The following is a 68708-nucleotide window of genomic DNA, read 5'->3' on the forward strand; positions in this document are numbered from 1 at the left end:
GTCTCTGAAATGCTGTCATTTATTAGATTTCAATCAACGGAGCTGGGGGGGATAGAGGGGGGTTTAGTTTAATAATCATGGAGTATATACTATATAGAATATAAATATATAGAAACTGTTAAGAAGGTTAATTGTGCACAGAAAGAGAGATATGGGAGGCAAATGAATGGTAAAGCCCCTGCCCGTGGATGTCGTTAGTAGGCAGGGGTGTGGTCAGAATGTAAATTGGGGTGGGTTGAACTAAAATTAGCCATGCCCACTTACCATAGTCCCACTCAATTTAAAGGCCACACCAAGTGTATTGTACATATAACGCACCTCAGGTCTCTGTGCTCTGCCCCTTCCTTGTTTTCTTTAGAACTTTAACCTTCTTTCTATGTCTTCTCTATTTTATTTTACACTTTCCTCTGTCCTTATCCATCCAATGCTCTCCATTATTCTTTTGCTTACTCCTTCTCTCCCCTAAATAAAAATCTCTCAACTATTCCCTTCACTTTACTGCCAGCCCTTCTCTTTATTTCCTGCTCTTCTTCTCTTTTTGACACCCTTAACTTATCTCTTTAGATATTAGTATCACAGTAGCCTTGGATACTATGGTTGTTCAAAAACTCATCCAGGCCCCTCTTATAGGCATTAACAGAATCTGCCATTACCCCATCACTAGGAAGGGCATTCCCCAACCTCACTGCCCTCACCGTGAGGAACCCCCTACCCAACATCCCCCCGCAGGGCATTCCCCAACCTCACTGCCCTCACCGTGAGGAACCCCCTACCCAACACCCCCCGGCAGGGCATTCCCCAACCTCACTGCCCTCACCGTGAGGAACCCCCTACCCAACATCCCCCGGCAGGGCATTCCCCAACCCCCTCACTGCCCTCACCGTGAGGAACCCCCTACCCAACATCCCCCGGCAGGGCATTCCCCAACCTCACTGCCCTCACCGTAAGGAACCCCCTACCCAACATCCCCCGGCAGGGCATTCCCCAACCCCCTCACTGCCCTCACCGTGAGGAACCCCCTACCCAACACCCCCCGGCAGGGCATTCCCCAACCCCCTCACTGCCCTCACCGTGAGGAACCCCCTACCCAACATCCCCCGGCAGGGCATTCCCCAACCTCACTGCCCTCACCGTGAGGAACCCCCTACCCAACATCCCCCGGCAGGGCATTCCCCAGCCTCACTGCCCTCACCGTGAGGAACCCCCTACCCAACATCCCCCGGCAGGGCATTCCCCAACCCCCTCACTGCCCTCACCGTGAGGAACCCCCTACCCAACATCCCCCGGCAGGGCATTCCCCAACCCCCTCACTGCCCTCACCGTGAGGAACCCCCTACCCAACATCCCCCGTCAGGGCATTCCCCAACCCCCTCACTGCCCTCACCGTGAGGAACCCCCTACCCAACACCCCCCGGCAGGGCATTCCCCAACCCCCTCACTGCCCTCACCGTGAGGAACCCCCTACCCAACACCCCCCGGCAGGGCATTCCCCAACCCCCTCACTGCCCTCACCGTGAGGAACCCCCTACCCAACATCCCCCGGCAGGGCATTCCCCAACCCCCTCACTGCCCTCACCGTGAGGAACCCCCTACCCAACATCCCCCGGCAGGGCATTCCCCAACCCCCTCACTGCCCTCACCGTGAGGAACCCCCTACCCAACACCCCCCGGCAGGGCATTCCCCAACCCCCTCACTGCCCTCACCGTGAGGAACCCCCTACCCAACATCCCCCGGCAGGGCATTCCCCAACCCCCTCACTGCCCTCACCGTGAGGAACCCCCTACCCAACATCCCCCGGCAGGGCATTCCCCAACCCCCTCACTGCCCTCACCGTGAGGAACCCCCTACCCAACATCCCCCGGCAGGGCATTCCCCAACCTCCTCACTGCCCTTACCGTGAGGAACCCCCTAACCAACATCCCCCGGCAGGGCATTCCCCAACCTCCTCACTGCCTTCACCGTGAGGAACCCCCTACCCAACATCCCCCGGCAGGGCATTCCCCAACCTCCTCACTGCCCTCACCGTGAGGAACCCCCTACCCAACATCCCCCGGCAGGGCATTCCCCAACCTCACTGCCCTCACCGTGAGGAACCCCCTACCCAACATCCCCCGGCAGGGCATTCCCCAACCTCACTGCCCTCACCGTGAGGAACCCCCTACCCAACATCCCCCGGCAGGGCATTCCCCAACCCCCTCACTGCCCTCACCGTGAGGAACCCCCTACCCAACATCCCCCGGCAGGGCATTCCCCAACCTCCTCACTGCCCTCACCGTGAGGAACCCCCTACCCAACATCCCCCGGCACGGCATTCCCCAACCCCCTCACTGCCCTCACCGTGAGGAACCCCCTACCCAACATCCCCCGGCAGGGCATTCCCCAACCTCACTGCCCTCACCGTGAGGAACCCCCTACCCAACATCCCCCGGCAGGGCATTCCCCAACCCCCTCACTGCCCTCACCGTGAGGAACCCCCTACCCAACATCCCCCGGCAGGGCATTCCCCAACCTCCTCACTGCCCTCACCGTGAGGAACCCCCTAACCAACATCCCCCCGCAGGGCATTCCCCAACCTCACTGCCCTCACCGTGAGGAACCCCCTACCCAACATCCCCCCGCAGGGCATTCCCCAACCTCACTGCCCTCACCGTGAGGAACCCCCTACCCAACACCCCCCGGCAGGGCATTCCCCAACCTCACTGCCCTCACCGTGAGGAACCCCCTACCCAACATCCCCCGGCAGGGCATTCCCCAACCCCCTCACTGCCCTCACCGTGAGGAACCCCCTACCCAACATCCCCCGGCAGGGCATTCCCCAACCTCACTGCCCTCACCGTGAGGAACCCCCTACCCAACATCCCCCCGGCAGGGCATTCCCCAACCCCCTCACTGCCCTCACCGTGAGGAACCCCCTACCCAACATCCCCCCGCAGGGCATTCCCCAACCTCACTGCCCTCACCGTGAGGAACCCCCTACCCAACATCCCCCGGCAGGGCATTCCCCAACCCCCTCACTGCCCTCACCGTGAGGAACCCCCTACCCAACATCCCCCGGCAGGGCATTCCCCAACCCCCTCACTGCCCTCACCGTGAGGAACCCCCTACCCAACATCCCCCGGCAGGGCATTCCCCAACCCCCTCACTGCCCTCACCGTGAGGAACCCCCTACCCAACATCCCCCAGCAGGGCATTCCCCAACCCCCTCACTGCCCTCACCGTGAGGAACCCCCTACCCAACATCCCCCGGCAGGGCATTCCCCAACCTCACTGCCCTCACCGTAAGGAACCCCCTACCCAACATCCCCCGGCAGGGCATTCCCCAACCTCACTGCCCTCACCGTGAGGAACCCCCTACCCAACATCCCCCGGCAGGGCATTCCCCAGCCTCACTGCCCTCACCGTGAGGAACCCCCTACCCAACATCCCCCGGCAGGGCATTCCCCAACCCCCTCACTGCCCTCACCGTGAGGAACCCCCTACCCAACATCCCCCGGCAGGGCATTCCCCAACCCCCTCACTGCCCTCACCGTGAGGAACCCCCTACCCAACATCCCCCGGCAGGGCATTCCCCAACCCCCTCACTGCCCTCACCGTGAGGAACCCCCTACCCAACACCCCCCGGCAGGGCATTCCCCAACCCCCTCACTGCCCTCACCGTGAGGAACCCCCTACCCAACACCCCCCGGCAGGGCATTCCCCAACCCCCTCACTGCCCTCACCGTGAGGAACCCCCTACCCAACATCCCCCGGCAGGGCATTCCCCAACCCCCTCACTGCCCTCACCGTGAGGAACCCCCTACCCAACATCCCCCGGCAGGGCATTCCCCAACCCCCTCACTGCCCTCACCGTGAGGAACCCCCTACCCAACACCCCCCGGCAGGGCATTCCCCAACCCCCTCACTGCCCTCACCGTGAGGAACCCCCTACCCAACATCCCCCGGCAGGGCATTCCCCAACCCCCTCACTGCCCTCACCGTGAGGAACCCCCTACCCAACATCCCCCGGCAGGGCATTCCCCAACCCCCTCACTGCCCTCACCGTGAGGAACCCCCTACCCAACATCCCTCGGCAGGGCATTCCCCAACCTCCTCACTGCCCTCACCGTGAGGAACCCCCTACCCAACATCCCCCGGCACGGCATTCCCCAACCCCCTCACTGCCCTCACCGTGAGGAACCCCCTACCCAACATCCCCCGGCAGGGCATTCCCCAACCTCACTGCCCTCACCGTGAGGAACCCCCTACCCAACATCCCCCGGCAGGGCATTCCCCAACCTCACTGCCCTCACCGTGAGGAACCCCCTACCCAACATCCCCCGGCAGGGCATTCCCCAACCTCACTGCCCTCACCGTGAGGAACCCCCTACCCAACATCCCCCGGCAGGGCATTCCCCAGCCTCACTGCCCTCACCGTGAGGAACCCCCTACCCAACATCCCCCGGCAGGGCATTCCCCAACCCCCTCACTGCCCTCACCGTGAGGAACCCCCTACCCAACATCCCCCGGCAGGGCATTCCCCAACCCCCTCACTGCCCTCACCGTGAGGAACCCCCTACCCAACATCCCCCGGCAGGGCATTCCCCAACCCCCTCACTGCCCTCACCGTGAGGAACCCCCTACCCAACACCCCCCGGCAGGGCATTCCCCAACCCCCTCACTGCCCTCACCGTGAGGAACCCCCTACCCAACACCCCCCGGCAGGGCATTCCCCAACCCCCTCACTGCCCTCACCGTGAGGAACCCCCTACCCAACATCCCCCGGCAGGGCATTCCCCAACCCCCTCACTGCCCTCACCGTGAGGAACCCCCTACCCAACATCCCCCGGCAGGGCATTCCCCAACCCCCTCACTGCCCTCACCGTGAGGAACCCCCTACCCAACATCCCCCGGCAGGGCATTCCCCAACCCCCTCACTGCCCTCACCGTGAGGAACCCCCTACCCAATATCCCCCGGCAGGGCATTCCCCAACCCCCTCACTGCCCTCACCGTGAGGAACCCCCTACCCAACATCCCCCGGCAGGGCATTCCCCAACCTCCTCACTGCCCTCACCGTGAGGAACCCCCTACCCAACATCCCCCGGCAGGGCATTCCCCAACCCCCTCACTGCCCTCACCGTGAGGAACCCCCTACCCAACATCCCCCGGCAGGGCATTCCCCAACCCCCTCACTGCCCTCACCGTGAGGAACCCCCTACCCAACATCCCCCGGCAGGGCATTCCCCAACCTCACTGCCCTCACCGTGAGGAACCCCCTACCCAACATCCCCCGGCAGGGCATTCCCCAACCTCCTCACTGCCCTCACCGTGAGGAACCCCCTACCCAACATCCCCCGGCAGGGCATTCCCCAACCTCCTCACTGCCCTCACCGTGAGGAACCCCCTACCCAACATCCCCCGGCAGGGCATTCCCCAACCTCCTCACTGCCCTCACCGTGAGGAAACCCCTACCCAACATCCCCCGGCAGGGCATTCCCCAACCCCCTCACTGCCCTCACCGTGAGGAACCCCCTACCCAACATCCCCCGGCAGGGCATTCCCCAACCCCCTCACTGCCCTCACCGTGAGGAACCCCCTACCCAACATCCCCCGGCAGGGCATTCCCCAACCTCCTCACTGCCCTCACCGTGAGGAACCCCCTACCCAACATCCCCCGGCAGGGCATTCCCCAACCTCACTGCCCTCACCGTGAGGAACCCCCTACCCAACATCCCCCGGCAGGGCATTCCCCAACCTCACTGCCCTCACTGTGAGGAACCCCCTACGCTGCTTCAAATGGAAGGTCTGTTCCTCTAATCTAAAGGGGTGACCTCTGGTGCGCTTTTTTCCCATAAAAACAAACATCCCCCAACTGCCTATAATCCCCTCTAATGTACTTGTACAGAGTAATCATGTCCCCTCGCAAGCGCCTCTTTTCCAGAGAAAACAACCCCAACCCTGACAGTCTAACCTCATAGTTTAACCCTTCCATCCCCTTAACCAGTTTAGTTGCAGTCTCTGCACTCTCTCCAGCTCATTCATATCCTTCTTAAGGACTGGAGCCCAAAACTGCACTGCATACTCACTGTAACTGCCCCCCATACTCACTGTTACTGCCCCCCATACTCACTGTTACTGCCCCCCATACTCACGGTGAGGTCTCCACATGTTCTGCTTGATATTATTGAGACCGGATTTATACAATGATGTAATAAAAATTATACTAATATCTTTCTAGAATATTATATTATTTTAGGGCAGTGTTACACGGTTACACATTCATTAGCCTAAGCCAAACAAGGGGAACTACTACCATTTACTTTCTGTTATTTGTAATAGCGCTTGACATTTTGTTCATGGGAGGATATAATTTGGATTTCCCAGAAGAGATTGGTGAGGTGGAACAGCCGTGTGTCTCTATTTTTAGGTTGGAGAAGCCACGCGCAGGTTGGTTATGTTACTGAGTTACCTGAAGCTTCTGGGGGCCATTGCTTTCTAGCTGTATAATAATCCCTACTGCTATAAAACAATATACCGTGGATGTACTTATCTGCGAGTCTACTGGTAAATTACAATGCATATAGATATTCCGACTTTACATTTTCACTCCTCATTCAGCTCTCTCAGTTATTAGATCATATGATTAATCTTTCCATCTTGTTCACCCATATTTATGATCTGTGACACGCGCAAATGAGGCCCTCGGAGACTGCAAACTGGCCAATTCCAAGGAACGTCCGCACATTTCAATTATTATCCTTCATTGTAAGAATAAAATGCATTAAAGTCAATGGCGTTTTTTTTCTGTACTTGAGCCCAACTAAGATATAATTACCCCTTATTGGGGGCAGAACAGTCCTATTGGGTTTATTTCATGGTTAAATGATTCCCTTTTCTCTGTAATAATAAAACAGTACCTGTACTTGATCCCAACTAAGATATAATTACCCCTTATTGGGGGCAGAACAGCCCTATTGGGTTTATTTCATGGTTAAATGATTCCCTTTTCTCTGTAATAATAAAACAGTACCTGTACTTGATCCCAACTAAGATATAATTACCCCTTATTGGGGGCAGAACAGCCCTATTGGGTTTATTTAATGGTTAAATGATTCCCTTTTCTCTGTAATAATAAAACAGTACCTGTACTTGATCCCAACTAAGATATAATTACCCCTTATTGGGGGCAGAACAGCCCTATTGGGTTTATTTGTATGTATGTATGTATGTATAACTTTATTTATAAAGCGCCACAAGGGTACGCAGCGCTGTACAGTCTTACAGAATACAAAATTACACACAGGGAGGATAAGTGATATAATAAATAAATACAATAAATACATATATGTATATATATATATATATATATATATATAAGTGCCATGTGGTATGAGACACAGTAGGAAGGAGGTCCCTGCCCCGTAGAGCTTACAATCTAAGTGGTTGGGTAACATACAGGCACAAACTGGAAGGTAAGAGTGCACCAGGTATGGGCATTTGCCCTTAAGCGCAGGACTGGGCAAAATAGTGTTTTAGTGCTCCAGAAGGTAACAGCTGAGTTTTTTCTTAAAGAGAGTGGGTGAGTTTTCCCTACGGAGGGATTCAGGGAGCAGCGAGATAGAAAGGGTTAAGACGAGAGAGCGCAGTGGGTGCGGATGGTGTAAAGAGACGGAGGCTCTGAGTGGAGCGGAGGAGATGACCAGGAACATGCAGAGAGACCAGTGAAGCAATGTAGTGAGGAGCAGAGGAGTGAAGGGCTTTGAATGTCAGCAGAAGGATTTTGTAAGCTCCTTTGCTTAACAGGCAGCCATGCTAATGAGCTTAATTGAGGCTGAGCAGGATCCCTCTTAGGAGAGAGCAGGAGGATCCTGGCAGCAGAGTTTAAGATTGATTGCAGGGGAGAGAGGTGGGAGTCCGGGAGGCCGGTTAGTAGGAGATTGCAGTAATCTAAGCGGGAAAGGATAAGGGCATGTATTAGTGTTTTAGCTGTTGCTTGTGAAAGAAAGGGGCGTATCTTGGCAATATTGCGGAGGAAAAAGCGGCAGGTTTTGGCAGTGTTATTAATATGGTTAGAGAAGGAGAGTGACTGGTCAAAGGTAACCCCAAGGCAGCGTGCAGAATTTACAGGGTTGATGGTCATGCCATCAATAGTAACGGTGAAAGGAGGAGGAGGGCCAGGTTTGGGGCGGGAAGACCATGAGCTCTGTTTTAGCTAGGTTAAGTTTGAGCTGGCGTCGGTTCATCCAGGAGGAGATAGCCAGGAGGCAGTTACCAATCTGGGTTTGGACATCAGCAGTTAGTGCAGGGGGGTCTAAGTATATCTGGATGTCATCTGCATATAGGTGGTATTTAAGACCTAAAGAAGAAATAAGGTCTCCTAGAGAGAGAGTGTACAGGGAGAACAGCAGGGGACCAAGCACAGAGCCCTGAGGCACCCCCACACTAAGCGGAACCGGGGTAGAGGATTTGTTAGTAAGAGCGACAGAGAAGGAGCGGTTAGAGAGATAGGAAGAGAACCAGGATGCTGCTTGATCCCGGATCCCCAGAGAATAGAGAATTTGCATAAGGATAGAATGGTCGACAGTATCAAAAGCAGAGGAAAGGTCTAGGAGAATGAGAACCGAGTAGCGTCCTTTGGCCTTGGCAGTCTGGAGATCATTTGCCACTCTACATAAAGCCGTCTCAGTGGAGTGCGCAGGCCGAACACCAGACTGCATAGGGTCCAGCAGATTATGGGTGCAGAGGAAGTTAGTGACACGAGAAAAGACAAGACGTTCCAGGAGTTTAGAGGCTAGGGGCAGGAGAGAGACAGGACGGTAGTTAGAAAGGCAGGACGGGTCCAACGTATCCTTTTTAAGAATGGGTTTGACACATGCTTGTTTGAAGAGAGGGAAAAGTACCAGAAGCCAGAGAGGAATTGAATATGTGGGTAAGAGCTGGAGTAAGGGCAGGGGCACACTGTTAGTAGGGACGAGGGCATAGGATCCAGCGAGCAGGTAGTAGGCGGAGAGGATCAGAGAAGCTGAGAAACTTCAGACTCTGTTACGAGACTGAAGGAGCTGAATACGGAGAGAGGAGATTTAGGAAGGTTGAGATTACCGGGATCTGAGGGTTGGGAAAATTGATTGCGGATAGATTCCCTTTTCTCTGTAATAATAAAACAGTACCTGTACTTGATCCCAACTAAGATATAATTACCCCTTATTGGGGCAGAACAGCCCTATTGGGTTTATTTAATGGTTAAATGATTCCCTTTTCTCTGTAATAATAAAACAGTACCTGTACTTGATCCCAACTAAGATATAATTACCCCTTATTGGGGCAGAACAGCCCTATTGGGTTTATTTAATGGTTAAATGATTCCCTTTTCTCTGTAATAATAAAACAGTACCTGTACTTGATCCCAACTAAGATATAATTACCCCTTATTGGGGCAGAACAGCCCTATTGGGTTTATTTCATGGTTAAATGATTCCCTTTTCTCTGTAATAATAAAACAGTACCTGTACTTGATCCCAACTAAGATATAATTACCCCTTATTGGGGCAGAACAGCCCTATTGGGTTTATTTCATGGTTAAATGATTCCCTTTTCTCTGTAATAATACAGCCCAGACACAACTTAAGCTTTTTAAAAAATAGATATATTTCAAGCAACTTTGCAATATACATAATTAAAATATATGCAGCCATTTCATGATGTTTAATGTAATAATCTGGTTTGGAACAGTTCCCTAAGCCCTGCCCCCTGTTCCCTAAGCCCCGCCCCTGTTCCCCTGCTGATCTGGCTGACTACTTTGTGACTCAAATAAAATGTAACAGTAGTCGCCTGTCCCTCAGCCTGCCTTCAGCCTGCCTCCTCCCAATCCCACAATTCCCTGCTGCACACGTGATGCCAATAAGGGAAGGAACATCCCAGTGCAATGCATTGTGGGTTATGTAGTTCCTGCATGCTGTCTGTAAGCTGTGGGAGAAGTTGTTACAATGTGTAACATCAGTGTTTTAGTCCCTCCTCCCCTGCCAGGATTTCAAATGATGCAGAAAGAGTAGAACTGTTTTGCAGCTGGATTTCAGCATATAAAATGGTATTTATTCCTACTGTTTGAAGGAACAGATTACAGGGATAGGGATATTAGGGGTTTCTGTGCTTCTTGGGAAGCCATAGTTCCCCTTTAAAGACGACATACATGCCCAGGCAGCTACAGACTGATTTCCCCATACCGTTAAGTCTCTCTCCATCTAGGTTCTTGCAGTTGAAGTGCTATTTATAATGCATTGCATGTTTTTTCCCCACTTGTGCGCAGATTGTATAATCCATTGGTTGCGTCTTTGTGCCGGAAACGTGGGATCGATTGTATTTTATACATGAAACGTCTGTTTTTCGTCACATTTCTCCCAGGAATGAGCTCTATTTCCCTTTCAGATCTCAACCAACTTTGAAGACGACTGCGCTCAGTAAAAGGTTCAACGTTATAAAGTCCCGGCAGCGATAAAGGGAGAGGAGACAAAGCTCAGTAGGACACGACGTCCATACGCCCAGCTTTGCCTTTACCTCCTACTGACTAACAGCTTTGGGATATGTTTCTAAGGTTTGAAAGAAACCCCCTTTATTGGCGAGATTAATATGCTCAGTACGGCCCTAACGTTTAACGGCAGGAATGGGAAGGGCGGTTTCAATGATCCTTACCCACAGCATGATGGGTAAATGAATCCCACTGGGAACATCTGCCTTTATTATATATACAGTATATTGATTATTAACAAGCAATAAAAGTGCATTTCTATAACAGGGAAAGTAATATAGGTTCATAGGCATGCAGCATTTCATTGGTTCAATATCTGTATTTGTATCTGCTCCTAAGATAGGGGGCGTAAGGTTATTTGACACTGTTAAAGGACAACTACACCCCTAGAATGAATACGTAACCAACAGACAGTTTATATTATAAGTGACCTATTAAAGAATCTCGCCAAACTGGAATATATATATCAGTAAATATTGTCCTTTTACATCCTTTCCCTTGAGCCGCCATTTAGTGATGGGCTGTGTGCTCCCTCAGAGATCAGCTGACAGGAAGTGATGCAGCTCTAACTGTAACAGGAAGTAGTGTGGGAGCAAAAGGCAGAACTCTGCCCATTCATTGGCTGATGGGGCCTAGCATGTATGTGTGCCTTGGCTTGTTTGTGTGCACTGTGACTCCTATGATCCCAGGGGGCGGCCCTTAGTACTTAAAATGGCAGTTTCCTATTTAGGATTACCCAATGGCACATACTGCTAAAAAGTATATTTTTATGAAAATGGTTTATTTAGATGAAGCAGGGTTTTACATATGAGCTGTTAATGAGACCTACATTGTTTAAGGGTATAGTTTTCCTTTAACTGTTAACAACCAGAGGCAGAATACAGATAATGGATCGGCACCAACACGCTGCCATTTTGGTACCAGCCGGTTGCCACGTTGTTTAGAACCTGCACAAATGAATGCAGTATTGATTCTTAATAAACTCTGCAGAACCCTATGATGGAATGTCAGCACAACAACTGCCCAGGTCTAGTAGCACCAAGTAACTACCGAGAGATAGTTGGTTTTAAACAAATGACCAGTTAAAGCTTCCTCCTGATTGGTTGTTATAGACCAAATTTTCACACACTCACTCACACTGACACTCTCACTCACGCACTCAAACACTCACTCACACTCGGATTACTTTTAAGCCCTTCTTAGTATCGAACTTTATTGTCAACAAACACTGCCACCTAGTGACAGAACTCGGATTCAGTACAGGGATCTCATACCTGGTAATTCAATACCAAAATGCACTGATTGAAACTAACCTCCATAGATCAGTATTGTTGGCAAAAAATCCTGTTGCCTTATGTTGTTGTTTTAGTGGATTTAAGGTCTGATTATGCTGGTTATGGAAAGGAACCCCCCCCCCCCCAGCATGCCAATCATTAGCAGCGCTCCAACTGCAGCAATCACAAAAAAACTATAAACCCTATTATTTAGGGTTTATACCCAAAACACATCAGGACTTTGGACCCTACCATAGCCTTTAAATGGCACACCCCTTATTTTAATCAGCTCAGTATAATCATTGTTACTGTTTCTATTAGAACACGTTCCTAAGGGATATATTTTGAATAAAAAGCTGCCATTTGCAATCACAGTTTGTCTATACCCAACGCTGGTGATACAGGCTGGGGAGCCTGGACTTTGTGTCTTTTTTCAGCAATCACAGATTATGGGCCTGATTCACTAAAGGGCGATAAAACGTGCGCTATTCTTATTGTGCGCTAAAATTTTTACCGCCGCTTAATTTTGGCGATTTTTCGCACGATTCACTATAAGCATACTCGCGCTTTTTTACGCGCGATATTGCAATTGTTATTTAACTCGCGAAAGACTATTTCAATGCGGTATTTGCCGGTACATGCGCTAAATTACGTGAATAATCACCGCATATGAATGGTAGCTTAGAAATAGTGTATAAAAATTGTCGCCGCATATCAACGGTGTATATAAATATTAGCCACATATAAATGGTAGCATATAAATAGTAGATGCTTATAAATAGTAGCCACTAGTGATGAGCAAATGTGTTCTGGTTTCTTTAGTGAAAAATTAGCAAATCTTTCGAAAGATCCACGAAACGGCAAAAATGTTGTGCGGGCAAAAAAATTGTTGCTGTGACTATTATTTTTTGACGCTTGTATCAATTTTTGGATGTGCGTTGAATTTTTGCGTGGCAAATTTTTTCATGCGTTTTGCCATTGGCGGATTGTTTTGAGAAACGCATGAAAAAATCCGCCGCGAAAAAAATTCAACGCACGTCCAAAAATTCGCTGCGAATCCATGCCTGTCGAAACATTTCATCACTTGTAGCCAAATAGAAATAGTCGAGCAAATGAACGCACGCCATGTTAGCCATACACGCCAATACTTGCAGAAAATTACTGTATTAAAAATGACCATTTCGCTGCAAACTGGCGGCTGCGTCACTCTGGGGGAAACACAGACTTGAATAAATAACACTGTAAGTCCATATTTTATTGCAAAAAATCATTTACTGTACTTTTGTATAATTTTTCGCCTGCCTGTAGTAGGTGTTAATTTTCGCATAGCCGAATGCGATATTTAGCGCGCAAAAGTTATAGTGAATCATGCGATCGTATTCTTTTCAGCGCGGAAATTAACGCAAAACGGTAAAACTAGTGCGAGAAATACCCCATGCGAAAATGGTGATTTTTCGCACGCGATAATACTATGGTGAATCGCGCGCAAGTTATTTTGAGTTTTTTAACGCGAAAAAGCGTGCGATAATTTTTATCGCCCTTTAGTGAATCAGGCCCTTTGTTTCTGTATTTCCTCCCTTATTGTATTCAAGTTCCTAAGTTCCTCTACTTAACCTCCCGTAGGTCTGAATCTGACCTGAAAAAAGATTTGCAAAAAAGTTGCGCATCAAAAAAAAAAAATAAACATGAGGCGAGCAACAATTTTGTCGTCCGTTTCACCATTGGCGGATTAGTTAGCGAAGCAGGCAAAAAAATTGGATAAATCTCAAATTCAAGTTTGGGAAATGTGAATTTGAAACATTCAAGATTTTTTTCACTGCATTTTTTTCAAAATTGTTGAAAGAAAAACAATCTCGAATTTAAATGAATAGGCCCCACAGTATCTTTTCACAGGGCCAAGTACAATCCAAGGGCTTAAAAAGTTTAGTATAAAAATTCAGATGATAAAACTATCACATGCAATCTGATATAACAGCACAGTATTTGCACAATAGTGATTGGCAAATCTATCCTGTCCCCCAAACTGCTGAAAAATTGACGAAATGCGGCTATCACTCAGCCTGACGCACGCAACTTTTCTTTACGTGAGCTCAACTTATTTGACAGGACCGCAACTTTTTCCTCTTTCGACATGAATTTGCTGCAAAATGTAGAACTTTGCAGCAAAAAAATTTGCTCATCACTATTGCACACCATTCTCTATGGCAACAGGCCAGAAGAAGGGAACATACAACTACCATAATTATACGTGTGGATATTTGTATCTTCCTGTTCCCCCTCATTAACCCCCACTCCACATGCCCAAGACATTACACAGGATTAACTTACTTGACTGCATGTGGGTACTGAGTGATGCTTTGTGCCCATCAGCTGATACCGACTGTACTTCTTGAGGTAGGAGAGTTCTTGATAACCCTGGGACTGTGGGGTCAAAAAAAATAAAAAAATAAAAATATACAGGTAAGGGATCCCTTATCCGGAAACCCGTTATCCAGAAAGCTCCAAATTACGGAGAGCCTGTCTCCCATAGACTCCATTTTAATCAAATAATTCAGAATTTTAAAACTGATTTCCTTTTTCTCCATAATAATAAAACAGTACCTGTACTTGATCCCAACTAAGATATAATTACCCCTTATTGGGGCAGAACAGCCCTATTGGGTTTATTTCATGGTTAAATGATTCCCCTTTCTCTGTAATAATAAAACAGTACCTGTACTTGATCCCAACTAAGATATAATTACCCCTTATTGGGGCAGAACAGCCCTATTGGGTTTATTTAATGGTTAAATGATTCCCTTTTCTCTGTAATAATAAAACAGTACCTGTACTTGATCCCAACTAAGATATAATTACCCCTTATTGGGGGCAGAACAGCCCTATTGGGTTTATTTCATGGTTAAATGATTCCCTTTTCTCTGTAATAATAAAACAGTACCTGTACTTGATCCCAACTAAGATATAATTACCCCTTATTGGGGGCAGAACAGCCCTATTGGGTTTATTTCATGGTTAAATGATTCCCTTTTCTCTGTAATAATAAAACAGTACCTGTACTTGATCCCAACTAAGATATAATTACCCCTTATTGGATGCAAAACAACCCTATTGGGTTTAATCCATGTTTTAATGATTTTTTTGTAGACTTAAGGTATGGAGATCCAAATTACAGAAAGACCCCTTATCCGGAATACCCTTGGTCCCGAGCATTCTGGATAATGGGTCCTATACCTGTATATATATATATAAAAATATATTTCCCAGCCACATATTCTGTATATTATATAATTGTTTTTAAAAAAAAGTCCAAAAAGCAATAGATTATACAAAATGCAGCCGTTGCTAATTAATGGGAAGGGGAGGAGGACAGATTGGGGGGACATATCTGCAAGGTCACAACTGCAAATTGTTCAGGAGCTTCAGGAGCATCTTGCAACCACTAACCCTCTATTCTGTGTGCACCAGTTGGCCTGTATGTACAAAGTATTATAAATACACACTCATGCAGGAGTTTCCATAAATATGCGCAAAATCACAGTAATAAAATGCAAATGGTAGAGACTGTGATCACAATAAGTTGTAAATAGTCTTGACGAGACATGATTTTTCCTGGTTAATTAAAAATTTTGAGTGTTTTTTTTAAAAAAAACTTGCCCCCTTACATATATCAAGGACTTATCTGGTTTCCAACTCTGCACTATACAATAACATGATGGTACATAACTTTTTTGAGCAACTGGAAACCTTTGGGCTCTAGTCTTAGGCATAGTATTAGTAAGTGTTCATTTACAAATGTAGATCAGAGAAGGCTTTGTCTGTTCTGCCGGTAACGTCATCCAGCCCAGTTACGGGTGGGAGATGGAAGAAAAACCCCAGGGGACATCTAGGAAAAGAGGAGGAGCCAGGAAAAGGCTTGCTTTGGCATCCAATCTACAGAATGGGCCAGGAGATACTATAAAGGAGCCCCAGCAGAAACTTCCAGAGAGAGTGAGAGAGCTGCCCAGGAACTCAGAACTGAATCTGTGCCATAAGCTGTGGGGCGCTTGGCTTGGAAAGAAGGCCTTGAGCTCCACCTGAAAGAGCAGCCCTGTTCCCTGCCCATCTGCCTGTGAATCCCTTTTCTGGCTTATAGGTCCCCGAGGAGTGATCCACCATAGAGAAGCAGTGTCGGACTGGGACCCCAGGGGTCCACCAGAGAACCTTAGACCCTAGGCCCGCTTTCCAAACTGTTTTTCCTCCTTTCCTCACCCAACCTCTTTATTCTCCCAGTCTCTTTTATTTACATGCTAGCATCTATTCTTCCATCTATTTCTCTTCTTTTCTTCCATCTATTTCTCCTCTTTCTTCCCATTCAGAAATAGGGAATGACCATGAAACAGGCCAAATGGTCAGGAGCAGGAGGGCCCACTGACACCTGGGCCCACCAGGAGTTTTCCTGTTATCCTGGTGGGCCAGTCCGACACTGTAGAGAAGGTATTCTAAGTGTGTGTTCCGCTGTATGAGAACATATCTTGTGCTTTGTCCCTTGTTCCTGCCAGGTTCCTGAGCCCCTAGAAGAGCACTTGAAGGCATCTGCTGAGATTTCAATAAAGAGCATTAAAACCGCTCACACTGTGTGTGCCATTTGGCCTATGGTTTATCCTGAGCCCCTAAAATTATTCCTAAGACCATCGGAAATATGTGTTTTCTGATGGTATTAGGCGACCCCAGTGAAAGGGTTGTTCGACCCCCAAAGTGGTCCTGACCCACAGGTTGTGAACCGCTGCCCTACATATTAATGAAATAGAAGTGGCCAGTGCATGGCCAACACAGCAGGGTCGGACTGGGGGGTGCAGGGCCCACCGGGGCTCCTGCCCCAGGGGCCCTGCAGGTGCCCCAGCCGCGTCCCCTAACCCCCCCAGGGGCCCCCATAACCCCCCCAAAGGGCCCCCGCCTAACGTCCTCCCCGAGCACGTATAAATTGAACGCGTCGGGGAGGAACAGTCAGTAGCAGGGAGCGCCGGCAAAGGTCGGACTGGGCCGCTGGGGTCCACTAGGGCCGGGGCCCACCGGGATTTTTCCCGGTGTCCCGGTGGCCCAGTCCGACCCTGCAACACAGGTTGGGAGAAAATACGGCATATGCAATAGTTGCCCTTCATCAAAAATTAAAGTTGCCATTTGTGCCTCAGTAAGTAGAGCAGTTTTAAAGAGAACGGTTTTGTCCTTCTTTATGGCTAAAATTCTAGCTATCATTACTTTCAGAACCCATTGCTCTCAAACCCATTACTGAAGGATTACGGGCCCTTTGTAATATAAATACGCAGAGTAATTGAGATAAGAAAGCTTAACAACCCAAAAGAAACAATTCAAAAGAATCTCCAAACATTATAATAAAACTATATGTGGTGTAAAGCCTTCTGAAATGAGAAGATATTCTCAAGTCTTAGCACTTTGCCTTGAAACCAAAAGGAAGAGGCTTAAGCCTTACTCAAAGAATGGAGACGAGCAAATCACTCCTTAATGTCCCCATGGCCAACTATGTATCCAGAACTACTGGTTTAATTGCACAGATACAACGAGCCGTATATTGTGCCCCCTCAGAAGCCATGTCCCGGTATCTTGCACTGATGAGACCTAACAAGGTCAAAGCACAAAGTCTGCTATTAAACCAGAGGTTTTGGATCCATAGTTGGCCATAGGAACATTAAGTGAATCAGAAGTTTCTGCCCTTAATTTAATGAGTAAGGGGGGGGAATGCAGTAAAAGCCGGTAATGCAAAAGATATACGCAACACCAAAATGTATGCCTCTGTGCCAACTAATTTACCACTTATTGCAAGTGTTATAGCTTGTACCAGTGAGCAGTCTATGGAATACAACTTTTTAAAGGGATACTGTCATGATTTTTATGGGGTATTTTTTATTTCTAAATGACTCTGTTTCCATAGCAAACAATTCACAACGACAAATGTAAATACGGACAAAAAGAAATACTGTGCGTAATGTGGCAATATGTTTTGACCACGCCTATTTTTACGACCACACCCCCCTAAATGCCACTCCCATTTTCCCCCCAAATTTTGGCAGGTTATTTAAAGTTTGAACATATTTTTGGGGGGTTTTTGGGTCTTGTTTTTTGTGTTATTTCAGTTTTGCTGATGAAGGTGAATTGCTTTTTAAGTTGCAAGTCTCAGTTCCCCCAAGAGGCCTGTTTAGCTTATTAGTTACAATAATAACTCATAATATCTCAGTGCAGGGGTTGCTTGTTAAGTTTTCTGGGCTCTCTGCCAGAAGCCTACGTATTTAATTAAGTTTGAGAAATATTGTATCTCTTTTAGCGTTCAGTGCAAGAGAAATTAGGGACTTTTCAATAAAAATCCAGGACTACAGGCTGAGCTGTTAAAATAGGGACTGTCCTGTGAAAATCGGCACACTTGCAGCGCAGCAGTAAAGTGTGCCTGAGTCTGAGCTTTCAGAAGGAGCCAGCGCTACACATTAGAACTGCTTTCAGCTAACCTATTGTTTCTCCTACTCCCATGTAACTGGAGGAGTCCCAAGCCAGATTTGGATTTCTTACTATTGAGTGTTATTCTGATACCTACTGGGAGCTGCTATCTTGCTCCCTTCCCATTGTTCTGCTGATCGGCTGCTGGGGGGGAGGGGGGATATCACTCCAACTTGCAGCGCAGCAGTAAAGTGTGCCAGAGTCTTTCAGAAGGAGCCAGCGCTACACATTAGAACTGCTTTCAGATAACCTATTGTTTCTCCTACTCCCATGTAACTGGAGGAGTCCCAAGCCGGACTTGGATTATATACTATTGAGTGCTATTCTGATACCTACTGGGAGCTGCTACCTTGCTCCCTTCCCATTGTTCTGCTGATCGGCTGCTGGGGGGGAGGGGGGGGATATCACTCCAACTTGCAGAGCAGCAGTAAAGTGTGCCTGAGTCTGAGCTTTCAGCCAGCGCTACACATTAGAACTGCTTTCAGCTAACCTATTGTTTCTCCTACTCCCATGTAACTGGAGGAGTCCCAAGCCGGACTTGGATTTCTTACTATTGAGTGCTATTCTGATACCTACTGGGAGCTGCTATCTTGCTCCCTTCCCATTGTTCTGCTAATCGGTTGCCTATAGCTGTCTGATTACATGTCATAGTAGTTTCCTGCTAATTGGAGTAGGCTGCTTCAAGGGTACTTACAGCACCCCTAAAAATAAAGTAGAAGAGGAAGAGTTACTCAACATATGTTGTGTGATTCCTACTGTGTGCATCCTAACCCCTCCCCCACACACACACAAATACACAACTGGAACTGCACAACTTACATTTCACTACTTGTAGGTGCGATTTTATATAAACATACAATTAAATACATAATAGACATATTTTACCCCAATAAATGTATTTCTGCATTTCCAGAGGTCCTTCTATGAAATAAAAATGTTGCAACTAAAAGCACTTACTTGAAGAGCTTTGAACAACTGTAGGTATGTCAGGCATCCTTCTGGTTGTAGATGGTGGCCATGGAAACCTTTGTGTAGAACGTTCTTCTTCACCCAAAGCAACGTTGCTATTTGATATTGTGGGCGTTAAAACTGAAGAGGTATCATGGAGCGATGGAGTTGTTGTTCTAACAACAGTGGCAATCATGAGTGGTGGAAGACTAGGAACTCGCAAGGACTTGTTGTTTTCAAATAAAGATGATGCCTCTGACATAGTGACATCTTCTTGTAGGTTTGGAAAGTCGGCTCTAGACACCGAGGCCCTGTTAGAAGTAGAGGTTTCAGAATTAAGTTCAGTCCATAATGGTATCATTGTGAATGGTCTTTCCAACACTTCCAAGGGAGACGGGGATGTCCATCCTGGAAGTTTAAGTGGATATCCTTCTTCGGCTATTTGGCTTGAAAATGAAATGCTATGTCCCTTTATACCATTATGTGGAAAGAACGGCAGCGAGTCAGAAGGCTGATGTTGACCTTTTGGTAGAAACGTGTCCACTGAGTGATGGGCTTTAGTAGGTTCAGCGTCTTCCCCTTTTAAAGTACTTTCCTGCCATGAAGGGAGTTCAGTCAATATGCTACTTTGACCTTTTGAAGGGGGTCCATATGTCCATGGATGTAGGTCTGAAGGCTGAACCTCCTGCCCTTTGTGAGTAGCTTCCTGTGAAATGATGAGAGGTGTTTCCTGTGAGACATCATGTTGCTTCGGAGAAATCCCCATAGGGTTTATGGTTGGAGACAGGTACTGCTCGGTTCCATCACTTTCTTGCAGCTGCAAATCTAAAGCACAGGAGAAAACAGGATTGTACTGGATACACGGAACAACACATTTACAAATCAGATGTACTACGCTGAAGCTTATCTCTATATCGTCACATTAAATGTGATTATGAGAAGATTTAACACATAGGGGCACATTTACTAGGCAAATTTGAGAAAAAGTCGATTTTTTTTACTTCTAGACATTTTTGAGATTTTCGAATGGGTCTTGCCAGTGCTTGATTTTTCTGATATTGTTTCTTGAAAAATTCAAGCTTTTTGAAAATAACTCCCATAATTCATGATTTATTAATGTTTGGTTAACTTTTTTTGTCGAAAAAAAATTTGGCAGGTTTGACCTGTCGAGTACCATTGAGTCCTACGGATGCTTAGAATAGTAGAAGAATAGTCAGTGACAGCCTGCTCTTGACATATTTTCAAGAAGTTAATGCCCTCCTGTTTCACCCAGTTTCAAGGGGAAGTTAATACCATTATTGTTTTCTATTTCACACACTTTCAATGGGGATCTAATTCCCTCATTGTTTTATATTTCACACACTTTCAAGGGGAAGTTAATCCCATCATTTTTTTCTATTTCACCCAGTTTCAAGGGGAATCTAATTCCCTCATTGTTTTATATTTCACACACTTTCAAGGGGAAGTTAATCCCATCATTTTTTTCTATTTCACCCAGTTTCAAGGGGAATCTAATTCCCTCATTGTTTTATATTTCACCCAGTTTCAAGTGAGACTTAAACACATTATTTTCCTATTCTCCTAAATGGCTGCTGATGCAATTCCTGTTTGGGAAAAATGAGGAGGATTCATGGAAACAAACATCTGTTTAAACTCAAAATTTTTTTTACTTTCAGTTTGAAAAATGTTGGATTTTTTCATGTAAACTTGAAATTTTCATACGAAGCATTATCAGTTTTATTTCTCTATTGTTTTTTTTTTTTACTGGATATAGGTGGTGAGATTTTCATCTTTTATTTTTCTAAGATTTCCAGTTGTTAACTTCAAAAGATTATGGTAAAAAAGACAATTTTCAGAATTTTTTTTTTTTTGGGGAACAACATTGGGTATTTCAAAGAAAACGGAAAACGGTTCTCATGTTGGAACATGTTTGTATCTCTTTACTGACAGGTAACAATAAAAGGAGTTTATGTGAGATTGTGTTTCAGACTCATGTATCTATGTAATTAGGCACAAATATATTACATGCCTCCATTTTATAGATTATTAGTGGGGCTTGCAAAGCAAAGCATCACTATTGTTATCTCACAGGCTTACTATTATTATTATTCCGTACAAAAGTTCGGCGCGTAACTAGTCCCGCACCGTTTGTCGTAGACCCATGAGTGAGGTGTCAAATCGTGCAGCCTATTCGGGAATGGGGTGCTATGACTTTTCAAAGGGGTGTGCGGTTAATTGCCCTTGCAGGGGGCAATTAACCGCGCCAAAAATCCCATTGACTTAACATTGAGGCCAACTTTGACATATTGTAGAGCACAGAGGGAATTTTTTCGAAACGTTAAATTTACCACATTTGAAGAGGTTTGCAACCTGTGTCAGAAGATACCCCGCACAAGGGTATAAGTTTTACCCCCGGGGCAAGAGAGGTCCCCAAATTTGCCCTTTGACTTATAATTGGGATTTTTGGAGAATAACTAGTTTGTCGTAGGCCCATGAATGAGGTGTCAAACCGTGCGGCCTATTCGGGAATGGGGTGCTATGACTTTTCTGAGGGGCGGGTGTTTAATTGCACCCGCAGGGGGCAATTATCCGCCCATAGACTTAACATTGAGACCAACTTTGCCTGAGTCCCGCACCGTTTGTCGTAGACCCATGAATGAGGTGTCAAACTGTGCGGCTTATTTGGGAATGGGGTGCTATGACTTTTCTAGGGGGTGGGCGGTTAATTGCCCCCTGTGGGGGCACAAGTTTTGCCACGGCAAGCACCACTCACATTTTCTTCAGGAAATGTACCTCTCTAGTTATTATTATTATTATTATTATGTTATAGATTAAACTGGGTGTAATTTCTCCTTGTGCTATTTTCATCTGCTTTCCCAGTTGGAGACATATTAGTTTATGTAATGAAGTACTGTACCCATCCTGCTGCTGTTACTGCTTATTATTTTACTTTAACTCATCTGGGGTTTATTTTTGTTTTTTTTATTACAATTTTTTAATAGTTTCCTGCATACATTATTAGTACGTAGATAGCCTTATGCGAAATAGAACAGCCACAAACCACAACCTGCAGCCCAACTAGATGGACTCCGTCTAAACCATAAAGCAGTAGTTATGAGACTACTAGTCCCCATTTGGACTATACCATTCAATCAGGACCCCTACAGCCTTATAACAAGGATACCAGTACATACACTTTGGGGCTGATTTACTAACCCACGAATCCGACCCGAATTGGAAAAGTTCCGACTTGAAAACGAACATTTTGCGACTTTTTCGTATGTTTTGCGATTTTTTCGGATTCTGTACGAATTTTTCGTTACCAATACGATTTTTGCGTAAAAACGCGAGTTTTTCGTATCCATTACGAAAGTTGCGTAAAAAGTTGCGCATTTTTCGTAGCGCTAAAACTTACGCGAAAAGTTGCGCATTTTTCGTAGCGTTAAAACTTAACGTAATGTTTTAAGGTGGCGTTAAAACTTAACTTAATGTTTTAAGGTGGCCAAACACGCTAAGAACCGCTCGCTGGTCGCCAAGGGAGCGGATATTCTCCCGATCCACCTACAGGCGGGCGATATCGGGCTAATTCGGTCGTTTGGCACTGGGGCCAAATGGTCAAATTAGAACGGCGGGTATAGGCACCCATCATTTTGATTTGTCGCCGCATCGGCCGGTTGATGCGGCCCCCGATCCAACAAAAAATCAAAAATCAAACCTGTCCGATCAAGATCTGGCCTATTTCAGGCAGGCCCGTCAGTAGTGCCCATAGAGGGGAAGCAAACCTACCGAATCAGTCTAAGGGGCCGTTATCAGCAGCTAGAATCGGCCCGTGTATGGCCACCTTTACATTTATTAAAAAGTGAGAAACTTTGCAGGAAAGTCATGAACATCACACATTTTTTTAAATTTTTCAAATTACCGCTCAAAAAAACAGTGCAAAAAATCCAAAATCTCTAACATTTTGAATAGGGATGAGTGAATCTATCCCACCAAAAAATTCACAAAACAGCAAAAAATTCGAGAAACGCATTTGCCGCACAATTTTTTTTTGTCGCCACTCTTTTTTGTCGCACACGTATATTTTTTGTCGCCCGCATCTACTATTTTGTCGCCCGTGTTTTTTTAAGCAACCGCGACCAATTTTGACACGACCGCGCCAAATTTGACGAGGCCGCGACTTTTTTTATGCAACTGCGCCCTTTTTTTGATGTGACTGCGCCCTTTTTACGTGACCATGCCCTTTTTGACACAATTGCGCCAAATTTGACGAGGCCGCGACTTTTTTATGCAACTGCGCCCTTTTTTTGATGTGACTGCGCCCTTTTTACGTGACCATGCCCTTTTTGACACGACCGCGCCCAAGTTAACGCGCGACAAAAAATTCCGTGTGACGAATTTTCCCGCAGCGAATTTTCACCAAAGTTTCACAAAACAATTCACCAATGGCAAAAAATGGCGGAAATTCGCTGAGAATCCATGCCTGGCGAAAACATTTGCTCATCACTAGTTTTAAATCAAAAGAAGCGACGAGACAACTGTCCTAGACTTCTACACAATATCGGTTTTAGCTTTTTTAGCTTTTTTTAGTTTTAGCTGGCGAATTGTCAGATTTGAATTTTTAGCTAGTTGGCTTCTTTTTTCCCCATGACTTTTAGCGCTAAAAACTCTAATTGGGGGAAAAAAAAAATTCTCCCTTAAAAAATTCCTCCCTTAACGTCTCCCCAATGAAGACCAGAGTCACCAATTCGGAAAGCTGTGCATTAAAGCCATGTATATGGGCATTTATTCATCGCAATGAAAAGAAAGGAATCTTACCTTCTAGGGTCCATAACTCTTTAGGGACATCCATAATAATTTCCATATCCTCAGGGGAAGTAATAAAGTTTGGTAAAATCGACTCCATGTCTGCAGGAAAAACACATGGGTACTTACTGATGGAATAAACAGTTTCAGCTTATTAATGGCTGACATATACCATTTAAATTAACACATTAATGAATTGAGCAATTTAATTAAGACACACACACAGTGATTAGGTAATAGGGTTTGGCTAATTCTCCCCAAATTAGATAACTGCACCGAACCATCTGTGATGTTTTGGATTGAGCTCTTGGGATTTTCACACTGTCTTGGAATCATGTATAACCGGCAAGTAGGATATCCCGATTGGCCATTGCATTGCTGTAGCCAAATAACTGGATAACAAAGGTACAGGTATCGGACCACTTATCTGGAAACTCATTATCCAGAAAGTTCCAAATTACGGAAAGGCCGTCTCCCATAGACTCCATTGTAATCAAATAATTCACATTTTTAAAAATGGTTTCCTTTTTCTCTGTAATAATAAAACAGTACCTGTACTTGATCCCAACTAAGATATAATTACCCCTTATTGGGGGCAGAACAGCCCTATTGGGTTTATTTAATGGTTAAATGATTCCCTTTTCTCTGTAATAATAAAACAGTACCTGTACTTGATCCCAACTAAGATATAATTACCCCTTATTGGGGGCAGAACAGCCCTATTGGGTTTATTTCATGGTTAAATGATTCCCTTTTCTCTGTAATAATAAAACAGTACCTGTACTTGATCCCAACTAAGAACAATTTAGGTTTAATTACTGTTAATTAAAAGTTATGGAGATCCACATGGAGATCCAAATTATGGAAACACCCCTTATCCGGAAAACCTCAGGTCCCAAGCATTCTGGATAATGGGTCCCATACCTGTATATTGCATTTAGGACCTCTTAGTTCAGCACAATTCCAGGATTAGGTTTGGCTTTATGGATGGATATATGATTATATTTTGGTCAAAGAGCTGTATGAGGCTTAGGGCCCTAGGCAAATACGAGGAAAAAAAAATTACGAATACACCGCAAATGTTGCGCGTCCAAAATTTTTTTTTTTTTACCATCAGAAAGGTCTATGTAAATACAGCCATAAGCACTGAGTCCTCTTTCAAAAGAAATACAGAATTTCTTGTCTTCTTTTGTGTATACATGTTCTTCAGTGTCAGACTTCCTCTCTCAGGCATGAGTCTGCTCAGTATGCTCCTCTCTCCCCCTCCCTTCTCCTGCCCCCCTTTCATCAGAATTTGCTCCTTCTCCCAACCCTGTGTAATCTGAGCTACCAGCAGCTAGATCTGCAGCACGGAAGCTACTGAGACCAAGCTAAAATGGCAGCTGCTATCTTAAACAAACAGAAGGAGTTTCTAGGGTTGCTTACTCAGGTATGGTAAAGCTTTCTGCAGAATAAAATTCTTGCAGTAAATTCTTGCCAAAATACTTTTCCTTTTTCTTTTAAGGGGTACCATAAACATCTGACATGGCTGAGTTAACCTGGAAAGGACTCATCAAAGGTACAATAGGGACCATCTGTTCATGGCCACTAGGGGTGCTGTGAGTCAAGCAATATTAGAGCTCTTAATTTTATTAAAAAAAACCCTAGAGACACACTGGGCTACTTTTAATATACAATAATAGTCCTCGTCAATAAACTACCATAGCAGTTTTTCCTCTGTTTGCCCTCATTTGCACAATAACCAGCAACATTTCTATCAATAATAAAAAAAAAATAAACACATATTATTGAGATTTATGTTCCATTATTGTTCTCATTATAAAAAGGGCACCATTTTATTTATCTAACAGAAGTGATTGATGTTATTTTCATACCCTTTTTCCCAATAGACAAACCTGCTGCATTAATTGGATTAAATTCAACTAAACGCACAATACCTACCCAAAATTATGGATTCGTTCCTGGGGTAGGTAACATTTACAACGGGAGACTTCTTTGTCACATCCCATATATCAGATAAATTCCTCCCTAATGAAAGAGAATACAAATGCCTCTGATAAATAACGGCGACAGGACCCGAATGCCCAATGCTTGTTGCGCTAATGGCTGTTACCTGTTCTGCCCGTCATAACACAGAAGTAGATGCAGTCGGATTCATTACTCTGGCTTACTGCGAGACAAAAAGAAATTCCTAATTAGTCAGCAGAAGCCGTTTAATTACGAGAATTTTTCTTTGCCGGCTGTGGTTGACAGTTATATGGAGCTAATTATGTTATGTAAACCGGCAGCCCCTTCTGGATAATAAAAGTTGTACTTCTGTAAGTTAAAAATAAAATGCAGGGCTCTGAGCTTGTGTTTATTGGTGCATCAACCAAACCAGCCGGCTTATAAATAGGGATGCAGTTTTTTTGGGTTCGGCCAAACCCCCAAATCCATCCTGTCACAACCTCAGGGCCGTGAGTTCCCAGACATAGGGCAGGACCCAAAGAGCAAATGGTTGGTATCATAGGATGAGGCGTTTATTGGAGAATGGCAAGTAGCCATCAGCAGGTTTCCATAAGCCAGTAAGTGGTAGCCAGCCTGAGCTCTTGTTCCTTGATTCCAGGGGAACAGTCCTTCCCTAGGGAATAGGGAAATACACACAGTTGGGGGGAATCTTCTTGCCCCAGCTAGGGTAGATTCCAGGGGAACAGGGCTTCCCTAGGGAATAGGGAAATACACACAGTTGGGGGGAATCTTCTTGCCGCAGCTAGGGTAGATTCCAGGGGAACAGTCCTTCCCTAGGGAATAGGGAAATACACACAGTTGGGGGGAATCTTCTTGCCCCAGCTAGGGTAGATTCCAGGGGAACAGTCCTTCCCTAGGGAATAGGGAAATACACACAGTTGGGGGGAATCTTCTTGCCGCAGCTAGGGTAGATTCCAGGGGAACAGTCCTTCCCTAGGGAATAGGGAAATACACACAGTTGGGGGGAATCTTCTTGCCGCAGCTAGGGTAGATTCCAGGGGAACAGGGCTTCCCTAGGGAATAGGGAAATACACACAGTTGGGGGGAATCTTCTTGCCCCAGCTAGGGTAGATTCCAGGGGAACGCAGGGGAGGGGGTCCTGCCGCAGCGAGGTTACACCCCAGACAAAAGGCTCCTTGGAACTGTTGGAAGCCACCTTTGTAGCCAGAAAGGGAGCAGCCCCTGTCGTAAAATCAAAACAGGGTTTGATTCCTTCTGCCAACCCAAAGGCAGCTTCCAGAGGGGCCAATGATAGCTAATATCACTGGGCCTATGGGAAGCTACCTAGTGGGCATGCCCAGTTCAGTCTATTGTATTTACCAGGCAGAGCACTGCTCTCACAAGGGGTAACTATGTGTATTGTGTTACAGGGTGTGGCTCTGTGTGCCCTCACAATAGGGGGCAATTACATTGGAAGGGCCAGACAGAGCCGGTTGGCTACACACAATACACACCTTGATTACCTACACAATGCATCTGCTACAACAGGCAGGAGGGGGCAGGGGGTACATTCAAGCACAACCAGAATATTTCATGTTTTCCCTCCATCTTATACAACTTGTTATGTCACAGATCGCAAGGTATTCGGGCGGATACCGAACCCAATCTGAATCCTAATTAGGATCCGGAAGGGGTAAAAGTTGGTGAAAATGTTTTCACTTTCGTGTTCCCATGGACATTTAACCCTTCCAAATCCTAATGCTAATTTTTGCTAATTAGGATTCAGATCCGGTTCGGCCAGGACCATGGATTTGGGCAAATCAGAACCCTGCAGAAAAAGGCTGAATCCTGGCCAATACCGAACTGAATCCTGGGTGCATCCCTCCTTAGAAACCGACTCAAAAATGAACTCTTCCAATAAGCTTCCAATAATATTCTCAAAGGTTCTTATAGGGAATACGGAAATGTTTCATTCAGATATTACTTATTCCCCAATATTTTCAACTATCACTTTAATTTACATTAGTAGTGATGAGCGAATCTGTCCCTTTTTGCTTCGAGGAAAAATTTGCGAATCTTGCAAAAGATTAGTGAAAAAAAAAATTGTTGCGATTACATTTTTTGCCAAACCTGACAATTTTTTGTCACAAGCAAGTTTTTCCGCTGCAAATTTTGATGCCCATTCTACAAAAAAATCCGCCAATGGCGAAACACGGAAAATCGCCTTGAATCCATGCCTGGTGAGTTATTTTGCCCATCTCTATACATTAGTAATTGTTATTGGTATACTGTAGCTTGTTTGTCAGTGGTCAAATGGCTGGGTTGGATGCAAAATGGCCAAGTAGGCGATTTTGATAATTTTCTTAATCACTTTCTGATTGGATGGGATCTCCTCAGCGATGGACTTGGCCGTCGGAGTACCGGGAAAAAACCTGGTGGGCCCCGGCGGTCCAGATCTGATCCCCCCCAGGGCTCTCCAGTGTGATGCTGTCCCCCTCGGAGGAGGGGGTCGGAGGGTGTTTGGGGCCTCTGCAAGGGATGGGGTGAAGGCGGCGGGGGCAATTGGGCGGTGCAGGGGCTCCTGAGGCAGAAGTCCCAGTAGGCCCTGCATCCCAAAGTCCGACCCTGGATCTCCTACATGTCCCACTTTAAATTATTAACCAGCCACATCAGTTTTGACCTGGACAACCCGGTTTTCTGGGTCAAAGCCTCCTGCCTGGATTCCCTAATTAGGAAAACTGAGCAGGACTCAATAACATGGCCGGTCATCCGCGTCTTAGCCCTGCCCCTTTGACATCACAACGCCACCTCCTCCCTGCCCAACAACGTTATGGCCCCACATCCTCCCCGCCCCCCCATGACGTCGCCCCCTGCCTGGCTTTCTTAGCCGGCAGAGGTGGATTTGGTGGTTTACTTGGATTAGGTATTGATTGCTTAGAATAACCATCATAGAACCCCACAACTATAGGAATGCTCAGTCTAATGCGCTGAAGAAGCAGAGAGTAAAACCAAAATTACATTTTCAAATAACTAAATCATTTCAAATTAGAGTTTTCTGAGCTCAAATTGTTGAGAAAATCACTTTGAACTTCAACTTATTAATTTGAAATACAAATAAAAAACTCAGCATCTCAAATTGGGCAACTTATATAGAAATAAATAAAAGGTGAATTATCAATGTTCAAACTATTTCATGTTGCATTTTTTTTCGATAAATTTGTTAAAATGAATGGAATAATGTCATTTTTGTGACGATCATTTTTTAGTCGCTTAATGCAATGACGTTTTTTCCATTTTGAGTTTTGTTGTACATGTGCATCAAGAAAAAAAATTTCAACACGAAAATACTTGGTTAACGGAAGTTCTTTTTCCCCCAATCAACTTTCTCAAAAACTCAAATGAGTAGTGATGAGTGAATCTGTCCCGTTTCGCTTCGCCAAAAAATTCGGCGGAAAATTCGCGAAATGGCGAAAATGTCGCACGTCAAAAAAATTGTCGTTCACGGCTATTCTTTCATCGCGCAGCTATTCTTTTGTCGCCCACAGCTATTATTTCGTCGCCCGCGGCTATTATTTTGACGCCCGCGGCTATTATTTTGTCGCACGGCTATTATTTTGTCGCACGGCTATTATTTTGTCACGCAGCTATTATTTTGTCGCCCGCGGCTATTATTTTGACGCCCGCGGCTATTATTTTGTCGCACGGCTATTATTTTGTCGCACGGCTATTATTTTGTCACGCAGCTATTATTTCGTCGCCCGCAGCTATTATTTTGACGCCCGCGGCTATTATTTTGTCGCACGGCTATTATTTTGTCGCACGGCTATTATTTTGTCACGCAGCTATTATTTTGTCGCACGGCTATTATTTTGTCACGCAGCTATTATTTTGTCGCCCGCGGCTATTATTTTGTTGCGCGGCTATTATTTCGTTGCGCGCCTATTATTTCGTCGCCCGCGGCTATTATTTCATCGCCCACGACAATTTTTGGACGTGCTGCGAATTTTTCTGCTGCAAATTTTTTCAGCCATTTCGCGAAACAATCCGCCAACGGCGAAACGCGGAAGTTCGCCACGAATCCATGCCTGGCGAAACATTTCGCCCATCACTACAAATGAGTAAATCGCTCTTCCCTTGTTCAGTCACCTTTGGTAAGATATTTAAATATGTATATTCTAAATAACTTGCCAATTCCGCGTCGGTGAAACTCTGCAGTTCGGCTAAAGCAAGAAACCAACCTGATACAATTGATGTTGACTTGAAGAGTTCTTTGAGTGAGCTCGATGAGTTTCCTATAATGTCCAGCAGCAGCGCCGTGTAACCTGCAAAGAGAAGTCATTGTACATAACACAAATCTTAGGGGCAGATTTTTGGAGGCGCTACTAATTTTTCCGAAGCAAATTGACGTGGAAATTTCGCAAAACAATTTGCCAATGGGGAAATTTGATTCAAATCTGTGCCTGGTGAGAAAATTCACTTATCACTAGATTCAAGTTCCTCACGTTGTTTTTTCACGTTTTTACATGATCAAGTTTTTTAAAGGAGACGTATCCTATAAAAATGATGAATGTACCAGAGAATTATACTCCTCTAGATATAGAAGGAATGTGCTTAAAAAAATTGTGTTTCGGACTAATTTATTGAAAAATTCGCCCAAAACCCCACTAGCCCCGCCCATCTGTTCCACTTCCTGCTGGCTGAATTCTCTGGATGAGCTGGGGAGCCGGCGGCTCTCAGTACACGTCACTGTAGGATAGGAACCAATCAGCAGCTAGGCTGACCTGATAGGGAACTGATCCCTATATACAATAGAAATAGAATAGAATTTTCCGCGAAACGCAGAAATTTTCTGCAAATCCATGGCTGGCAAATTATTTCACCCATCACTACTCGACTCTTTTCCCCTTCCCAAAAACTGGTCTTAAGCCCATAGGGGAGCCACTACTTTATGTTTAATATATATATGTTTAATCTAATAAATGGATAAATAAGATGTTAATAAATCAATGATATACCTACCTGCTAAGTCATTGGTTCGATTGTTTAGGCAGTAACAATACCTCATGGGAAATTTTTTGTAGTCGACATATTTCAAATTGGAGACTGTAATTAAACAGAAGGCATTGTATTACTATGCACATTCCTTCCCAATCCCATCGGAGGATTCCGTTTGGGCAAAGTGAGTAAATCTATGAAACCTACTGTTGTAAATGAGGATGGAAACTTTATGGAAGGCAAATGAGCTGTGGGACGTCACGCTCAGAAACGAGAAAAAGTTGTTTGCTCCTGAAAAAGATAATGATAATAGGTTAATATTTGCGTTTGACAAAAATCATAGTCATATTAAATAATATTTATAATGTCGGGTATTCTATGGTGATACGATACACTAGTCATGTGATCAACGAGAACTATTTTGGAATTATTTCACCAAATGGTTGAACTTCTAAGGGGGATGTTGGTTTTCAGGTTCACCTAATATGAAACTATGACAACGATATTGTTATATAATATTTTATATTACCTTTAATTTATAATTAGTGATGAACAAATCTGTCCCGTTTTGCTTTCCTGAAAAATAAAAAAAATAAAAAAATCTGCGAAACGCGTTTATCTTTCAAACTTTTTGTCCCATGCATCTTTTTTTTGTCACTCTTTTTTTGCCTGCGCCTGTTCTTGCCCATTTTTGACGTGCCCATGCTTGTTTTTTTACACAGCCATGCCCATTTTGACCCAACCGCACCTATTTTTTGCCATGCTTGTTCCTATTTTTGACACAACCGGGACTTTTTTTGACGCGCAACAATTTTTTCTGCGGCGGATTTTCAATGAAGTTTTCGCAAAACAATTCGCCAATGGCAAAATGCGGTTATTCGCTGCGAATCCATGCCTGGCGAAAAAATTCACTCATCACTTTTTGTAATACAACTCCTTGTACTTTTCTACCCAGAGCACCTATACTTATACCTATGGAGCAGCAGATACCCATAAGAATTATTGGGATACCACGGTCCTGGCCAAACCGAATCCGAATCCTAATTAGGATTTGGAAGGGTTAAATGTCACAGTGTGAACACATAAGTGGAAATTTTTTGGATGTGTGGCGATATTTGACCCTTCCAAATCCGATTCAGATTCGGTTTGGTATTCGGCCGAATCCCTTACGATGGATTCGGGGGTTCAGTCGAACCCAAAAAACTGGGTTCCGTGCATCTCTATATACAGTAGAAATAGAATAGGACCTGCAACAACTTTTTTTTTACGCAAGCGACAATTTTTTTTTAGCTTTAGGTTAGCTTTTCTAAGATGGATACCCAAGAATTAATTTCATTAAATTGGGCAAAATTGTACACTTTTATAGGTCAAATATTCTAAAAAGAGTTCTTCCTCTGATGAAGCCCCTAGTGTGCGAAACGCGTTAGGAAGGAGAGAGGTTGCCATGTAGCATGGGATGTACCTTTCCATTTGGTATAGTATGTTTTGTATTTGAATTCTGAGCCAATAAATGGTTGTGTTTCTCACTGAATAATGTGTTTAATTAATTCTTGTGGATTCGCAGCGAATTTCCGCATTTCGCCATTGGCAAATTATTTTGTGAAACTTCAGCGAAAACCCGCTGCAAAAAAGTCACTGCGCATCAAAAAATTCCGATGCGCATCAAAATGGGCGTGGTTGCAGCAATATGGGCGTGGACGCGGCAAAAAAAAAGACGCACCTGATTCCACAGATTTTCGCCATTTCGGGACAGATTCGCTCATCGCTACTCACAAGTAAGAAAGGTGGGAGACCCCTGATCTACAGGTTCTTCTAAACCCCTTTCTCCCCAATACCCCCCCTTATTGTTGCACAGTACATACAGTATAGGCAGCGGCAGAATTATATAAAACAAAATATTGGGCTGTGTTTAAATAAAGTAATGAGCTCCGAGGCTTTCGAGTTTTGAAATGTCAATTCCCCTCCCCCCGCTGAAAGAAAATCGAAGTTTAATATTTTATACAAACTTAATTGTGGCCGACGTTATATCAATATTCATATTTCATTTGGCTTTTTACAACACAAACATCTTTAGCAAACTGGAATCAATTTCCTACTTATTTCTAATACTGTCTCTAAATGAATTTAATTCTTTTTAATAAAAAAAAGGATGAATTTAAGCCAATTGGCATGTACGCCCCAGCATTCTAGCGGATACGACTGTGTTTGCAGAAACATTTTTCATTTAATATCTCCCATAACAGGCAATATCCAGCAAAATTTTGTTTTAAAGTAGTAAAACTTAAATATAATATTTATTTTTTCACAGAAACGTAATTATGAGAGTGCCGAGCTCCTCAGCCAGGGGGAAAATGACAAAGTATATATTGTTTCCAGTAAAATTTCTGCCCCGGTAACCTCTTATATTTGAAGATAAAATCAATGTTTTGGAAACTTTAGGTTTATATGAGAAACAGACATTAGTGGAATCCTGCTAAGCTGGATAGATGACCAGGGTTGGACTGGGGGGTGCAGGGCCCACCTACCATCCCAGGGGCCCCACACCCCCCAAGGTGCCCCCCTGGCCACATCCCCCGCCCAACATCCTCCTCCAGGGTCGGTCTGGGCCGCCGGGGGGCCCCAGCGGCCCAGACCCAACCATTTTGCCTCTTCCCTGACCAGTTATATCCTTCCTTGATGCTTTTCACATATGCGTATTCAGGGGAGAACGTCGGGCGGGGGCCCCTGCGGGAGGGGGGTAGGGGTGCGCGGCGGGGCCCCTGCAAGGGATGCGTCAGCGGAGGTACCTTGAGGGGTGCGGGGCCCCGGTGGGCCCTTCACCCCCCAGCCCTGTCCTCCCCTGAATGTGCAAACGCATGAAACGCGTCAGGGGAGGACACCGGCAGCCAGGGGAGCAGTAACAGGGATCAAGTCTGGGCTGCCGGGGCCCACTAGGGCTGAGGCCCACTGGGTTTTTTCCAGTCCGACCCTGTAGATGAACAACCTTGGGATGAGGAGTTACAAGAGCTCTCAATAAGCTCTAATTAATGCTGCTTTTTCAGTTCAAGGGGTAGTTTGCCTTTATATGTTATAGAATACCAATTCTTAACAATTTTTCTTAGATTAACAAAATTACAGCTCATATGTAAAACCCTGCTTCATCTAAATAAACCATTTTCATATAAATATACTTTTTTAGTAGTATGTGCCATTGGGTAATCCTAAATAGGAAACTGCCATTTTAAGTACTAAGGGCCGCCCCCTGGGATCATAGGAGTCACAGTGCACACAAACAAGCCAAGGCACACATACATGCTAGGCCCCATCAGCCAATGAATGGGCAGAGTTCTGCCTTTTGCTCCCACACTACTTCCTGTTACAGTTAGAGCTGCATCACTTCCTGTCAGCTGATCTCTGAGGGAGCAGACAGCCCATCACTAAATGGCGGCTCAAGGGAAAGGCTGTAAAAGGGCAATATTTACTGATATATATATATTAGAGAGTTGAAAAGAACACTTAAAATTTATTCTGCTGGAACTTACTTACGTAAAATAACAACATCAAACCTGACGTTCAGATGGCGTAAAATAAAACACATAAATTAATTTATTTTCCGCAGCTTTTTACACCATTTTTGTCAAATTTTGTTTTAAACAGCATTATTACTAGGGCAACGAAGCAAAACAATACCTTTAAACACATTCTTGAGCATTCCGTTTACGAGATCAGTAAAGTTGAATTGGGAAAGATCAACAGATTCAGCAGGGATCTCTGAGAAAAAAAAATGACAGGAAATGATATCAACACCGAGTTTTTATGACTGAAGATACAGACTAGACTTTCCCACCAACACTAATATATTCTCTTATTTTCTCCATTTAGTTTCTTAATCAGATTTGACCTGGGGATCCTTGATAATGCTTTATGACAAACATATCAACTCCAAATGTGTAGGCGCCATCTCAGTGCCTTGTGCCTGAGTCTGAGCTTTCAGCCAGCGGTACACATTAGAACTGCTTTCAGCTAACCTATTGTTTCTCCTACTCCCATGTAACTGGAGGAGTCCCAAGCCGGACTTGGATTTCTTACCATTGAGTGCTATTCTGATACCTACTGGGAGCTGCTATCTTGCTCCCTTCCCATTGTTCTGCTGATCGGCTGCTGGGGGTGAGGGGGGGGATATCACTCCAACTTGCAGCGCAGCAGTAAAGTGTGCCTGAGTCTGAGCTTTCAGAAGGAGCCAGCACAACACATTAGAACTGCTTTCAGCTAACCTATTGTTTCTCCTACTCCCATGTAACTGGAGGAGTCCCAAGCCGGACTTGGATTTCTTACTATTGAGTGCTATTCTGATACCTACTGGGAGCTGCTATCTTGCTCCCTTCCCATTGTTCTGCTGATCGGCTGCTGGGGGGGAGGGGGGGATATCACTCCAACTTGCAGCGCAGCAGTAAAGTGAGACTGAAGTTTATCAGTGCACAGGTCACATGGCTGTGGCACCCTGGGACATAAAGAATATGGCTAGTCCATTTGTGCTTTTTAAAATAAGATTTCAATGCTGGATTATGCTTAAGGAGTGCTATCAAATGATTTGTTTTGTAAAAAAAAACAAAAAAAAAAACATGATTTCCCATGAAAGAATCCCTTTAAGGTTTATTAATCAAAAAAATCTGAGAACTTTGAGAAAAATCTAAATCTATATGTCAATGTGAGGCATATATTAAACGTTCAAGCCATTTTATTCTTTACATTTTTTTGAAAATTTCAAAATTGAAATGCATGAAACAGGAATACATTTGTCTCGGACGTGGCGGTAACACATAGCAACTGTCATGGCGAGAGAGGCATCAAAAAGATCTGCTCATTTGGCAAACTGGCAGCTCTAAACTTCTGTGGGCAGTTTAATTGACCTGACAAGGTTACTGTCTCATTTCGATGGAAATATGAACTGTCTAGGCAGCAATTTACTGACAGAGGAGCAGGAGCGATGGAGAGAGAGACAAGTGTTATATACTGTACTATGTATAGAGAACTGTGGTGCCGCAACCCAACTCTCTGCCTCAGTCATTCATCTGCTAGGTATGGGACCTGTTATCCAGAATGCTCGGGACCCGGGGCTTTCCGAATAAGGGATCTTTTCTGTCTACTAAAAAATCCTTTACACATCATGCTCTGCCCCCAATAAGGGGTAATTATATCTTAGTTGGGATCAAGTACAGGTACTGTTTTATTATTACAGAGAAAAGGGAATCATTTAACCATGAAATAAACCCAATAGGGCTGTTCTGCCCCCAATAAGGGGTAATTATATCTTAGTTGGGATCAAGTACAGGTACTGTTTTATTATTACAGAGAAAAGGGAATCATTTAACCATGAAATAAACCCAATAGGGCTGTTCTGCCCCCAATAAGGGGTAATTATATCTTAGTTGGGATCAAGTACAGGTACTGTTTTATTATTACAGAGAAAAGGGAATCATTTAACCATTAAATAAACCCAATAGGGCTGTTCTGCCCCAATAAGGGGTAATTATATCTTAGTTGGGATCAAGTACAGGTACTGTTTTATTATTACAGAGAAAAAGGAAATCATTTAACCATGAAATAAACCCAATAGGGCTGTTCTGCCCCCAATAAGGGGTAATTATATCTTAGTTGGGATCAAGTACAGGTACTGTTTTATTATTACAGAGAAAAGGGAATCATTTAACCATGAAATAAACCCAATAGGGCCGTTCTGCCCCAATAAGGGGTAATTATATCTTAGTTGGGATCATGTACAGGTACTGTTTTATTATTACAGAGAAAAGGGAATCATTTAACCATGAAATAAACCCAATAGGGCTGTTCTGCCCCAATAAGGGGTAATTATATCTTAGTTGGGATCAAGTACAGGTACTGTTTTATTATTACAGAGAAAAGGGAATCATTTAACCATTAAATAAACCCAATAGGGCTGTTCTGCCCCCAATAAGGGGTAATTATATCTTAGTTGGGATCAAGTACAGGTACTGTTTTATTATTACAAAGAAAAAGGTAATCTATGGGCGATGATCTGCCCATCATTCAGCACTTTATATTGAATATATACTGTACGTTCAGCTGCTTGTGGACCAACGTTTCAGAATGGAATACATATATTAAATAAAAAGATCAAAATTGAATTTGATCTTAAGCATACAGCGGAGGAATAGTTCTGGTAATACATCAATACACATCTTCTTTCAGAACGACATATTCCCACTCTAGTGAAAGCCTAATAGTATTTGTTCAACATTCTTCAACATAAAAATAAATATAGATATTAACAAGAGTTTGCCCCTTTGAACTTCCTGTAGATATTATATAAGCTCCCCCCCCATCTCGTTGGCACTGTCCAAATGAGATCCTGAGGATTTTCTGATGCCATATCACTTTCAATATAAGAGCCGACATCAGTTTAAATATAGAAAGCGCTCTGAAACATAAATGATCAAGGTTAATTTTTTCCTGTCTTCATTTATAGCACATGTATAGGTTTCATTCATTATAAAGAGAAGACAATCCATTACGGGGAACGTGTTGCAGGATTCTAATGATACGCAAGCCAGATAATTGCACTGCAGGCTGGGAGCTGCAAGGAATGAGATGATTTATCATGCGTTTGGACAGGTTTACTAAATACTTTGGACACGGTAACAAAAAGAACAGGCTTCATAGTCACAACGTAAAATATTTAGCAGGTGATAATTATTCCTATGACGCATGCTATTTATAGTAAAAGAGCCTTGAACCCTATCACTGAAAAGCATCAACACATTTGAAATGGAAAGAAAGTGTGAATATCGTAAATATAAATAGGAATGTTTGTGCCCAGGCAGACAGGTTGTAAAACTGAAGTTCTCCAGCATAGAAACACCACCATCTAGATGTCATTGACATTAAACAAAGTTACACATGGAAATGAGAAATTAAACTCTCAGTGTGGGTGTAACCAACCAACAGGGTCGGACTGGGCCGGTGAGACACCAGGAGATGTCCCAGTGGGCCCCGGTTCTCATAGGCCATGCCCAAGGTCCATTGTCTATGGGGGGATCAATAGGGGGATCAATGGGGGATCAATGGGGGGATCAATGGGGGATCAATGGGGGGATCAATGGGGGATCAATGGGGGGATCATCAATGGGGGGATCAGTGGGAAAGGTTCTCAATGGAGTGGGGGCTTCCATGGCTAAGGTGGCAAACCCTTGAGTGATACAGGTCACCCAAGTCTGACACTTGTATATAGATCAAAAAAGTTGATTTGGGGGCAAGTCTGAAGGCAAATTATGGTGAACATTACTTGTATTCATAAAATCTGTCCATGATGCCCCTAGAACTTAATTATGGGGACTCTTGGTCACCTCTTGGTGACTGTACATCCTAGCTATTATTATAAGTCAAGGGTTGTCTTGACAAAATGTTGCTGCAAATCAACCAAAAATATGATATGTTTTTTAAAATGTCCAACATTTTACTATCTTCAAACCCTAAATACTGTAACACTATTGATGAGAAGGTCAATGAAAAGGATTCACTGACTCAAATGGAGAAAAACCATGGTGCAATATTGTCCAATGCTGCAGCGGGATTTGTGGAGGGGACTGTTATTTCCAAAATAAAAAAAATAGCCCAGAGCGGAGAGATATTTGCTAGACGGAAATATGACGAATGATACAGTGGTTGTATTGAAGTGGTGCAGAAGGATGTTGAAATACCCCTCTATTTGTCACACTATAGTAGTGTCAACACTCTTTTGTATTAGTGTTTTTCATGGTTTTTAACACAGAAATACACAAATTGTGAAAAAAAATAAAATATGAACATTATTAAATGCCCCCTGAGTGTCCAAGAAGACCACCACCAAGCCTTGAAACCGGGTCCATTTTCTGTATTGGCTTCTTCTTGCCTTGGCCAAGGGTATGTCTATGTGCCACAGGTTGAAGATTTCTGGTTTAATCATATGAAATAAATAAAATCTCTTTACCTAACGATGGAATCTCAAGTATCCCCAAGTCCAACTTCAGTGCCAAGACTTGTCGTGAACAAAACTTTACAATTAATACCTTCTCAGTACTGCCAAGGGCATATCGAAGGTTTATTAGTTTTATAATTAATAAATAAGAATAATGCCCCTCTATCACTGGGCAATCCATCAGTTTTTAATTTGGCACATTCACAAAGGAAGTAGGATGCAAACATCTTAATCACTGTGTTGCTGACATTCCCTCCCATGTTTCCCTCCCATGTCTAGACGTTCCATCCCACGCTATCTCACTGATTGATATCTCTGCTTGCACGTTTCTTCAAAGGAATTTATTTGGTGATGCCCTGATGGTCTCCTGCGACTCTGCCAAAGGAATCTTGGCACCTTCTATATATTAACAGCTATACTTCTGTATATTAATAACTATACTTCTATATATTAACAGCTCTACTTCTATATATTAATAACTATACTTACACAGCTGTAATAGAAAGCACTCACGGCTTCAATTGTTCAGAAATATCAAAAAAGTTTTATTGCTCCACACTCACATAACTATACTTATATATATTAACAGCTATACTTCTGTATATGAACAACTATACTTCTATATATGAACAACTATACTTCTATATATTAACAGCTATACTTCTATATATTAACCACTATACTTCTATATATTAATAACTATACTTCTATATATTAACAGCTCTACTTCTATATATTAATAACTATACTTATATATATTAACAGCTATACTTCTATATATTAATAACTATACTTCTATATATTAACAGCTCTACTTCTATATATTAATAACTATACTTATATATATTAACAGCTATACTTCTATATATTAACCACTATACTTCTATATATTAATAACTATACTTATATATATTAACAGCTCTACTTCTATATATTAATAACTATACTTATATATATTAACAGCTATACTTCTATATATTAACCACTATACTTCTATATATTAACAACTACACTTCTATATATTAACAACTACACTTCTCTATATTAACAACTATACTTCTATATATGAACAACTATACTTCTCTATATTAACAACAATACTTCTCTATATTAACAACAATACTTCTATATATTAACAACTACACTTCTCTATATTAACAACAATACTTCTCTATATTAACAACAATACTTCTATATATTAACAGCTATACTTCTATATATGAACAACTATACTTCTATATATTAACAACTACACTTCTATATATGAACAACTACACTTCTATATATTAACAGCTATACTTCTATATATTAACAACTACACTTTTATATATGAACAACTATACTTCTATATATTAAAAACTATACTTCTATATATTAACAGCTATACTTCTATATATTAACAACTACACTTCTATATATGAACAACTATACTTCTCTATATTAACAGCTATACTTCTATACATGAACAACTATACTTCTATATATGAACAACTGTACTTCTATATATTAACAGCTGTACTTCTATATATGAATAACTATACTTCTATATATTAACAACTATACTTCTATATATGAACAACTATACTTCTCTATATTAACAACAATACTTCTCTATATTAACAACAATACTTCTATATATTAACAACTACACTTCTCTATATTAACAACTATACTTCTCTATATTAACAACAATACTTCTCTATATTAACAACAATACTTCTATATATTAACAGCTATACTTCTATATATGAACAACTATACTTCTATATATTAACAACTACACTTCTATATATGAACAACTACACTTCTATATATTAACAGCTATACTTCTATATATTAACAACTACACTTTTATATATGAACAACTATACTTCTATATATTAAAAACTATACTTCTATATATTAACAGCTATACTTCTATATATTAACAACTACACTTCTATATATGAACAACTATACTTCTCTATATTAACAGCTATACTTCTATACATGAACAACTATACTTCTATATATGAACAACTGTACTTCTATATATTAACAGCTGTACTTCTATATATGAATAACTATACTTCCATATATGAACAACTGTACTTCTAAATATGAATAACTATACTTCTATATATGAACAACTATACTTCTATATATGAACAACTATACTTCTATTTATGAATAACTATACTTCTATATATTAACAAGCTACACTTCTCTATATTAACAATTATAATTCTATATATGAACTAGCTACACACGACTGCACCTTTTTTGAAGCGGCCACACCTTTTTTTGACAACCACTAGGGAGGGCCAGCCTGATACCTACAGGACCCACGGGTTAGGGTTGACCTCGGCACATCACTTGCAGGTCACTGGTGGGGAGGGTGAACGGGAGAGCTTAACCCGGACACTGCCGGCAGCCGCTTCCGCCTTGTGAATTTATAGGCGCATGTCCAACGTGCCCCACCCTTTTTGTGATGTTATTGCGGGTGGGTCTATAGATAGAGTGGAGAAGCCAGGTTGGGTAGGATGTGGGTTGAGAGAGGGCAAGTTAGGGTTAGTTTTTCTCAACCCATACATCACTAGCGACCACAAATTGTTCACTGTGAAATTCCGCAGCAGTTTTGCAAAAAAAGTTTCACCAAAGGCAAAATGTGGAATTTCACAGTGAATCCCTAACTGGCGAAAAAATTCACTCATCACTAGTTTCAATTAAACCAGTGTTAAACCAGACAAATAAACCAAACAACCCTCATAAACAGATGTAAATGATTATTTATACGCTTACAAACTATGGTTTGAACCAAAAAACAATGTTTTGTTCCTGTGTGACTTTATAAGAACCCATAGCTCTTGTCTTGTCCTTTTAATTGATTAAAACAAATGTATTATTATTATTATTATTATTATTATTAACATTTATTTACAAAGCGCCAACATATCCCGCAGCGCTGTACAATAAGTGGGTTACATACATTGGACATACAGAGTAACATATAAAGCAACCAATAACCGATACAAGAGGTGAAGAGAGCCCTGCCCAAAAGAGCTTACACTCTACAAGGAGTAACATATAAAGCAACCAATAACCGATACAGGAGGTGAAGAGAGCCCTGCCCAAAAGAGCTTACAATCTACAAGATCTAGAATTTATAATAATATACCTAGAAAAATGATGAGTTTTTACCTGTTGTACCCAAAACTGCCACTCTCTTTTCTCTGTGCCTCTGTTCAGTAAAACCTGTAAAAATACAATTATGGGTCAGCGGATATAACTCAGATTCACTGCAGTCATCATTTGGAGGGAAAGCTTCTCGCACAAACACTGCAATACGTTTATATTGTCCAGCTGACAGTACAGACAGGGCCCAAAGTTCCAATTGGGACCATATTGGCGGAGCCCCCTACACAAGGTGTTGCCAGTCGGCACAGGGTTCCAGGGCTGGGGGGCAAATAGTCCCTGCCTTTCGCTCTATGACTGATGGTGTAACCCTGCCTTTGACCTCTCTTTCCCTTGTTTCATTGACCCCCAACATTTCATGGCACAATGTGGCCCCCAAGCATACTATATACAGTGTGAGACAATGATTATTGCCCCCCCCCCAGCACACTATATACAGTAACAGACAGTGGGTACCCTGGGATACCATGGTTTAATGTCCCAAAACACAGAGCAGCATTATCAGGCAGTCATTGTTGGAGGCTGGACCCAAGAGTAAGGGGCACTATTGGGCCCAATTAGGCCAATTGGCCTAAGGCTGACCCTGGCACTTTTTATAAAGAGGTAAAAGGAGCATTTACCCAAGGCCCAACAGGCCCAGGAGCCCCACTATCAGATCTTTCATTTGCTGTAACTTTTGATTAAACCATTTTTGCATTTTCTATTAGAGCACATAACCATAAAGCATATATTTTTAATGAAAAAGCTGTCATTTCTGATAACAGTTTATCTATTCCCAACACTGCAGGTACAGGTTGGCAAGTGATGGCTAGTCCTCATCTCTATTTCAGTAACCACAGATATTTTTTCTGAATTTCCTTCCTTATTGAATTAAATTTCCACTGTGTAAAGGTAGTCCTACCTTGTAGGACTAGGGGTCCACCAAGACCCCTAGAGATCTTTGCCCTGGGCCTACTGCCATTCCACGTTTCTACCTGTGTATGAGCACTTATACAGAACATGTGAGTTATTATTAGTGATGAGCGAATCTGTTCCGTTTCGCTACGCCGAAAAATTCGCGAATCTTTCAAAAGATCCGGAAACGGTGAAAAATTCGCAAAAATGTTGTGCGACAAAAAAAAATGTCGCCCGTGGCTATTGTTTCGTCACCCGCGGCTATTATTTTGTCGCACGGCTATTGTTTCGTCACCCGCGGCTATTATTTTGTCACGCAGCTATTGTTCCGTCGCCCGTGGCTATTGTTTCGTCACCCGCGGCTATTATTTTGTCACGCAGCTATTGTTTCGTCGCCCGTGGCTATTGTTTTGTCGCGCGGCTATTATTTCGTCGCCCACGGCTATTGTTTCGTTGCCCGCGGCTATTATTTTGTCGCGCGGCTATTGTTTCGTCGCCCGCGGCTATTATTTTGTCGCACGGCTATTGTTTCGTCACCCGCGGCTATTTTTTTGTCGCACAGCTATTATTTCGTCGCCCGCGGCTATTATTTTGTCGCGCGGCTATGTTTCGTCAACATAGGTTGAGGTGACCATGCAAATGAGGACTACACAGTGTGAAGGCTAATTGTCCTGTGGGGCACTCTGTGAAATCTACAGATTCAAAAGGGTATTCTTGGGTGCCAACCATTCTAGGCCACCTAAGTACTTATGATATTAAAGTAGAAATAAATAGAACATAGACCTTACTTGGGTATGATTCCTTTTAAAGCCAATGATATACTTTTTTGGAATTCTGAATTTTCTTATATAGGGGATCAGAGAACCCTGCCCCCTGTTCTGCTTTTGACATCATCCAGCCCAGTTACAGGCATGGGAGCAATTGGCTGGGAGCCCCAGAGCACATCTAGCCAAAGTGGAGGGCCTAGAGAGAGCCTGTGTTTGGAGCCAAATCCATGGGGTGGGCGGTTATAAAGGAAGCCCTGCTGCAGTGTCCTCCCAGAAAGAGCGTGAAAGAGCTGCCCAGGAATACAGCCATGATCTCTGTGGTGTGCTCAGCTTGAAGGAGAAGTCTAGAGCTCCAGATATATCGTCAGAGCCCATCCTGTTCCTTGACAAGCTACCTGTGGATCCCTGTACCAGCCTTGTATGGTCCCCTGTGTGAGGACAGGTGTTGATCATGTACCTGCTACATGGGAGATTCTACTATGTACAGGATAGTTACTATGAGAAAGGTGGCGCTACCTGGGGGAATAAGAGCTTGTGGGAGGGGCATATTGCCTTGAACTTAACTGTGCATTATCTAGTCCCATCCAGAGTTGATTGTGGGGCTGTGATATTTAAAGGGCAAGTGAGACAAATAGGTCCCCACGTGTCCCCAATGCAGGAGTGTTATCTGTATTAGATGCAAATTCTTTATTTCGGTATAAAGTTTATATGTTTGGGACAAAGCTCTGTGTGTTCTATTTCTCCTAGTGGAATTCCCCAGAAGTGTACCTCTCAGTGCCCAGTAGGTGGAGACACCCAGTATCTTTCATATGAAAAGAGGCCAGGTCTGCTGGATTTCCAACAGTTAATGCACCATAGGCAAAGTGAGTGAGATCTGATTCTACAGGAGTGTGTCAGGGAAAGGGTTACACTTACCAGAATTCCAGAACAGCAGGAAACATAACAGCGTCGTGACGAGACCCATGGGAACATTTTGGAACCATTGCATTTTGAACCATCAGCTTTGGACAATTTCCCTGAAATGCAGTGTTTTATTATTAATCATGTGCAACACTATGAGATGGAAGAGCATTGGATCTTACTAGAGTTAGCCAAGGGCTTCAGACACAACAGCCAAGCACAATGGGGCTCTAAAACAAAGCTTCACTTGAACATTACCTTCTCATTGGCTGCTATTGTACCTTGGTTGCAGTCTCTATTCTCAGCAGGGCTAGTGTGCCCAACATGACTGCCTTAATTGTTCTAAAAATTGCTATAAGGCTATCTTGGACCTTTGGGAGTAAAGTGCTTTATAGGGTTGGTTCATCTTCAGGTTAACTTTTAGTATGCTATAAGCCACTTTTCAATTGGTTTTCATTTTTTATTTTGAAGAGTTTTTGACTTATTTGCCTTCTTCTGACTTTTTCCAGTTTTTCAAATGTGGGGGTCACTGACCCCCGCAGCTAAAAACTATTGTTCTGCAAGGCTACCATTTATTGTTATAGTTACTTTTTATGACTTATTTTCCTATTTACACCCTTCTCTATTCATATTTCATTCTCTTGCAAACCACTGCCTGGTTGCTAGGTTAAATTGGACCCTAGCAACCAGATAGCGGGCAAAATTCCAAACTGGAGAGCCACTGAACAAAAAGCAATAATTCAACAATAATTCAAAAATGGCAAATAATTCAAATGAAGGCTAATTGCAAACTGTTGTACAAAAGCACTTTAGGCATCATACTAAAAGTTAATTTCAAAGTGAACAACTCCTGTTCCTATGCTGGGCCCCATTACTAGATCCCACTGCCTTCTATTGATATGGGCTAATGTCCGGAAGGCAGTAAAACCTCACACCCTTTATCATTGTATTGCTATTCACCATCTTTCTAAACTCCTTACTCAGAGACATGGCTGAAACAGAGACAGTAGATCATGCAGTTCCTATGGGATTTGGTAACAGAGCACTGGATGAGTTCAGGGCCAAGCTCTTGTTATTGGTAGTTCCCTGAAGAAACACAGCCAATCACTTGGTCTAACAATGATGCCTGTAACTCTATAGTCAATCTTTTTTTGTAGTTTGGTGTTGATGTTGGGGATCAGGCCTGGCACACAGTTGGGTCCCAATTTATCCTTCAGGGGGTCAGTTGGGTTGAGGTCAGGGTTCTGTGAAGGCCATTTATATTCTTCCAATCCCACCTCTGCAAATCATTTGTCTATGGACCTTAAACTGAGGTTATTATCCAGTTAAAACAGGAAAGGGCCTTCCCCAAACTTCCCCAATATCTTATTAGTATGAAGTTAGTTGTCACTTCTCTTCTAAACCAGCTTTTCCCCTCTACTTTTCTGGGAGGGTTCTCGCAAGATGTTGAAACATTGTTGCCCGGAGTTGCTTACATTGAGCCACAAGAGTATTAGTGAGTTTGGTGCTGATGTTGGGAATCAGGCCTGGCACACAGTTGGGTTATAATGTATCCTACAGGGGTTCAGTTGGGTTGAAGTCAGGGTTCTGTGAAGGCCATTTATGTTCTTTCACCTTTGCAAATCCATTTTCTATGGACGTTGAACTGTGGGCATGAGCTTATTATCCGACTAAAACAGGAAAGGGCCTTCCCCAAACTTCCCCAAGATCTTATTAGTATGAAGTTAGTTGTCACTTCTCTGCTAAACCAGCATTTTCCCCTTTTCTTTTCTGGAAGGGTTCTTGCAAAATGTTGAAACATTGTTGGCCAGAGTTACTTACATTGAGCCACAAGAGTATGAGTGAGTTTGGTGCTGATGTTGGGGATCAGGCCTGGTACACAGTTGGGTTCCAATTTATCCTACAGGGGTTCAGTTGGGTTGAGGTCAGGGTTCTGTGAAGGCCACTTATGTTCTTCCACTCCCACTCTCAATTTTCTATGGACCTTAAACTGTGGGCATGAGGTTATTATCTGGCTTAAACAGGAAAGGGCTTTCCCAAACTTCCCCAAGATCTTATTAGTATGAAGTTAGTTGTCACTTCTCTTCTAAACCAGCATTTACCCTCTACTTTTCTGGGAGGGTTCCTGCAAGATGTTGAAACATTGTTGGTGGGAGTTGCTGATATTGAGCCACAAGAGTATTAGTGAGTTTGGTGCAGATGTTGGGGATCAGGCCTGGCACACAGTTGGGTTACAATTTATCCTAATGGGGTTCAGTTGGGTTGAGGTCAGGGATATGTGAAGGCCATTTATGTTCTTCTACTCCCACTCTCAATTTTCTATGGACCTTAATCTGTGGGCATGAGGTTATTATCCAGCTTAAACAGGAAAGGGCCTTCCCCAAACTTCCCCAATATCTTATTAGATCTTATTAGTATGAAGTTAGTTGTCACTTCTCTGCTAAACCAGCATTTACCCTCTACTTTTCTGGGAAGGTTCTCGCAAAATGTTTAAACATTGTTGGCCGGAGTTGCTTATATTGAGCCACAAGAGTATTACTGAGTTTGGTGCTGATGTTGGGGATCAGGCCTGGCACACAGTTGGGTCCCAATTTATCCTACAGGGGATCAGTTGGGTTGAGGTCAGGGTTCTGTGAAGGCCATTTATGTTCTTTCACCTCTGCAAATCCATTTCCTATGGACCTTAAACTGTTCACATGAGGTTATTATCCAGCTAAAACAGGAAAGGGCCTTCCCCAAACTTCTCCAGTATCTTATTAGTATGAAGTTAGTTGTCACTTCCAGTATTTACCCTCTACTTTTCTGGAAGGGTTCTTGCAAAATGTTGGGTTCCGTTGGGTTGAGGTCAGGGTTCTTTGAAAGCCATTTACGTTCTTTCACCTCTGCAAATCCATTTTCTATGGAAGTTAAACTGTGCTTATGAGGTTATTATTCGGCCTTCCCCAAACTGTTGCCACAAAGTAGGAAGCATGGAAATGTATAACTTTGTGGCCCTTGCAATGATGGGTGTGGCTTCAATAACCAATTTCGACAATTAAAAGGGGTGTCCGCATACATGTGGCCATACAGCGTAGCTTTAGGTAAAACCACATCTATTCTCCGTTCTACATGCACAAAGGACCGTGTTTTTGCCCATTGCCCCATTCAGCGGAGGAGGATGACAAAGAGTCACTGCCCAACTTTTCTTGGCTACTAACTGGCTATTCATCACAGCGGCAGAACTCATTTCTTTCTCTTTACTCGGGTTCTGCCCTTTCAACAATAAGTGAAACATAGCACTTCACCCCTATTATAGTCAGAGTCACTCAATTCCATGCTGCCTCTCCCCGGTGAGGAATATCAGAACATTCTGCACAGACCATGCCAGCAACATCAAAAAGAATTTACAACCACAAAGAGTACAGTTTTTCATCCCAATACAGGCATGGGACCCTTTATCTGGAATTCCCTTATACAGAAACCAAATTATTTTAATAAAATAATCCCATTTTGTTAAAAATAACCCTAACCCTTTACTCCCAATCCCAAGTCCCTTTCCCAATCTCCAACTTCCAAGCATTCTGGATAATAGATCCCATACTTGCATAAGCAATATTGGGCCCATTCATATTTATTCATGTACTGTAAATATACAAAGAAGGGAATACCGTTGTCTAAGAGAAACAATATGGAAGCCCATACCCATATCTTCGAATACACAGAAAGTGGATATTCCATGTCCACAAATAGATATACTGTTCTTTTATTGGAAACAATAAAGCAGCTCCTATCTATCTATCATCTATTTTATCTATCTATCTATCATCTATTTTATCTATCTATCTATCATCTATTTTATCTATCTATTTATCTATCATCTATCTATCTATTTATCTATCTATATATATCTATCTATCTATCATCTACTAATACTAATTACACTGAGGAAGAATGTTTAGTGCCTGCATTCAGCTATAGTATATATATATATATATATATATAAAATTTCAGTACAGGTATGTGACCCGTTATCCAGAATGCTCGGGACCTGGGGTTTTACGGATAAGGGGTCTTTCCGTAATTCAGATCTCCTATGATCTAATGATTTAAACAGTAATTAAATCCAATAGTATTGTTTTTGCTCTAATAAGGATTAATTATATCTTAGTTGGGATCAAGTACAGGTACTGTTTTATTATTACAGAGAAAAGGGAATCATTTAACCATTAAATAAACCCAATAGGGCTGTTCTGCCCCCAATAAGGGGTAATTATATCTTAGTTGGGATCAAGTACAGGTACTGTTTTATTATTACAGAGAAAAGGGAATCATTTAACCATTAAATAAACCCAATAGGGCTGTTCTGCCCCAATAAGGGGTAATTATATCTTAGTTGGGATCAAGTACAGGTACTGTTTTATTATTACAGAGAAAAGGGAATCATTTAACCATTAAATAAACCCAATAGGGCTGTTCTGCCCCAATAAGGGGTAATTATATCTTAGTTGGGATCAAGTACAGGTACTGTTTTATTATTACAGAGAAAAGGGAATCATTTAACCATGAAATAAACCCAATAGGGCTGTTCTGCCCCCAATAAGGGGTAATTATATCTTAGTTGGGATCAAGTACAGGTACTGTTTTATTATTACAGAGAAAAGGGAATCATTTAACCATGAAATAAACCCAATAGGGCTGTTCTGCCCCCAATAAGGGGTAATTATATCTTAGTTGGGATCAAGTACAGGTACTGTTTTATTATTACAGAGAAAAGGGAATCATTTAACCATGAAATAAACCCAATAGGGCTGTTCTGCCCCCAATAAGGGGTAATTATATCTTAGTTGGGATCAAGTACAGGTACTGTTTTATTATTACAGAGAAAAGGGAATCATTTAACCATGAAATAAACCCAATAGGGCTGTTCTGCCCCCAATAAGGGGTAATTATATCTTAGTTGGGATCAAGTACAGGTACTGTTTTATTATTACAGAGAAAAGGGAATCATTTAACCATTAAATAAACCCAATAGGGCTGTTCTGCCCCCAATAAGGGGTAATTATATCTTAGTTGGGATCAAGTACAGGTACCGTTTTATTATTACAGAGAAAAGGGAATCATTTTTAAAAACGTGAATTATTTGGTTAAAATGGAGTCTATGAGAGATGGCCTTTCCGTAATTCGGAACGTTCTGGATAATGGGTTTCCAGATAAGGGGTCCGATACCTGTATCTCAGGGTTTTCAAAACATGATCCTAAAGACAATCCTAGGTATATGCATTTTATCAGATTATTCTTGCACTTATTGGCTTTCCATTGACAACACCCATTCCTAGTTTTCTGTATTTTTGTAAACAGAATAAAGAGGTCTAAATAGTGACACTGTGCCAATTATTACTATTTTTTTATTTTCACGTGTATCTTGTCCCACACTGAATGAAATATCCCCCTGTATAATGAACAAAGGGAAAGTAATGCACATAAGGCATTCATTTATTCATCAGGTTATGTTCTTGGCGGCTGCTAAAAATTGGAATTTCTCATTTGCTGCAGAAAAATGATCGAATTTCTAACAAAACCAACAGGTTCTGTACGGCTCTATATTTTATACAAAATAAATTGAATCCGGACTGAATAAATAAAGGGGCTTTGGAGAATGATATTTGTTTAAACAGACTAAGAAACTTGAGATATCTCTATACTTTAGCTCTAAGGTACTAAGCAATATACAAACGTAATTGAGAGTTTAGGTCCCGGATATACAGTACTGTATCAATACTGTGTATCAGTAAATCACTAATAAACCAGATACGAGAGTAGGAAACAAAATTCTGACTTACCTGGGCTCAGAGTAATGTGCGATGAAGGTGACTTTTACATTCACATCAGTAACAGTAACCGAGGCAAACTCAGCCTGCGCCGAGGAATCTAAAAATTGAAGATAATAGGATACGACTGAGATAGGTTGATAACCTTGATTCCAATCCTGTGAAAATCCTATTATGGTGCCCAGGAGGACAAGGCAAAGTGTAACCAGATAACGTTCATGCAAAGTGTCCAAGATATGCTGTAAATTGAATCCCCTAAGTGGGATGACTTAGCAGCAAGTTCAGCTTGGAATCGGAAAAAGTTTCCCTGCTTCATTCACTTCTCCATGAAAATAGAAAATGTCTTAAAGGCACAGACTGTTCCTTCATAATCAGCAATAATGTACAGAAAGTCCCCGAGCAATAGATTTAATGAGATTATAAGTAACAAGGTGTTGGCCTAGAGCAGGGGTCCCCAACCTTTCTTACAAAAGGAAAATGACTTGGGGAGCAACACAAGCACCATAAAAGTTCATGGAGGAGCCAAATAAGGGCTGTGATTGGCTATTAGGGGCCTCTATGCACCCTATCAGCTTACAGGGGCTTTATTTGATAGGAAATCTTGTTTTTATTCAACCAAAACTTGCCCCCAAGTCAGGAATTCAAAAATAACTCCCTGGTTTGGGGGCACTGAGAGCAACACCCAAGGGGTTGGAGAGCAACATGTTACCCCTGAGCCACTGGTTGGGGATCACTGGTCTAAAGGTTAAGGGATCTTTCTTCTTCTCATGCTAGTCAGCTGTATGACCCTGGGCAAGTTACTTTATACTGGCTTAATTAGTGCTTCCCTATCCCTTCTCCTACCATGTATATAAGTTGGGCACATCTCCCCCACCCAAATGGCAACATTTATACTGCATATATCCCCTCTATTCACCAGCACCATCATATTTTCCTAAAACAAATAGCAGCTTTGACCGGCGGCCATTTTCCCTCTGACACCTAAACATGTTTCTCCAGAAAAGTGCATGACTAGAGCAGAGTTTCTATGGAAACCAGCGATGCCATCTCTTCATTGGCTGCTAGACTGGAGGGTGTGTTTGGTAACCGGAGTTGAGAAGAACTGAGCATGCTCAGTAGCCAACGGCCAAAGCTAATTCCTAAGGGAGGGGGCCCAGTGGGTTACAGGAAAAGGAATCCTAAATGCAGCCTTACTATTAACCTTTTAACACCCAGAGTGGCAGGTTTTTAAATATTTCAGAGAGGCTGATCATTGATTACATTTTTGTGGGGGGTTTGCATGCCCTTTCTGCGGCATAGAGGTGGGGCAGGCAATATATGATTGACAGCTCAGATTTTGAATTAAAATTACTTTAACTTTTCATTCAGCAATTCCTAGATATCACCAATATGGAAAATGCATAAGATTTTGGGGTGATACAAAGCTTTGCCTTAATAATAGTGCTCACAAAATGGCGCCGGCCTGCTGGCTGTGACTGTAAATTCCTAAAGACTAAAGAGAAAAATATATTTACATAGTGTCAGTTTTATTTTTCTCAACTAACATGATAGAAAAGGGTTTGGAATTATTTCTTAGGGTGACAGGTCCCCTTTAAACTGACCCTAGTGCACATGTCTATGCTAGGTAAAGGCGAATGTAAGTTTCATGCAGGAATTTATGGTAAGGATTAAACATGAGGGTAATGTAATCCCAGGAACAAAGGCTGCTTTAGATCTAGTAACCTGTGGAATATACAGTATTGGTGTATGACAATGTTCCTAAATGGCTCATATATAAAACCCTGCTTCATCTAAATAAACCATTTTCATATAATTATACTTTTTTAGCAGTATGTGCCATTGGGTAATCCTAAATAGGAAACTGCCATTTAAGTACTAAGGGCCGCCCCCTGGGATCATAGGAGTCACAGTGCACACAAACAAGCCAAGGCACACATACATGCTAGGCCCCATCAGCCAATGAATGGGCAGAGTTCTGCCTTTTGCTCCCACACTACTTCCTGTTACAGTTAGAGCTGCATCACTTCCTGTCAGCTGATCTCTGAGGGAGCACACAGCCCATGACTAAATGGCGGCTCAAGGGAAAGGATGTAAAAGGGCAATATTTACTGATATATATATTCCAGTTTGGGGAGATTCTTTAAAAGGCCACTTAACATAATATAAACTGTCTGTTGGTTACGTATTCATTCTGGGGGGTGTAGTTTCCCTTTAATGCATTGACTCCAGGTTAAAAGCCTACTGGCTCATTTCAGTGAAGAAGAGCAGAAAGAAGTCCACTCTTGCCTTTCCAAAACTACAAGTGAGCCACTCAGTCTCAAATCCATAGTTCTACTAAATCTATTGCCAAGTTCTGCACAAACATACATGTTTAACCCATTAGTAACGAGGCTTTACAACTTGTATAGACACACGTTTGTTTAAAAACAATTGTTGTTCCACTCAAACATCTCAAGTAGGTTTTTTTTTCCCACTGGAACCAAGATTCCTTATGAATTCTTTCCCCCGTCTCCAGTTCCCCATGTTTTCCCATGTAAGCTTGTTTACAATTATATCTGTTCAGCCATCTTTCATTCTAGCTGGCGGTTGAATTATTCCTTTCAAGTTCATAGAAGAGGAACAAAGCGGAACACGACGGCAAAGTGAATATTGTGCAACGGCGATTTGGTGAAACCCAAGTTTGTACTGTAACATCAGCTGAGAGCCGGGCTTTATACAATCTATTGACTTAAATCTATAGCCAGTGTTTTGTATTCAAAAGGGCCTGCCACGGAGAGCCGGGCCAAATGGGCTTCAAAAGATCTGCGACTGCCCATTATCGTGTCACTCAACGGAAATTACAGAGCGTGGGAAGAATAGGGTCTCCCCGGGGAATCTATGTTTGAACATAATGGCACTTGTTTTGTGTCATTTTTGTGAAAAGTTTACTTGAGAGCATTCATTTTGTGGCTGTATCGGAGCGAGTAGTCTCTCTTTGTTTTACCCGTGTTTTCATCTTGTAGCAAAATGGAAGCAAAGGCTAATGGTGCGTGCAAAAACTCCATCAAACGGCGCCTATGTCATTTGTTGCATATTGGCTGCGACGGGAAGGGTTAGGATACACGGGAAACAAGTTCTAGAAGAAACTTTTTCAGTTTTAAGAATAGGTCCAAAGGCCTTTGTTTGTGTTGCCTTGAAATCTTTATGTTTAGTGTTCTATATTCACATAAACTTGTTTTCCCGAATGTCTAATATATACTAAAAAAAGGAAAAGTCGCTGTGAGAAAAGTCGGAAAAAAAAATCAACTTTATCGAATTGTCCCCACAAAAATCCCAACTTAATTGATTTGTCGCTGATACAATTCGAAAAAAGTCAAGTTTTTGGACAAAACCCAGCAAATACTCCATGAACTCAGCAAGTTTAATCTGGGGAATTGTCGAATTCGGATTTGTAGCCGTTTAGACGCATAGGAAATCTCGGAAAAGTCGCAGGGTTTTTTCTCTGCTACTTTTTTTAAAAAAAACTGAATCAAGTTAAAAATAAAAAATTGATGGTTAGTAAATGAGCCCCTAAGTCTTTGGGTAGATTTACTAAAACTTGATAATTTCTCGTTTTTTTTATTTTCAAATTTGACTAAACTTGTTTTCCTAAATGTCTAATATTTACTAAAAAAAAGGAGCAAGGAAAAGTCACTGTGAGAAATTGTCCCCACAAAAATCCCAACTTAAATGAATTGTCGCTGTGACAATTCGAAAAGGTTGAGTTTTTGGAGAAAACCCAGCAAAATCTCCATGAACTCAGCAAGTTTAATCTGGTGAATTGTCGAATTCAGATTTGTAGCTGTTTAGACGCATAGTAAATCACAGAAAAGTCACAGGGTTTTTTATTTTAAAAAAAAAAACCTTAATCAACTTTGAAATAAAAAAAATTGATGGTTAGTAAATGACCCCCTAAGTCTTAGGGGTAGATTTACTAAAACTCAATCATTTCTCGTTTTTTTTTATTACTAAACTTGTTTTCCCAAATGTCTAATATTTACTAAAAAAAAGTCGCAAGGAAAAGTCGCTGTGAGAAAAGTCAACTTTATCAAATTGTCCCCACAAAAATCCCAACTTAATTGAATTGTCGCTGTGACAATTCGAAAAGGTTGAGTTTTTGGAGAAAACCCAGCAAAATCTCCATGAACTCGGCAAGTTTAATCTGGTTTGTAGCTGTTTAGACACATAGTAAATCGCAGAAAAGTCGCAGGGTTTTTTTTAAAAAAAAAACCTGAATCTAGTTTGAAAAAAAAAAATTGATGGTTAGTAAATGAGCCCCTAAGTCTTAGGGGTAGATTTACTAAAACTCGATCATTTGTCATTTTTTTTTATTTTCAAATTTGACTAAACTTGTTTTCCCAAATGTCTAATATTTACTAAAAAAAAGTCGCAAGGAAAAGTCGCTGCGAGAAAAGTAGTAAAAAAACTCAACTTTTTCAAATTGTCGCCATTGACTTCTACATGAACACGGCAAGTTTAATCTGGCAAACTGTTGAATTTTGGGTTCTTGGTTCTTTAAACGCATAGTAAATCTCAGAAAAATCAATGAGTTTTTTCCTCTGGGACTTTTTTGAAAAAAATTTGAATCTAGTTTAAAATGTGAAATTGATGATTAGTAAATGAGCCCCTTAAACTAAGGTGTCCAGGTTCTTAGGTTCTTAGGTTCTAAGTTTCTATGGTTCTGCGGTTCTGCGGTTCTGCGGTTCTGCGGTTCTGCGGTTCTGCGGTTCTCATGTTCTCAGGTTTTAAGGTTCTTAGGTTCTAAGGTTCTTAGGTTCTCAGGTTTTAAGGTTCTTAGGTTCTTAGGTTCTCAGGTTCTTAGGTTGGCCTCTTAGGTTCTCAGGTTCTCTGGTTTTAAGGTTCTTAGGTTCTTAGGTTCTAAGGTTCTTAGGTTCTAAGGTTCTTAGGTTTTAAGGGTCTCAAGTTCTCAGGTTTTAAGGTTCTTGGGTTCTAAGGTTCTTAGGTTCTTAGGTTCTCAGGTTTTAAGGTTCTTAGGTTCTTAGGTTCTCGGGTTCTTAGGTTCTCAGGTTCTCAGGTTGGCCTCCCCTGGCTGTGATTTATATTTTATCATGCAAAGGGTTCCTGAAACATCATCATGCAGGTAGATCCCCCTCCGTGTTAATGAATTGTGCGGCATATTTAAAGCTAAAATCTTTCCGATAAAGAAGTTGATTGCGCTGAATATTGCTCCACGAAACACATAGGGGCTTATTAAATAAAATGAGAATTTCAATAGAAAAAAAATCTCAAAAATTCTAAAACTTTAGTAGAGATGTAGCGAACCTCACAAAAAAAGTTCGCGAACCCGTTCGCGAACTTCTGCCAAAAAGTGCGAACTTTTGCGAACTTTGCGAACCCCATAGACTTCAATGGGAAGGCGAACTTTAAAACCTAGAAAAGCCATTTCTGGCCAGAAAACTGATTTTAAAGTTGTTTAAAGGGTGCCACGACCTGGACAGGGGCATGCAGGAGGGGGATCAAGGGCAAAAATTTCTCTGAAAAATACTTTGTTGACACAGCATTGCATTTTGTGCTGTAAAGGACAGAAATCACACTACATTCCTAAACTTGTGTAATACACTGCTTTTACAAGGACTATTGGGTTACAGCAGATGAGATCAGCAGGACAGCTGCCTGCCCACAGCAGTTACATACAGAGCAGTAGAAAGTAGATTACTAGTCAGCAAAGCTACCTAAACTGTCCCTCAAACCCCTGCACAGCTCTCTCCCTATGCTAACTCATCAAGCACACACAGGCAGAATGTAAAATGGCTGCTGGGCTTCGGTTTATATATGGAAGGGAGTGGTCCGGGGGTGGTCCAGGAGGGAGAGCTGCCTGATTGGCTGCCATGTATCTGCTGGCTCTGGGGTGAGAGGTCAAAATTTGGCTCCAGCTAAGGCGAACCCAAAATTGCGAACTTCGCTAAAAGTTCGCGAACTTGCGAACACCCGATTTTCGTGCGAATTAGTTCTCCGGCGAACAGTTCGCTACATCTCTAAACTTTAGTTCTAATTTTAATGCACTTTAGTAAACGGACGCCTTAGTGTAATAAACATGCTGTGGATAGAGGTAGTGATGGACGAAATTTTTCGCCAGACATGCATTCGTGGGGAATTTCTGCGTTCTCGTGGAAAATTTTGCCATGTGACAAGAAATTAACGCCCATGTAAAAAAAAAAATTGTAGGTGGCGTCAAAAATTTTTTTTTTGACGTGCAACATTTTCGCTGTTTTGCAAAGTTTACGGGACAGATTCCCTCATCGCTAGTTAGAGGTATCACTATAGGGGGTACAGGGGAAAGGATTGCACCTAAACCCAGGGACTTCAGGGCCCCACAAACCCCTATAAAGGAAAAATCAAAAGCCATAAGACTGGACTAGCCCACGCTCAAACATGCGGGGGGAAACGGATGTTTATGAATGACAAAGGGACCGGAGAATGTATTTCATTGGTCATCATTACCGTCCAATTATGTCACTGGGAGTATGCTAGAGAAATGTGAAAATTATGATTTATTTTTTTTGGTATAAATAACCCCCATTAAGAACAACCCAATATATCATATAGTGTATCATATATGGTGTCAATCAAAACAATGAGCCACATAGTAATAATCAGTGGTGCAGATTTATTGGCTGAACATAAAAAATCAGATAAGAAGTACCCATTGCATAATATATATATATATATTGAAATAAACATATTAAAGATTTATTTTCAAATTCTGAACAGTGCTGGAATATAAATTACACACATACAGTTTAAAAAGTACAATAAATAATATTGTAAATAGCACAAAAGGCCACTTGTATAAAAATTGTGTTCCCTTGTCAACCAAAAATCAGATTAGTAACATAAAGAAACGTATATATGTCGCAAGCAAGGCACAAATACTAGTCTTAATCTTATGCCCTACGTGAGGAATTTGCTGACTACAGGGTGGGATAGAGAGAGTCTATCAGGTTACCGTTGGAAACTGGCGAGTAGCAGAGCGGTGATGTCATAGCAGTGACAACATTTCCCAGGTATAGCAACCAATCAAAAGGGGACATTTACAGATCTACCGCCGACTGAAGCATGAAAGGAAACATTTGATTGGCTCCTATGGGGTTCTAGACCAAAGAATATGTCCCTGATGGTAACTCAGCGAGGATACACCTACAGTAATACTTGTCTAACCCCCTTATGTAATACAAGACACAAAGTTTGCACAGGTGCAGTAACCCATGGCAACCAGTCTAAGGGGCCGGTTTACTAATCCACAAACGGATCGAAAGTGTCCGAATACATTTTTTGTTCATAATGATCGGTATTTTGCATAAATTGTCGCGAATTTTTCGTAGCCGTTCCAACTTACGCGAATTGTCGCGACTTTTTCGTAGCCGTCGCGAAAAAATCGGAAAGGTTTGCCCGCCGTTTACTAGCGCTCAATACGAAAAGTCGCGACAATTCGCGCAAATCGTAGCGGCTACGAAAAAGTCGCGACAATTCCCGCTAGTTGTAACACCTACAAAAAATTCGCGACAATTCGCGCAAGTTGTAACAGCTACGAAAAAGTCGTGACAATTCACGTAAAAGTTGCGTCAGCGACGAAAAAATCGCAAAAAAAACAAATGGAGCAAAATGTTCGTTTCCAATCCGATTTTTTCCCATTCTGGATTCGGATTCGTGGATTAGTAAATAAGCCCCTAAGTGTTTTGGTCAAATATTTATTTATTTTATCTTCTTCTAAGATTCTGTCTCCTTTGTGTCTCCTTTAGAGTTTTTTTTTACTAAAATGTTGATATTTTTTTCCAAGTCAAGACCCGGCACAAAGTAATGGGGCTCATTCATGGCTGCAGTTGCGGTTGCACAAATCTGAATGCAGTTATTGTTCACATTAACACTATTTATTTATGATACTTGTATCCAACGACACTCCGTCACTCCTTACGCTTCCCTATATCTGCACTTAGGGGCTTATTTATTCATTTTCGAGTTCGTGAATTTGAGTTTGTTTTCCTAAAACGAATAAACTTGCATATCGAATGGTGGCTTATTCATTAATAAGGAAACACCCGTTTGGATAAAAAAAAAAATTGAATATCTCGAGTCTTTTGAGTTTACATGCTCCCGTTGATTTCTATAGAAAATTGCAAGCTTTCGGAAGGCAAATTTTTTCAATTGCGTTTTTTTGCACTTGCCAGAAATTGAAGTTTGTTAAGTACAAAATTGTCCTTGATCAGGCAGCTTTGATTTTCCATTGGATCAGGGACCGCATCGGATCGTTGATGTGGTCCTTGGTCCGACGGCGCCTATGGCCACCAGTTTAATTCAATCAAATTAGCCCGATATCGCCCACCTTAGGTGACCATAACAGGAGAAGATCCGTTCATCTGGCAACCTTGCCAAACGAGCCATCTTACATTATATGGCCACCTTTAGCCAATAGGCACAGAAAACTTATGAATAAAGAATCCCAGACAGACATTATTTTGGCAAAATACATCAGAAATGTCGGACTGGGGGGTGCAGGGCCCACCGGGGCTCCCGCCCCAGGGTCCCTGCAGGTGCCCCAGCCGCGTCCCCTAACCCCCCCCCAGGGGCCCCCCTAACCCCCCGCAGGGCCCCCGCCTGACATCCTCCCCGAGCGCATATAAATTGAACGCGTCGGGGAGGAACAGTCAGTAGGGGGAGCGCCGGCAAAGGTCGGACTGGGCCGGGGCCTACCGGGATTTTTCCCGGTGTCCCGGCGGGCCAGTCCGACCCTGTATCAAGACTTGCACCATTGCCCATGTTTTGACTCAGTGCAACTGCATCATATGCAACCCCCCCCCCCCAGTGGCTGTAATGACACTGAAATTCTGGGAAAAAATCTGCATTGTGGGTAAAAACATGATTAAATGTGTCCACATGATTAAATGTGTCCGGGGACATCGATCTGGTGTCCTTTGGGCTTGGTGTGACCCCCATCCAGCCTGTTTCCCCAACTTCTTTGTCTGTACGAAAAAACGCTTTTCAACTTTTTATCAACGAGAAATTCTATTTCCACAAAATAAACTTCATGAAATGTGCATTACTTTCCTAGTAAATGGTCACAGCGAATTTCCGCATTTCGGCATTGGCGAATTGTTTTGCGAAACTTCTGTGAAAATTAGTTGCGGAAAAATTCGTGTGGAAAACAAATTTTGCCCGTGACAAATTGGGCCCGGTCGCATCAAATTGGGTGCAATCGTGGCAAAAAGGGCGCAGTCACGTCAAATTGGGCGTGGTCAAGTCATAAAAAGGGCGTGGTCGCGGCAAAAAAGCGCAGGTGACAAAAAAGTGTGCAACAAATGGAATTCACGAATCTTCTTACCGTTTAACAAATATTATGGCAAAGCCAAACGGGACAGATTCGCTCATCACTAGTCACAAACATTTCCTTAGCAGTTTTTAGAATTTCGTTTATCGTCGAATCCAAAAAAATCCCAAATAATTTCATTTTTTTCCCCTTGTGATGATAATGAAGTTATTTCTATTTGCTATTAATGAATCCTGGGAAATGTGCCAGTATTACTGAAATAAACCATGGAAACACCTATATACGTATATAGGAAAAGCGACTTTTCATGGCTTCACGTTACGTTAAACAAAGAGGCTGATTCTTGTGACATCTCTAAAACATAGGCATTATTTTGGTAGCCGTCGGCATTTCTAAGAACCTGGTCTATGAACTTGTGACACCTCTCGGCATACTGTAAATAAAATGCCCTAAAGTAATGCAGAATGTTTCCTTCTCTCCTCTTAGAGCTGAAACCGACTGCAGAGAATTAGGCAACAATAGAGCAACTGTACAAGGACCTTTGGTTTATGACCTTGTTGGAGCTTTCATGAGAGGGACCTTCTCAGGCAGATAAAAGGAACCGACACGAACCAATAAAAAATAAATAAGTGTTCTGAACAAGACATATAATGATGAGATGAAGCTGCAGGGAGTGGGGGGAGGCAGTAAGAGAAACAAATGACATTTATCAGGGCCCAGAGTGTGCTGGTGTTATAATGTATGACATGGTGGAAGGTTAAGTAAAAGTTCATTTAATCTATGAGGCTACGAGGCTACAAGGCTACGAGGCTACGAGGCTGCTTTAGTGTAGATTGGCTGCTGAGTTCTGTAAAATGAGCAGTGCCAAGAGTATTGGATGCGTGGAAAGGGAGCCCAGTAACATCCAATGAGAGGCAAGGGAAAGAAATGATGAGACGTAGGCGAGTAGAAGGACATTGTGGGATGAAACTGCTGACATTTTTGATAGGCTTATTACAACTGGAAATCATCAGCAGTCAAGCACTTTGTGTGACTTGCCTGACCCACCCTGCCGCGTACATTCTTTAGGGGAGGGAGGCTCATCTGGTACCCAGTCACCTACAGTACATTCAAGAACAGGTCCCATGGCTGATGTTGGCCAGAAGAAGAAGAACAATGCAGAAAGGCTAGCGGCCCAATAAAAGTTGTTGTCCAATTGGAACTAGAACTTCCAGACCCCAGTGTGATGCATCTGGGATGCAGGGAGCAGTAGTTCGACAGGACACGACTAACACGATTACTAAAAATAAATTTAGGTCAACACTCATGTTATTTTCTGACTCTTTGAACCTTCTAATTCTAAGGGTGAAGACACACAGAGCTATTAGTAGCAGCTATTTGTAGTGGCTACTAAAATAGACAATGCTGAGCATTTACTGATAATTGTCTCTATGTGTGTTTTAGCAGAGGCAATTCTCAGTATTGTCTATGGCAGGGGATTTTTTGGAGTTTAGTAGCTGCTGAAAAAGTAGCTGCTACTAGTAGCTCTGTGTGTCTTCACCCTAAGAGTTTAAAGCATAAACCCACATTGACCTACTCTAATACTAGATAGATCTCAAGTCCCTTTTATCTTAATGGGTAAATAAATAGCAAATAAATTGAATGCCCTCAGGGAAAGACACATAGCGTCTGCCTAGTCTACATTTTATTGTGTACGGGTTTCAGAACTTGAATAGATAAAGTTCCAACGTACTGGATCGTAAGGAGGTATGTTTAGGCAAGATGTCTTCAGACACCAAAAACAATCATATTTAGTATAACAAACATGTAACATTAATGTTGCCCCATGGAAACCCGGTCTTTTTGCAATATAGTTGTATTAACCTATCCATTGGTCAAAGCTTAGAAACCAATCTCAGATTTATTCAATTTGATCATTATTTTTGGCACCTCCAGATACCAGGTGATGCAAGTACACATTTTTTGTTATTACTAGTTTTTTTGCCAGACATGGATTCACAGCAAATGTCCGCATTTCGCCATTGGGAAATTGTTTCGCAAAACATCAGTGAAAAGTCATTGCGCGTCAAAAAAAGTCAAAAATTAAGTGCAGTCACGTCAAATTAGGTGCGGGAGTGCCAAAAAGGGGCGCGGCCGCACCAAACTGGGTCGCGACAAAAATGCGTTTCATAAATCTTTCGCCGTTTCGCAAATTTTTTCCAAAAAGTCTGCATGATCCATATATGTCCATGTAACTACTAGCAACGTGTATTAAATTCATTTTGTTATTAATAACATGGCTTTTCATGGAAAAAACATGTTATCCTGAAGCTGAGGCTTGTATTGAGAAAGGTGCTACATTGCCTTTTGCCATTATTACAAAATATTTAGTAAAAAAGAATACTATTCTAATAAAGCAGATCAAAGAAATCGGTTTATTTAAAGTAAATGTGAACCTTAAGGAAAAAAACCAATGTCAAATAACTCAAAGCCATTTTGCAATTCACATTCAAAATTATTTGGTAACAACAGCTCCACCTGCTGGTCATTTTTTTCAACTGTAAGTCAGGAGAACATGTCAGAAGGAAAACAAAGAACTTTCCTGATGTTGCTTTGCTCTGGCAAGAGATCAGAAACCCCAGATGCCTTTTCTCCTATCAAAGTTCTCTGTATTATAGTTTTAAAACTGACCAGCCAGTGGCGCTGTTGTTACAAAATTCAATATATGAACAGCTTAATATCTTAAAAACTGAAAATAAAATTGTGTAAAATGCAAAAGTACTTTGAAGAGAAATTTTAGATTACATTTTGAAGGTTTACATTTTGTCAGATACTTCAGTGGGGTTTTGTGTTTCAACCTTGATAATTATTTAACCATAGTTTATATGACACGTGGACAATATCGTCATATATAGATATCATATCATTAAGAAACAATTGAAAGGTTTTCTGCCATTCAGAGGAATAGCAAAGGCTTCATCTTGCCCAGTGCCAGACTGACCCACCAGGATACCAGGAGAATTCCCAGTGGGAGTGTCCATCTTACTCCCAGTGGGAGTGTCCATCTTACTCCCAGTGGGAGTGTCCATCCTGCTCCCAGTGGGAGTGTCCATCTTTCTCCCAGTGGGAGTGTCCATCCTGCTCACCCATTTTGTATTGTATGCCAATATCATCTCTCCTTTCTGTATAAGAACAAAGAGGAGATGTGAGCCTTTGGTCTAAGATTTTCTGGTGAGCCCCTGGTATCCCAGTCCAACACTGATCTTGCATTCGTCTAAAGTTTAGGGATCCCAAATAGTGTTGAGCAAATCTGTCCCGATTCTCTTCGCTAAAAAATTCACGAAATGACAGAAAAATTTGCGAAATAGCAAAAAATCAGCAAAACGCGTTTGTGGGCGACTTCTTTGTCGGGAGCATTGTTTTTTTTTGTCGCACGCGTCTTTTTTTATGCAACTGTGTCTATTTTGATGAGACCACACCCATTTTGACACGAGAGCACCCATTTTAATGCCACCATGCCAATTTTGACGCTACCGCTACTATTTTGATGCGACTGAGCCCAATTTTTCCGCTGCAAATTTTCGCAGAAGTTTTTGCCAATGCCGAAATGTGAAAATTCAATGTGAATCCATGCCTGACGGAAAAATTCGCTCATCACTTAATCCCAACCTTTTATACCTGTGAGCCACATTCAAATTAAAAAAGTTTTGGAAAGCAACAATAGCATGAAAAAAGTTCTTGAAGGTGCCAATGAAAGCTATAATTGGCTGTAGGAAGCCTACAGAAGGCTCTGTTTGGCAATTACACTGGGTTTTATGCAACCAAAACTTGCCTCCTAACCAGAAATTCAAAAATAAGCACCTGATTTGTGGCCAAGGGGTTGGGGAGCCCCTGAGCCACTGGTTGGGGATCTAAACCAACACAGGAGAAGACCTGAAGGACAAGTTTTCCCAACTTTTACAGATATGTAATTATAAATTAGAACTTGTATATTTATATAGATTATACACAAATAGGTTTATGTTGAATATGAAGACCTACCAGCATGAAGATACCATTTACACCTCCCATGTCCTGTAGATGTTCATCTCCAGAAAGAAAGTTCAGCCCCACTCAAGCTATACCTAGACCAGTTATTGATTTACATTCCAGAAAAGCAGATTTCTGTTGTTCTTGGTTGACTTTCTTAAGGTCTTAAATTCCTACCAACACAATTCAGAGGACACATCTCGTGCCACAGCGAAGGTCAAGACGTTGCCCAGCATGAAACCTGTCTATTACAATAACGAGATTTGTCATCACACGTCTTCTCACGTAAAACATTATCTTAACACTCACAATAACAGAGGACTTTAATTATAAGTCACTTGAAACGCTGGTCTGGAAGAATTCCTGAAGCTTTATAAAGTTGTTCATATCTTATAGAGACGCTAAGCGGATTGGTGAGGCTTTATTTTTTTTCCTACAGCTTAACAAGAACTAGACTTTAGATCTTTAAAGATCTACGTTCCAAACAATTACATACTGTAAATAAAACCCCTTTATGTTCTAAGATGTTATCACCGTATCATTTATGCAGGGGACGTTTGATGGTAATTGGAAAGGGAACCGGTGTTTGAGGAGGAAAATGAGCTCCTGCTTCGTTTGCTCTTTGTAATCTCTTAAAAGCCACATTGCTCCAAGGTGAAATTGTGGATAACTGCAGTTGAGGTTTGGATCAATCAAAAGGCAACAAAAAAGTTTGTTGAGTTGACTAAAGCTGGCCATACACGTAAAGGCGAGGTCACCAAGCGAGCGAATCTTCTCCTGATATCCCCACCTATGGGTGGGTGATATCTGGCTAATTCGAATTAGAACGAAGGGTATAGGCCAGGGGTGGCCAATACGTTGATCACGGTCCACCAGTTGATCCCCCGAGGATTCCTGGTGAACCGCGATCAAGCCGGGGATGCGGAAGTGCTGGGTGAATGCGTACGTACACTGCGTCACATACATATGAATTCACGCCGCACTTCCGCATTCCCGCGTCATTAGTCGATCGCGGAGGAAGAAAGTCTGGCCACCCCTGGTATAGGCGTTCGTTGGTTCGGGGACCACATCCACGAGCCAATGCAGTCCCTGATCTGACTAAAAATCAAACCTGCCCGATCGATATCTGGGCAATTTCAGGCCAGACGTCAATCGGGCAGACCCCGATACATACATCCGCCGATTAGCTGCCGAATCGGTCTAAGAAACCGATATCGGCAGCTAGAATCAGCGCGTGTATGGGCACCTTAACATTTATAAGTAGCGATGAGCAAATTTTTTCGCCAGGCATGGATTCGCAGAGAATTTCCGCATTTCGCCATTTGCGAATAGTTTTGAGAAACTTTAGTGAAAATTTGCAGCTGAAAAATTCGTCACGCCTCAAAATATATGTGATTGTGTCAAAATAGGCGCAGTCGCATCAACTTGGGCACAGTCACGTCAAAATAGACATTGGTGCGTCAAAATGGGCGCAGTCAAAAGAAGACGCATGCAACAAAAAAAGTTGTGTAACAAACGTGTTACGTGAATTTTTCATGAATTTTCCTGACGTTTCGCAGATTTTTCGGAGAAGCCAAATGGGACAGATTTACTCATCACTACTTCTATGCAATGTACACATGCAAACTGATATTAGTGAGCACTTATGAGTAGTGATGAGCGAATCTGTTCCGTTTCGCTTTGCCGAAACATTTGCAAAACTTTTTAAAAAATATCAAAACAAAATTGTCGTGTGCATCATTTTTTGGACGCTCTTCATTTCTTTTGCTGCGGGCGACAATTTTTTTTTACATCAATTCATCAATTTTGTGTTGCTCGGTGAATTTTTCTGCAGCGAATTTTGACGCTTGTTTCGCTAAACAATCCGCCAATGGTGAAATGCGGAAATTTGTCTGCTCATCGCTACTTACTGTATTTCCAACTCTCTGATTTCCAGCACTGAATGTCTCCATTGAAACATTTCTTTCTTAGTTCTGATTCTCAACAAACCCAGGTCCCATAAAGTTGTTTTCTATTCAAATTCACCCGTTTTCAGATTTTGCGCCACTTTCGCTCACAGTTAAATTTTCTCCTGGAAAAAAAAAATTCTCTGGTCTTGTTCAAAAGTTCAAACTGAGCCCCGCCGTCACCAAAACTGCTACACACTGGGTTAGAATTTCCGAAATGCAAACACTGTATTATCGGCTAAATGTTCCCTGAGCAAAGAATTTGAACGTCTAGACACTTTGCTTGAAGTACTCAAATAAAAAAGTATAAGAAGAGTATAAGAAAGGTTACAAACAGGAACTAAATGAAACACAGTTTTGGTGTCCAATGCGAAAAGTGGTGAGAAATATCACTTCCTATATATATATATATATATGTTTTTAAAGTGCGAATAATACAGAATCAAATGTTTAGATCTCTCAAGCAGTGATAACAAAGCTTTAGGCAGAAAACTCTTTGGGACTAATGCTTCCAGCTCATTTTCACACAATCTAGTTGTAAACAATATGGCTTTTTATAAAGGGATGTCATCGATATAACTTGCTTCGGAGACGGCTTTTTCTCATGATAAATTGATTGTATGTTGACCTTGTGTTTGTTTGCTTGTGTGTATGTGATAAAGATATTTGTTGACGTCCTGCTTGATATCCTGTAGGGTTCCCCACCCCCTGATTTATGTAAAACAGTTCACAAATAGCAGGGCTAAAGGGATGGGGCACTACTGGGAAATAAGAGAGCTTTGGGGTGTGCCTTGGTGTGACCAAAAGTGTTCTAAATTGTTTGAAAGCTATTATGTTTAGACAGTGTTCCTAAACTAGGGATGCACCGAATCCATTTTTTTGGATTCACCCGAACCCCCAAATCCTTCACAAAGGATTCGGGCAAATACCAAACCGAATCCAAATCCTAATTAGTATATGCTATTTGGGTTTTGGAAGGATTAAATGTCTAAAAATTTTCAACTTCCATGTCAAAAAGTTACATGAATTTTGGGATTCGGTGCGGCCAGGACCAGGTAACGTGGTAGTCAAGGCAGGTTCAAAGTTACCTGGTGACTTGATATCCCACTAGCGGCATACAGAGGCTCAGTTTGTAAGGCTGTTAATTAAATCTGGGAAGATTTACACCAGTGCAGTGACTCACAGCGACCAATCAGCAGTTAGCTTTGCTTGGTCAACTGCACAATGAAAGCAAACCACTTATTGCTTGTTATGGGTTAGTAAATGGGCCATTTAACGCTGCTTTTAGTTTCACTCTTACCTTATCTTGGGCTGTCTGAACCCTTCCCTATCACCTTCCCCAGCTGACAAGAAGCCAGTAGTGTTGAGACCTAGATATTAGCAGAAGTGGTCAGCCCAAGTCATCAGTAATGGACCACTCCAGTCATAGCACTGGCTGGTCTGTACAGGAAAACATAAAACCACTAGGAGGCCACAGGTATTCCATGTACTATAGGCAATTCAACAGGAGTAACCATTGAGTTTGCTCATAGCCTGTACAGAGAAATACCATAAAACTATGGCACATAGGGATTCCCCTGTACTAAGCACAATTCAGCAGGAACAGCCCCCTAAGTTTGCTCATAGTCTGTACAGAGAGATACCATAAAACTATGGCACATAGGGATTCCCCTGTACTAAGCACAATTCAGCAGGAACAGCCCCCTAAGTTTGCTCATAGCCTGTACAGAGAGATACCATACAACTATGGCAGCATAGGGATTCCCCTGTACTAAGCACAATTCAGCAGGAACAGCCCCCTAAGTTTGCTCATAGCCTGTACAGAGAGATACCATAAAAATATGGCAGCATAGGGATTCCCCTGTACTAAGCACAATTCAGCAGGAACAGCCCCCTAAGTTTGCCCATAGCCTGTACAGAGAGATACCATAAAACTATGGCACATAGGGATTCCCCTGTACTAAGCACAATTCAGCAGGAACAGCCCCCTAAGTTTGCTCATAGCCTGTACAGAGAGATACCATAAAACTATGGCACATAGGGATTCCCCTGTACTAAGCACAATTCAGCAGGAACAGCCCCCTAAGTTTGCTCATAGCCTGTACAGAGAGATACCATAAAACTATGGCACATAGGGATTCCCCTGTACTAAGCACAATTCAGCAGGAACAGCCCCCTAAGTTTGCTCATAGCCTGTACAGAGAGATACCATAAAACAAATTACATTGTACAAAGCAAGATTCATCAAGAAAAGGCCCAAAGTCCAAATCTAAGCATTGTAATCTAGCGTACACTAGATACATTGAATCTGCTTGTGACTGAACATTAAAGTGTGAATTAGACCATTGTGTTTCTTGATTATTATAAGGCAAACACAGAAGCACATACACATAACGACTCAATAATATGGTCTCAATGCCATAAATGTAAGTGGTACAGTAATAGTCAAGTACCAAAGAAGAGCGAATATGTTAAGTGAATCTGGGGGTCATACAAGGCTACACCCTAAACTGCGCTCGTTTGTGGCACAGAAATGTAAATAGACAACAGTTTCTTGAAGTGTCATGTTCCACTGGGGAATGTCACCAAAGAAGCCATAAAACAGGTACAGATGGAGAGCAGGGTATTACAGCGCTCTTACAACATGCCTGTAGCATGCAAACAAATGGCCGTAGAGGCTACCGCTAATGGGAACATGGTGGGACTTGGTTACATTCATATGTAACTATTTAGGTATTGATGTTGGTGATTGGTGTTCATCCTATGGGTTGATTGATGTTCATCCTATGGGTATTCCGTAGGGTTGAGGAGAGGGCTCTGTGCCGGCCAGCCATGTTCCTCCTCTTCCATGCCAGCAAAGCCATTTTGTAAGGACCTTACATTTGGCACAGGGTCATTATCCTACAAAACAGTTGACAGACGTAAGTGCCATAAATGGCTATGGCTTCAATAGCCAATTCCAATGAATAGGAGGGGAGTCCACATACTT

At 42.6% G+C, this 68708-nt stretch overlaps 1 protein-coding gene and 1 non-coding gene across 2 annotated transcripts; both read right to left on the minus strand.

The window, feature by feature from the left end:
* Positions 1-13369: 13369 nt before the first annotated feature.
* LOC116406503 lies at positions 13370-24108 on the minus strand. The gene is made up of 4 exons (XM_031904607.1): positions 24021-24108; positions 19215-20030; positions 14103-14195; positions 13370-13410 (listed from the first exon to the last, which is right to left on the minus strand). The coding sequence occupies exons 1-4, from the start codon at positions 24106-24108 to the stop codon at positions 13370-13372; spliced, it is 1038 nt and encodes a 345-aa protein (XP_031760467.1).
* Positions 24109-25949: 1841 nt separating this feature from the next.
* Positions 25950-30281, minus strand: hhla1. The gene is made up of 3 exons (XR_004223105.1): positions 30194-30281; positions 26122-26178; positions 25950-26036 (listed from the first exon to the last, which is right to left on the minus strand). It is a non-coding gene; the product is annotated as an HERV-H LTR-associating 1 (transcript).
* Positions 30282-68708: the final 38427 nt, after the last annotated feature.

The sequence above is a fragment of the Xenopus tropicalis genome, chromosome 6, assembly GCF_000004195.4.
Source record: "Xenopus tropicalis strain Nigerian chromosome 6, UCB_Xtro_10.0, whole genome shotgun sequence".
Classification (NCBI taxonomy): domain Eukaryota; kingdom Metazoa; phylum Chordata; class Amphibia; order Anura; family Pipidae; genus Xenopus; species Xenopus tropicalis.

Coding starts and splice junctions, on each gene's coding strand:
- LOC116406503 (XM_031904607.1), bottom strand. CDS start 24,108: ATGGAGTCGATTTTACCAAACTTTATTACTTCCCCTGAGGATATGGAA. Junction 14,196..19,214: donor AGTTGTTCAAAGCTCTTCAA/GTAAGTGCTTTT, acceptor TTGACCCCACAG/TCCCAGGGTTATCAAGAACT. Junction 13,411..14,102: donor CAGTACCCACATGCAGTCAA/GTAAGTTAATCC, acceptor ATCTTTTTTCAG/GTCAGATTCAGACCTACGGG.